Source organism: Clarias gariepinus, chromosome 11, assembly GCF_024256425.1.
Source record: "Clarias gariepinus isolate MV-2021 ecotype Netherlands chromosome 11, CGAR_prim_01v2, whole genome shotgun sequence".
Classification (NCBI taxonomy): domain Eukaryota; kingdom Metazoa; phylum Chordata; class Actinopteri; order Siluriformes; family Clariidae; genus Clarias; species Clarias gariepinus.
In genome coordinates, this window is record NC_071110.1 from 9,651,686 (window position 1) to 9,723,774 (window position 72,089).

Genomic DNA, 72,089 nt, shown 5'->3' on the forward strand with positions numbered 1-72,089 from the left:
TTCGGCTTCCATTAAAGGCACAGAAGCCAAAATGCAACAAACAAAATTTACTAGTTTTTAAATAAGGAGAGATCATTTAGGTATGTATGTATGTTTTTTTTTTTTTTTTTTACAATATTAATTTCGAAATCAAAAGCTTGCCTTACTTGTTAAAAACTTTGATACCTCTCATACTTTCAAAATGTCTTGGCAAACTTCAAACACATCTTACCTGCTTTGTTCCTTTATTATGGCATGAATAGAAGCATGAGGGTTTTATTATTTTTTTTAGGTTATTTATTTCCAGCCATAAATAATCAAGCAAATATCTAGTATCAACATAAACATTTAAATAAATGTTAACCTACACTCATCAGCTATTTTATTAGGTATAGTTATTCAACTGCTGGTTAACACAAATATCTAATCAGTCAGTCACGTGGCAGCAATTTGGTGCATTAGGGCATGTGGACATAGTCAAGACTAGATCTTTAATGGGAAAGAAATGTGATTAAAGTGATTTCGAACTGGTCATGGTTGTTGGTGCCAGATGGGCTGGTCTGGTATTTTCAAAACTGCTGTTCTATTGGGAATGTCACTGACAACCAACTCAAGGATGTACACACAATGGTCTAAAAATAAAAAATAAAAATAAAATACCCAGGAAGTATCAGTCCTTTAAATGGAAATGTCTAGTTTATGTCAGAGATCAGGGGAGAATAGCCAGACTAGTTTGGAAACAGTAACTCAAATAACATCCTGTTATACCCTGTTTGCCAAAGAGTATCTCTGAATGCACAACACGTCAAACTTTGAAGTAGATGGTCTTCAGCGGCAGAAGACCAAACCGGTGCCACTCATGTTATCATGTGTGGTTAAACTTTGCGTAAGATCAGTAAATTGGACAACAGAACATTAAAAAAACATTTCCTCGTCTGATGTTTGGATGGTCCGGTCAGAATTAGGCAAAAACAACATAAAAGCATGCCATCCTGCCTTGTATCAACAGTTTAGGCTGGTGGTGGTGTAATGGTGTGGGGGGTTATTTTCTTGGCACACTTTGGGCCCCTTAGTACCCATAGAGCCTCGTTTAAATATCATGGTTTACCTGAGTAACGTTATTGACATCATCCATTATTTTATGACCACAGGATAATACAAAGCTTAAATCATCAGAAACTGGTTTCTTGAACTTGATAATAAGATCACTGTACTCATCTGGCCTCCTCAGTCTTTATATCTCAATCGAATTGAGTGCCTTTGAGATATGGCGCCTTTGAGATATGGTTCAGGAGGTTCGCATCATGGATATGCAGCTGACAAACCTGCAGCAACTGGGCGATGCTATCGTGTCAGTATGAACCATTTGCTCAGGAATGTTTCCGGAACCGTGTTGAATCTTTGCTATGGAGAATAAAGGTAGCTCTGAAGGTAAAAAAAAAATGAGTCCAACCCAGTACTAGCACTGTGTACCTAATGAATTGGCCAGTGAGTGCCTATTTTATCTCACTCTTTACTGCACACTGTATGTAGTTGTGATGACAGTTAAGATCTACTTGACTTGAATGGAAATGTCAGTGTTGTGCTTACATTAACAAAGATCTGGTGTACTTTCCTCAGTGCCTGGACTTCCCTAATGAGGTTCTTTTAGTAAAGATTTAAGCCAGGGGATTAGAACCTCTGCATCCTGTCGTGTTTCAAACTGCCAGAAACACTTGATCCTTGATCTTTTGTAATGCGACTATGGAATAAAGTTGTAAATTGTAAGGAAAAGCTGGCATATGTAGAAATCATAAATTTTTTTAGCAAGTGTTACAACACTCATAAACAGCATGTGGCGCCATACTACCACCTACGAGACTTCTTAAAAGAAAAAGTCTGTGCGTCATGAGGCCTACTGCTACATTCTCAAAAAAGGGGCCAAAATGTTACCTTTCTTTGTTGTATGCATACTTTTCGGCTACCTGTAATGAATGTATATTTTGTATATTTCTAAAATATTTCCATTTCCTTTGTTAAATATTAAATTAAATAATGTTCCCTTGCTCTTAGACTATATGATTACTTTTATAGGAAGTTCCTGAATATTCAGTGCTCTACTAGCAAACAAGCTTTTTAATATAAACCATTGAAAGTCATTTGAATGACAGTGATTCCTAGAGTCTGAGCTGCTGTTAATTGGCTTTTTTTGTGGGATCAGACTGGACATGCTGACCTTTGGTCTTGTGAGCTTTGGGTGCCCATGGTCCTGTGGCCAGTTTAGTTATAGTTTGTCACCAGCGTTATTCACTTCACCTGTCAGTGGTCATAATGGTATGGCAAATCTCTATGTATACCATTTCTGAAATACATGCTGGATCATGACCATTCATGCCTGGCATCCAAGCTGGATTGAATGGTCTGCTGTGTCGACCCCTCGGCTGGAGCAGATGGAGGGCTAACAACAACAGTCTATATACTTTGGCTTTATTGTTTCTTATTTGAACTTGAAATCGTGGCTGAAACATGTTTGATCATTCTGACACATTACCTGAAACAAAAGACACTGTTTACACTTTACATAGATGCAATAGGTAGCCTTGTGTCTAAAAGACCAGAACAAACTAAAAGGGTGTTGTATTACTCATTCACACTGCCTGGCAATGGTCCTTATTCTTCCCACCTACCTGGGGCTGAAATGCTTATTACAGAGCACCCTGCACGCATGGGGAATTTCTTTTGTCGATGCAGTTTCTTTGGAAAGTTTTCTTTGAAAATTCTTAACTTTAAGAGCGAAGCAAGTTGAGACAGACTTTGGTTGGGCCCTAATGCACAGTGTGTTGCTAGCATTTAACAAAGAATCCATCCACACATATCTTGAAAGGTCTTACAAAATCTGCAGAAGAAAAGCAGCATTAACATTTAGACAGATAAGCATCATGTTGTCTGCAGAATACCACACCCAAGACAGACAGACCAAACAATGAGGATCTCATTGCTACATCAATGGTACCTTAAGTACATGGGAATGACTCTTGTTTCAATCTAAACATTGGATGATGAGGATCCCCGCTAGCAAGTGAAGAGTCTTATGGGGTTGTATCCATTGTATAAAGTGTTCAGATCAGTGTATCATGAGTCACTCAGTGTTACATGTGCAGAAGCTGACCAAACACTTTTGAATGAAAAATGACCTTGATTTGTAAAAGCTCAGATGGTTAAGTTCATGAGTATGGTCCCTTCATGTAGTGGGGTCCTCCTTGGGGACTTGATTAGATATGCTTAGGAAAATGAGGAACTGGACCAAAGGAGGGTTAGTGTTGTAACTCATGGGGAAAATTGCCACATGGAGATGTGGATCAACATACTAAAATCATCCATTCTTCAGGGGGAAAAAAACACCAGAAACCAGGATTTTTCCTAAGAAAGATGCTTTCACCCTTGGCTGGAGGACACAGAGAACAAATAACGTATAAACACCTCCCTTCAAAACTCCTAAGAAACCATTAAAGTCCAGAAGGAATGAAGATGCTAACCCCACTGAGGAAATGGAGAAAAGGAAAAGAAATGAAACTTTAAAATGCAAAGTACTTCTCAACTCAGTGACTGAAAGTAACTTCAATAAAAAGGTACTAGAAATAATGAGCTTGTTTGCAGTTGCTTGCAGTTGTGAAGTTTTTGAACAAGAGAGTGGCTGCAGTTGTGTCAAACTGAATTCTTCACTCTTAAGCCTCACAACTGGCTTGTTGGTGAGGTAATGTGGGAAATGCAATAAAATTTAACTGCAAAAACAAGCCCTTTTACTATTGGTTAAAGGGGTGAATGGGTACATCTATGTGCCTCCTTGGACATCATGGATGGATAAACTCCACACTGGAGATATACTGTATCCACTATTTCTGTGGCAGTTACTTATAGGTGACTATAAGTAAAAAAGCATTATTTTATCTGAGGACTTTGCTCAAGGGTCTTACAGTGGCAGCCCGGATTTTATCTGAGCTTCTTATTACCACGAACCTCCTGGTCATTCCAACACCAGAGCTACCCTTACTCCACTAACCATTATTATTATCATTAGGATGACGTTAAGCTGTTACAACGTTACATTGTTGTAATACTGCATAACTGTGAATAGTTCTTCTGCAATCCACTCCGTGACTAGTTCATCACTAATACCTCTCCAAATCATTATGGTAAAGAAGAACAGACCATGAAAAAATCCTGGTTTTGTTCAACACTCCACCCAACAAGATGCCACCAGATGTGGAGCTCTTGTAATTCAAGTACTTAATACTTACTTAACTCAAAGCGATTGTTCCAGAAGACACTGACATTTATAATCACTGTAGAGCAGTGTTAATATTTTATAGCCAAATTAAAACCAGGCAAACATATACAGACTGTGCAGAAGTGAGATACACAGAGAAGGAGAGAAGTTGAGAGTGATTAGAAGAGAGTGTGAGGGATGTTTCCAGTCCCATAGCAGCTGTGCTCTGTGAGGAATTCCCTTTGAGCCACAAGTGGAAAATATTCCTCACTAAAGTACAAAGACAATTCAGTCTCATTTACTGAAACCACTGCCGGCTGTACTCAGATGCTGCTCTTTCAGGGACTTTTGCTCAGCAGTGAAGCAAGATTTCATACAGTCTGCTTTAAACCTGCACAGAGTTTTCCTGCTTGGGGCAGTTAGGGATAAAATCATTCAGATGTCACAGTGGCAGAATTGAGCAGGCAAAAATGTAAAAAAAAAAAAAAAAAAAAAAAAACCAGACTTCTCACCAATCTAACCAAAATGACACCGAGACTATATTTACCTTTTAACCCTGCAGAAATGTTGTGTAACGAGCAAACGCAACGAAGGCAGTGCTAAGGACATGCTTAGTCTTGTTAGCCTTTGCTCATTTCTTCCTTTCACAAATTTACTTGTAATCTAACAATAAGTCCATGATAATCATTCAGCAGGATTTGGCTTGCTGGGGTGTGCCAGGGTGGCTCATAGGGAGTCGTATCTTGCCAGCATGGGCTATAAATATTAATATTTGGAGCATCCTTAAAATGATTAATTGCATCTTTTTTATTATGTGTAATTCTGCTACTGTAGGTCCAAAATGAAGAATGAACAACTTGGTGATGAGACAGAAATGCTGATGATCAAAGTGAGAACTCGTCTCCCTTTATAAATGTACAGCATTATTCTTTGATGAAGTTTAACACATTATAGCTTTTTATAATAGTAAAACACTTTTATCACATACCAGTGTTTAGATTTGGATAGTGATTTAGTGGAATTGGGGCATGTTGACTGTAAAATGTTTAAACGTGATATATGATTGAGACACATGCCAAAGAAGAAACACAGTTCAGTTCAGCAAAGTCTGTAATTTCCAGAATTATATATAGTAGGAAATGTCAGTTCGACCATGTGAAGGGTTGTCCCAGGCCACCGCACAGATGCTTTAATCACTTTCTGCTGTCGTGAATTTTGCAGTGTACAGTAAATACATTTGCATTTTGTGACTGGACGTAAAGTCTTTCCTAAGATTCTTGTGGAATCTTAGAGAGAGAGGAACAAGAATAATGGGAGCTTTTAAACTGTTTTAGGGAAGAGCACTCAATATTCAAAAGACATGTCATTATATTTAACCTTCCTAAGTATCATCCAAAACAGCTCAAGGGTTGTTCCACTGCTGTAGTCGGAGCTCATTCTTCAGCCACATGAGTCAAATTCTCCAAGCATGTGTGACTGCTGCTTTTATCATTGCTTTCTCAATAAAGATGTACCCAATAAATTATAACGAGCTTGATCTGGCTGCTGAACTAAAGCATTAATGTTCCACAGCGCCCCCTTGTGGAGATTCATCTTATTAAAAAGACAAGAAAACCATTTGTTACATATTCTCCGATGGTAAGTTTTCCACAACAGAAATCCAGATGAAGTTGTTTGTGTGTGTGTGTGTGTGTGTGTGTGTGTGTGTGCTGTGCTTCAGCTTGGCATTCGGTTTGTCCTGAAAGGCCAAGTTGCTAAGAGAACCTGCACTGTCGCTCAGCTTCTGTTCTAACTGAGAGCTGTATTATGATCAGGCCTGAATAGCCACACAAAGCAAGGATTATTCTCAGGGGGGGGGGGGAAGAAGGAGGGAGTGAAACTCTGAGCTACTGGACTTTTCCCATGAACCTATCGGGCAGCTCACTTCCTCGTCATGTCTTATAGAGACACTGTAGCAGGACAGAGTTGGACTTCCTGGCATGGATGTGAGAGGATTTCAGCTGACACACACACACACACACACACGGCCCTTTATTATCCCCGAGAGGAAAGAGATCTCATTCCGGAGGCCGCGTATCTCTGTTAAACAGATTCTCTTGTGTATAGGAAAGTTATGTCCTTATGAAGTCTGTGAGAGCTTTTCAGTGATGTTGGTCTAATTTATAAAAAACAAAATAAAACTGGAGCTGTAATCGATATGTAAAAATTTATTCATTAAAAAATAATTTGACAGGACCATATTGACTGCCAGAGGCAATAAATACAAAAAGGGGAAAAAAAAAACAAATGAAAAAAAAAGGTTGCCTAAAACACAGGAAAGATATGGCACAAGTAACAAAACCGCTATTAGATGAAATCAATTAAAAAGCATATGAATCTAAAAGAGGCTTCGCTAACCGACAGCTCCCCATCTGGGCATGGGAAACTACACAAACTTTCTGGAAGAGGTACATACGCCCCCCCCCCCCCCCCCACACACACACACACACCCACCCACCTCTCCTTGAGCTCAGAGTCCAAGAGCACTGAGCCAATCAGACAACCAGAATGAGATGAACATCCTGTAAATCAAATTTCAGGTGAACAAAGAAGACTCTGAAGCAGAGGCTGCACTCTTGGCATTCTACAGACACCCAGGCTAAAATAGTCTTAAAACAATTCAAATTATATATATATAAAATAAAATAAAAAAACTTTCAAACATAATTCTCAGCAATAAAATAATAAACAAAATACAATACTGATAATCTACACAGGAATGAGTATTAAGGCAACTTTTGCTCCCTCTGTATCAGTTTCTTTAAGGCCAGCAAGGAAAGAGATCTTGCTCTGTTGAAATAAGAACCAAAAAACAAGGAGGGTTTGTGGGGGGGAGGGGCGTAACATCTCGATCTGAACACTGTAATTCAGCCATCTACTGATCGATGCCCTGGTCATAGTGCCCACGGTATTCATCGTATTGTGGCTGGTACTCGTGGTGGTAATCTGCTTGGTAGTCGGCCTGGTAGTCGGTGTCGCTGACCTCGGAACCGGTGGTTCCTGTGCCCTGGCTTCCGTTAGTGTGGGTTCCAGCCTCTCCAGACGGGCAGTATTTGGGGTCGTAGATCTGCCTGCCCAGGCCATAGGCGCTCATGCCCTTCTGTGATGCTGTTTTGTTGGTGCCCATCTGCAGTGAGATGGTGGTGTTGTCCATCGGCTGCAGAGACACCTTCTGGTCGTAGATGTCTCTCCGGGTACCTGGTGCACCCATGCCAGCCTGAAGAGTCAGGGAAGCCAAACAGGCAAGATTATTACAAAAAAAATAATAATAATAATTATATATATATATATATATAAATAATGTGCTCAGACATGAATGATATTACAGTGCAAACTATGGTAAAAATCACCTGGCTTGCTCCCTTATTGGTGCCCATCTGCAGGCTAATAGTAGTCTGGTCATACGGCTTGTCTGTCTGGGTCTTTGGGTCATAAAGATGTCTCCGGGTGCCATAAGCCGTCATGCCAGCCTGACTGGCACATTTATTTGTCCCCATCTAGAAAAACACAACAACAAAACGTTAGAAATACTGCCGGCATTGATATGTGCTCCAATCAACAATGAGGGAATGGGATGGGAGAAAAGTCGAAAACACACAAACACACACACACTAGGGTAGAAGGAGCCACACCTGTAAGCCGATGACGCAGTTTCCAGCTTTTAGCTTCTCATCGTTGAAATTTCGCTCCTGCCTGTCGGCATACTTCACACCAATGTCAACCTTGGTGTCCATGCCTTTGGTCTTTGCCTTTGAATCAAAACAGTAGTTTAAGCACATAAAACGTGTATGCATACATATAGATACAGACATTCATACAGACACTTAGTCATTTTTTCCTTTTAGAAAGTGACTGCATCTCTGAAATTTGAATTAGGTCTAGGTTTACACTGGGAAATGGAAATGAATCTAGAGAGGTTAGCCCGGGTGTATCTTTAAAATCAAACAATGTGTCTTTCTCATAAAACGAAACCGACTAAAGCCTGTGTTTACAATACTCAATAAAAAGCATCAGAGCTTTCACTGACCTACTAATCAGACACATCTTGCGCACTTAGACGTCATCTCAAAACGTTAATTTGCATTAATTATATGCCTGGAAAAGCCATCTGAATAGTATGCAACAGGACTCCCGAATAGCACTCCTATTAAGTTCATGACATTATTTTGTAAACAAATACCTGACCTACTGCACACAAAAAAAAAAAATTAAATAACCTATTGTGTTGCCATGTAAAGTCATGCTCTTTAAAAAGGAAGTGAAGTTGTAATTAGATATTATAATGTATCTGAAACCACAATACTGCTTTGTACAGTCATCACATTGTGAATTTCCTCCACATGTGAAAGTCTCACCATGCCAGCCAGAGCGAGCAGTGTGGTCTGGACCTGCGTCATGTTCCCGTTCTCGAACAGGTCATTAGCTTCGAATATGTCGTTCGGTTTCATCCCATATGCGAGGATGGCTTTGATGAAGTTGCTCAGGTTCTCCAGCTAACAACAGAAAACAAGATTTGATGTCATGCATTTGCATGAAAAAAAAAAAAAAAAAAAAAAAAAAAAATTGTACCAAACTTGTTTTGGTACAAGATTTACTTCGAGGTCAAAATTTAAATATCTTGCAAATTCTAAACATCAATAATATAAAATAAAAAAGACATTTTCTTTCTTTTGTACTAGAAAAACCTCACCTTATGCCAATTGAGCTTGGAGTTGTTAATTTTCCTTACAGAGCCAGGCTGGAGTTTGTTGATCAGCCTGGAAATAATGAAAACAGCAAGTTATTCAATAATATTTAGGCGCTGCTTTATCTAAGGATCAGCCGGTCACACTACAACCCTATCACAGGAACACTTAGCATGAGAAGGAAATGAAGCCTGAACGCTTTGCCAGTACCATGCACACACCTAGGGGCGAGCTGAGTGAGCCAATTGACACACCAGTATGTTTTGTGTAAGGTCTGCTACACAGGTTCAGGGTGAACATGTGACACTTCACATTAAGTCAACTCAAGCTTCGATTCGAACCAGGAGCCCTGGAGCTGCGAGGCAGCATCGCCCAAACACTAATTCACATCTGCGAAATTTGTTTTGAAGTATGAGGAAATGAAAACAATGTTGCCAGCTGCAAATAATATAAACAAACCAAATGTTTAAGAATTTTGTGCTCTTTCTCAAAGTAAACGGTTTGAAAACAATCAGGTTAAATGGCTTGAAATGTTTAGAATTACAGCTGGCTCCTGACTGGTGCAACCGTTTTATGTGGTTGTCTATTATCAGGAGACTGTGAGGTCAAAGCCCTGTGACGCCGCAGCCATCTGGGATGGAAGAACAGTCTGCTGAGTCACGCTAGCCGTCCTAGCTCATGTGTAGAGAACAGGCCAATTAGCTCTCGATTCTATGGAAGAATCCATGACGTGAAAAAGAAAACAGGTCGGGACGTCTCGGGTGGGAATTCTCAAAGGAAATTTAGGAAATTATTTCCTGAAAAATAAATATATATATATTTATTGCAGCATGTCTACTCATCAGGGACTTGTGTTACCATATATAAGACATGAGACTCGACAACAACTTACTCGCAGAGGATGACGCCGTCCTTGAGCCCCACCTGGAAGTTATCTCCAATAGGCATGCCGGTGACCTCCTCGATCCAGTAGCGCAGCTCTTCCTCCTTCTGTAGGTCATACTTCTGAGCGATCTGAGAAAAAGAAGAGCACATAACAAACAGTGTTAATGTACAGACAATTGGTTATATAATAGATAGGAAGATATGTATATGGTCATGGTTATGTTTAGGTTTATAACAGCACCTTTGACATTAGTTTTGGTCTGGACCTGGAAATCATGGGTTAATTTGATTAGAGTTTTGGCCAGACGTTTGGTTTAACTTGTTCAGTATGAATGTTTATTGCTGGACTTGGTCTTTTTAAATTGAAGTATTTAATAAGCAGTGAAATGCTCAATAACTTGTGCTGTTGACTGTATAAAATGTAATGTTATACACAAAGTGATCTTTTTTTCCCCCTTAATAAAAATCTGCTCTACACTCCACTCAAATAGGTTGTGTTATGCAACAACTGACCATAAAGTCAAAAAATAAAAAAAATAAAAAATAAACAATTTGGAAACAAAAAAAAAGCAAGAGGTTTGTATTTTTTATGAAAGCTTTGGTGTATTTTTAGGGATTGTGCTTTAGACCACTTGAAGGTTGGAAGTTTACCTTAGAGGTGTAAATCGATTCTGAATTAAAAACTGGCCCATTGATCCAATGAACAGAATTTTTTTTATTTTTATTCAAACTGCATAATTAATTTAATCACAAAAAGCTTGAACCATAATGTTTAGCACTGATATTAATGTTAAGTTTGCTGCAGAGAAGTTTGGATTTTTGTAGGGAGTCTCCGGGCTTTATGATGTTCAAAAGGTAATGTTTACATTTAATGGTTTCTTAGGAACATAAAAGGCTTTTTTTTTTTTGCCTGTCTTATTAGATTAAAGAGATAAACTAATTAGTTCTTATATAAAAGTGATAAACTAAACCCAGTATTTTGTTAGTGCCTGGATACTTTCAAAGTAGAAGGTTTTCACAATGTGTGGGAGCTATGATCAGACTGCCTGCTTCACATCAGAAACACTGGCCTCCCAGGAACTCCTTTGATGTCCCTTTCCTGTAATGGATAAAACAGCCTGGTTTTATTGCCAAAGGCATTCTGTTTTTGCAGGACAGTGCACCATCTTGTACTCCAAGTCATTCCACATGTTTGGGCCATTAAGGGAGGCTAGTGTTTCAAACCTAAAGCGGATAGTCTGGTCATGGTTTCAGCATACTGAGAGAACTTTCTCCAAGCACCAGTGAAACTCTTGGATAAGTGCAATAGTGTAGAATATATTGAGAAATAAAGGGAGTATTTACTCTTATAACTGTATTATTACAGTCAAAAGTCCCGGTTTGACCCCAACTCCTCTTGTATATAAATATGTATATCAGGCATGTGAAAATCCATTACAAAATCGGTCTAAGATGGGAAAAACAGACTATCTTAAATCTCAGTAACTCAGAAACAAAGCAGTCTCTGAAGTCAAGCTACTGGAGATCAAGTCAGGAAAATGTTTTTCCTCCTCACCCAGGCCATGTTTATCCAGGATCAGTGCCAAAACCCGTGCTTTATACAGGAAATTGCATTGAGGGTTGCCTGACCTCTGACCCGTGGCTTCAGAGCAAGGCTCTGGATGCAATTTCAAGTTCAATGCTTTATAACTGAACCTTAATAATAATAATAATAATAAAAATCCAAGGGTAGTGACATGGGAAAATTAAATCAAGAAACTTTAAACAACTCAGGCCAAGTATTAAAATATGTATTTTTTCCCCTAAAATGTGCATGACTGTTAGTGAAACAGGCCAGTTCGGCTTGGTAAAAATGGTCACCCGTGTTGTGGTGCAGATGGGAGTTTATGAGTAAATGCAGCGTGCAAAAAGCCTAAATTCTAAGAAACGGTTTTGCGTGTCAAGCAAATGTTAACTGGTTGTGCCATGCCGACTCAACCCATTAAAATCAAAGAGCAACTATATCCACTTTAATTTGTTTTAATCCCCGTCTTTATTTCACATTCCTGCCAGTTTAGTTTAGTTCACCTTATGTAATCTGTGATTGAATAAAATGGATAACTTCAAAATAAATATGTCATCTGTCTTTTGATTTCCATTATATTCTGTTTACATTGTTTAGATAAATTCAATTTCATAACATGGAACCATTACAAACTGACAAATAGGAAAGCAGTCAAAGTGCTGTATATACTGTATAAAGGTATCCGATCAGCTCTCTCTTTAAAGTTACCACTTCATGCACTTTAGTATACACGATGCATGCAAAATCCTCATGCAGACTATCGTGATATTAACACACTACCTTATCGTCTAGTCTAGTAATACCAGAAAGCACGGTGTTATTAAGAGGTCAACAGAGACCAAAGCAACAACAGGGCAACCTACTCGGCTGGAGTAAGCAGACGTAGAATTGTTCAAGGGCTTCCTTTGCATGTTCAGACACACCTAACGGTCTTTCCAGTAAGCTCAACAAGTCTGCGCTTGAAAGGCAAAAAAAAAAAAAAAAAAAAACCTGCATGGAGAATTACCGTGACCTCAATCCAACAAGACAACAATCCGCTTTGCAAAAAAAAAAAAAAAAAAAACATCTGCAGACGTTATTCACAGAAAATATTCAAGCATGAATTGAAACCAGAATGTTCTTCCATGGTAGCATTTCCACATTTTCATTCTTGCACTGGTTTACAAGCGTAGCAATTTGTGTCTGTTGAATTGTGGAAGCGATTCGATGTGCCCAAGCGTGCAGTACAAGACTGTAATGGAAATTTAATGTCGCAATACACCGAGTGATCAGTTAACCAGGTTGTTTGCAGCTTTTCTTGTCTGCAATAAAGATTACCAAACGTCATGTGGCACAGCGCAAGTATGAGGAAGGAAACTGAATACGGTACCATTCTTGTTTTACAATCTAAACTGAACTGTAAATGGTACCACAAGTTATGGGCAGATGGCATAAATGTATAGTGGAAGTTCACAGGACATAAAATGTACACCTTCACCTGATTATAGCCTTAGCTTAATCATAAGTGCTGATCTCCTGGGCGTTTTACAGCAAACAGTGTCTGAACTACACACTGAATGGAAGACTTCTGTAATTCACAGAAGGCACAACATATCACACTTTGAGGTGGACTGGCCACAGCAGGAGCACAACGCATTTGCCTTCCATTATCATCAGAAAGGAACAGGAATTTGATCCTACAGTAGACACTGGACCAGTAAAACCAGGCAATATTTTTCCAACTGAGGAAAAATCCAGTGCCAAAGGATTAACCGAAAACCTTGGTCAAATGCATCAAACCTCATGCAAGGTTACAATCCTATGAACTGTTACACAAAACATGAGTTGGCTGTTTGTTGCCTCCTGTTGCCTCACACCTTCCGGGAAAAGTTGCACCAGAACACAAAGAAAAGATGAAAAGATGACAACCAACATGCAATTATGTTCCAAGCCTTGAAGGGAAATAATTACTCACACAATTCTTCACATTCTTTACGGGATAATCTTAGAAAAAAACGTCCCAAATAGCACTCGGGTACATTCTTGCCTGGGCTGAACAGCCAATTGGAGAATTCGGACGAACCAAACACCCTATGGATGGTTGGATTAATGGCGCTCAATGACATGTCTTGCCTGGAAGACGGTTTGTGCATTATGATCCAGATTAACAACAACTTGAATTGGTCATAGCACAGTGGATGTCTGGTGTGATTTAAAGTAAGCACCCTCTTCTATATATTTTTTTTGAATGAAGCAAAGAGACCACTGTCTCAGCCCATTTCTTACTGGCTTAAAAAACCCAGATTTGCAAATTCACGTCAAAGCACACGAAGACACTTGGAAAGATTCGGCGTGTGCTGAACGCAATGCAGCTCTTGTTAGACCTCCATTAGGAAATTTGCAATGAGGATGGAAAGTTGATCTTCACGAAGATCTCTTACCCAGACCGTTTTTTTGTTTTGTTTGTTTAACTGAAACAGCTTTATAACCGGCTGTACCTCGGCCGTGACGGCGCAAGGCCAACAGGAAGCAGCACTTCAACGAAATCAAAATGTTGAGTAAACACTGAGGTTTTAATGTGACACGGTGTAAGTAAACACCACAGGACATTGGCGCAGTGTTCACACGCCCTACGCTCAAGGTCTCCAGGACTGTGGGACAGTGGTGATGCGACAACAAGGACCACAGGGAATAAAGAAACTCTTCGGAAAGTAAAGAAACTCTTCGGAAAGTAAAGTGTGTGCAGCAGATTTATCATCATCATCGCAATGCACTACTCGAATGACAAAAACAGCCAGGTTGCTGAAGCCTCGAGCGACCAGAAGCGAACAGGAGAGAAAGAAAATAAAAATCTCTCAAAGAAGTGAAACAAAAAGCAAACGGATGCAGTGAACTCATGGTCTCTGTCGTTGCATGCATTTACTTCTCATATTCAATACACTACTCCGACACTGAAAAACAAAAAAAACAGACAAAAAAAAAAATAAAAATGGTGAAAAAGTTAACAGTCGGCTCTAGACAAAGACACACTTGCATTCCAATATTGTTTTCGCACACCCTTGTAGACTTCCCCTCAGCATGTAGTCTTTGTTTTACGTGACCATATTCGAAACAAAAGTTTGATAAACGGCTGCCAAAAAATAAGTATAACAAACAGGCATACTTTTGGTTTCGGGAATTTGATCTATTGTAGCTTTGACCCTAAACCTATTTTACTATGGTGTGTACTATAGTTTACCAGGGCATTGATGGGCCAGCGTTAGTTTTCTCGCCTGTCATGCATAAGACCTGGGTTTAATTCCCACTCAATGCTCAAAGCCCAGCCACTGGATACAATGCCGATCCCAAGCCCGGGTTAAATGGGTGGAAAAGACTAACATGTACTTTAGTTCACCGTGGTAGACAACTTCTAAACGTCTAAAGTCCCCAGGTCATACTATGGCATTTCAGTGGAGACCATGCTATGGTGCTAACTGTGCTATGGTGTGTACCACAGTACGTGCGATCAATACCATGGTACTTCTTGGAACCCACAATAACATTATCAGGTGTGTTAGTACATACTACTGGTATTATATTGGACAGTCAATACAATACTACTGTACGTTATACTAAGAGTTTCAACATGTGGTGCATGTACTACACCAGCAAATAATACCACGGTACCAATCATATGGTAAAATTTCTTTAACTGTAAGTAAAAGTAATAACTAACTAAATTACTAACTACTTTATGTTTTATTAGCATGTTTCACAATTAACATCCTAACAATCCGTTCTCCAAAATCTGAGCAGTATCTACAGCGATCAGCCAGATACATTAACCACATCTCAGACTGGCGCTATCTAAACTACTAAGAGCAATAGACATTAAATTATAACTACATTCAGAATCCTGTCTTAATGAGGATTCCACTTTTAGACATTAGTTTAAACAAGAAAAGAATTTCACTTCAGTGGTAAGGATGCAGTTCTACCAGAAACGCAGTTGCACAACTTTATGATGTGGTTTGAGGTGAGAGTTTCAAGCTCTAGTTGCTAAGCCATGCTATAAATCTTCCCTCAGTTTCTATTCTACTAGCACCATAGATCCAATGCAAAACTGAACTTTTAAAATTTAATCTCAAATTATAAGAAAAGGGAGGGGTGGCTCAGGCGGCTAAAGCTCTAGATTGTTGTTGCCTTGGGGATCCGAGGATCCAGGTTCGAACAACGCCAATGGCTGTTGCCACACACCCATAAAGGCAAAAAAAAAAAAATATGAGGGTTGTCTCAGGAAGAGTATTAGGCTTCAAACCTGAGGAGCGGATTGGATGGTCCGCTGTGGCGACCCCTTGACGGGAGCGGCTGAATTAAATATAATTCATTCATATTTACTGCATTCAGTCTGAGTATTACAGAATCATAACAGGTTTCTCCCATGACCTGGTTAGCTAGTTAACAGAGAAATAGTCAGCAAGCCAGTATTTTTCAACAACTGATGAACAAATTCAGTCAAGTCTGATGAAAAAATGTTAACTACACAATTAATGATCAATTAGCTACTCAATACTGTGTTTCTTTTTTAACTTGCACAAATAGACATTTTATTGGGCCTTGTATGATCGACTTGCTGTCTCGCTTTCAGGTCATATCAAAGGTGCTGGGAATTGATCTCAAACAATCATTAGCCTCGTTTCAAGCACAGCAAACTAAAGAGCAACTCCAAAGCTTTGGAATCAATTCTAAACAAAAAAATAAATAAAATAATAATAATAAATTTGACTCGCACAAATGCGGTAAGATAAATCAAATCAATTCAGGAAACACCAATCAAAAATTAGGCTTTATTAACATTAATCAGGACAGTTAATAAATTAATTAGTCTATGGACATAAAACTGAAACCCGCTGAAGGCAGTGGCTGTTGATTGTGTGTTTGAACAGGCAGTTCGGTCACGGGCGTGTCACAGGCACATTCCTGACCGATTGTAACAGTAGGTAGACTCGTCATCAGCTTTTGTGTCATACTGTAACGTAACGGTAAGTAGCGTGACCAACTTTTATGCAGTTCTGTAAGTGTGTCACAGACGTTCCTCATCAGATGTAACAGTAGTTAAAACGGGTACGTCAGTCTGAGCTATGTTAAGCCTAATATTAGTTAAATAATATCCTCTAAATACATAAATCTTTTAAATCTATATATATATATATATATATATATATATATATATTTTTTTTTTTTTTTTTTAACTATTTAAACTGAGCATGACACTCTCCTCCCCCACTGTAAGTGTACTCATATGGTGGAGTCAATACTGAGAGGGTGAGGGTGAAAGAAATCAATGAGGTAAACACTGAAAAGCTGATCCACAGTTCCCGATGACCTCTGACCAACATGAACAAGTCCACTACTTTTACTACAATCGTGCACTACTAAAAGCCCACCAAGGAGAAAACGTCCACGCACAGTGATGTCAAAGAGCAACGGCAGAATTCTTTCCAACTTCTTCTTTTTTTTTTAATGTTCGGGTGTTGTGTATCCTACAGTTCAGCAACCAAGGGACAAACACTAGCATCTTCACATTCAGCAATCGAGCTCCACACAATAGATCCAGTGTTTTTGGCCTTGATTTCAGTTGTTTGAGGGGAAAAGAGGAAAAACTGAGTGCAAGTCTGAAGATGAATCAGGAACCTCTAGATTCCGTCATCCATCATTGTTATCCCACACGGTTGTCAGTTTCCCAGGACTCATCAACAAGGGGTTTAGTGTGAACATGCTTACAGCTGTGGTTGAATTGTACGGGATGATGAGTAAACAACCTCAAATACTTCAGAAACAAGCCACAATATTGCTCCATCTTGTATTGAAGTAAACTTTGAGCATTCTTGAATAATTATATAAACTATACAAGATGCACACCTGTAAAATTCAGTCGGCTTAGAAGAAAAATGTAAAAGCACCAAATTACATACAGTTGAAGCATGCAAAAACAGGTACATCAGGTTAAGCTCATAGCTACTGAAACTCCAGATCAGACAGCGGCGCGGCTACAGCGACAGTACAGTATAAGTAGGGGCTGCCGAAACATCGGAGCAGCATGAGGAGAGGCAGCAAGTTGACCACACACTTCTTTCGCAGGTAATGGTAGCACGCAGGCATCGCAATCTGCATGTGGGCGGAGCTGCGGATATACTATTATTAAACTTATAGCTCGTAAATAAATTCTTTGATTCATTTGAAAATAAAAATAAATGGTGAAATTATTATTGTGTAGTTTTTTTTCAGATTACTAATCTATACAAAAGGTAAGGATATATTAATTAAATTTCAAATGATCTGGTCATATGAATATTATTTCGTCCTTAATAATAATAATAGATATATAAATGGCTTTTTATGCTACATTTTTTCCCAGAGTAATGACTGTTGGGAAATTTTTCATGTCCACTGCCGGAGATGAGACAACACGTCGTTCATTTGTTCCCTACACAACTCAGTTCCCCTTAGCAGTTTCGCTCCCTGCGGTTTGGAATCACACTTAACATGGCTGAACACCCTGTGCAGTAAACTTCCCAGGAAACTTCAAGCCGATCAGAACGCAACCAAGGTAAAGCTCAAGCTTTACCTCTGACTGTTACCTTTGACCCCAGAGACTCCTTGTGCCGAATACTCACATTTTTATCTATTTATCAACAGGGTCCATTTAATAAAGTGGAAACTATAGAGACTGTAACAGTAGACCATGGTCACTAATATAAACCTGATTTGCCTCTTAGCCAGCAGAAGTGTCAGAGCTGCCATTACAGAAAATTAATCAACACCATCTGACCTATTAGAATCAAGAATTCAACCGTGCTGAGTATAGAAGAGATAAAGCCCTCACGGCCTACAAGAAACACAAGTGTCCATGTGCATCCAGTTATTACCCAGTGCATCACTTCCCACCATTTATTTAGTAGTTCCAGATTATTTCAGCATCGTAAAAGAGAACATGAAGATAATTTGAAACTGGCATGATTTAATTACTATAACCTGTAAGGTAGCCTATTTAATCATTCAAAAAGAAGCAGTAAGAAAAGTTAAACTAGACCAAAAACTTTAGTTTTTTCAGACACACAATGTGTCGGAGTCCGAGGTTTATTTTTAGATTGTTTGTGAATACTTTTCCTAAAGTTAATTTGGCAAAACTTGGGATAAATTCATATTAAGTGTAAATATGCGAATTAAACTAGTAAAACGTTAAGAAAATTAGTTTGTGGTATTCGTGATTTGGCTTCAGCTAGGTACAAGTGAACGTCTGATAATTTAGACAGGGACTTTTCACAATCAGATTACTTGACTCGATGTGGTTTGAGGCAAGCGAGTGAGGTTTTTACTAGTTTTACAGTTTTAACTAGGCTGAACTGGATACAAACTTATCTTGGACTCAAAACGCAAAACTAAAGTAACTTCCAGACACCAAACTGATTTTTCCCCCAATTTAGTCATGTTCAAATCCCACCTGTCTTGTTGGGGCCCTCCCCATCAGCGACAACTACCAACCAAGAAGGGTGTGGGCCAACATGTGGTACCTTGACAAACATGATCTTTTCAAACTACTGCTCGGGCATTGGTGAGCAGCGGGATGGCCCACTTGGAGGAAAGTGCTATCCACCCTTACCACCCTCAGATGGCTATGATTGGCCAGCATTGCTATGACTCATGTGAGAGTGCAAGTATTGTGTGTCAGTATGGAGAGCTCAACATCTTTCTTTTAGACGAAAATGTACCAATACATAGTTAATCAAGGTGTCCAACAAATCTAACACTAACTTAACTTGACTGCACAAAACACATCAAGTTTTCTCTGCATGTCTCTGTAAGATAAACTAAATGCAACAGGCTAGAGCTGCATGATTTAAACAACAACACAATTTAATTGAATGTTTCATGCTTGATTCACTTAGTTGACTCGATGGATCGGTTTTCAATTCGGAATCGATTCAGCCTTTTAAAACTATTTACATAAACCGGCAACACATTTAATGGTACAATACAAACGGCTTCCTTTTTACACTCATGTTGGTCAAGAATCTTGCTCTTCTTCCTGTGAGCTTATGGCTGGTTAGTGCAATATGACGATTGTTAGAGGAAAACATAATTAACATTTTAGAACCTGTAAGAAATATAGCTGCTCAAGAGAAATCATACAATTGATACGAGTGCTGTTAAATTTAACTAAAAATTACAAAGCCCAAAAATGTAATCGACAGTATACCTATGCTCCCTGGCTCTACAACAAAAATGCATATTGCATGTTTGGTTCCCATTCATATAGGCTGCGGTTTGGAGACACTTGTAGACACCCCATAATTTGACATGAGTCATATCCTGTTAAATCTGCTTGGATGTTACGAATGTACAGTTAATAAGAGTTGATTACATGGCACCTGGCCTATACAAGCATCAGCAACATGCTGCACCAACACCAAATTATCTACCTCCATGTGGCCTACATTGAACGAAGAACTAACACACACTAATTTAAAATCCATCATCAACCGATGCACTTGGATTAGTGAAGCGAATCTCAACTTCCTCGTTCATATCAGCTGGCATGCCGGGTTTGACATACCACACATTGTGAGGGCGCAACTGCAGCATGTAAGTGTAACCAATCTGCCCGTGATTGAATCTATCAACAAAAGCAAGACATGCCCACCATCGTTAACACTCGGTTCCAAGCATCTGGTATCTTAGACACGATCAAGTTATTTAGATGTTAATCTGCACTCCCACTTCCTCAAACACGACCATGTGCTCGAAAGTCTCAAGACATGAAAGTGAACCATGTTATTGCACATGCTTGAAATAAAGTTCATCAGGAAATTACATACTTCTCCTTGCTACATATGTTCATGCTATATGTTACTGAATTTCAAAAGAACTTCTCAGTAACTGTCCTTAATTGTTTTTTTATTTTGTTTTAAATCGATCAGCATTTTGCATGGGAAATTCATACATTTGGGATGCAAATACCTTCCAGAATTGAAAGCAACACAAAGGGACATGATATTCATTTTAAACAGATGCGATAATAATCCAATCCTGTGTTCTGTAATCGATTATTAGAGCACACTATAATGCGGTTCTGGTATCGTTTTCAGCAAACAGGAAGCCTCCACCTGCAACTTGCATGAAACTTTTCGCAAATTTGTATTTTCTTTTAAAAAACAAAATATGCAGAACATGTTCTCTTTACGAGAAGTTCCCGAGTTACAAAACGTGCAGATGACTTTAATCTGTTAAATTGATCTTAAACTCGAAGACGTCAAACGATGGAGAACCTGAGCTGTGTGCTACGAATGACTTAAGTAATCTAGAAATGCATGTGCAAACTCATGAGCACTTCCTTGCCATCAACTGACAATGAGCTATTATCACTTTGAGCTATTTTCATGTGGGGAAACTGAATAAAGCTGTAACTTCATTTAAAAAAAAAAAAAAGAAAGAAAAAAGGGCTCAGTTCTGTGTGTGGAAGGCATGACAGATGAAGCATGATCACTTTTTGAGATGAGAACACTCTAGAGAAAAAGGGTGAGGTCATTTCCTGAAGGCGGCTTATGACCGCAGCCTCAAAAAGTTGCTTCCATTTTGCTTGAAATATATATGACTTGCACTGTGTTGTACAGTGTGTTGAAAAAGTCTCCATACATAAATGAAATTAACAGCTTTTAGCAAAAAATAAATAAATAAATCAACAGTCATACTTACACGGTTTTCATTATCAGACTTGACTTTTTAGTGCAGGTGAAGGCTATTGTGCACCAGGAAAAGATTCAACACAAAGATAATGTAAAGGAATGCATCTAAAGTGAAGTTGCATAAATAACGCCTGTAAAACATTAACACTGGTTCGTCATGAGTTTAATAGAAATGTAGAGGATGGTTTTGGTCAATGAAGTTACATTTCGCTTAAAATTTATATAATTTTAATCATGTATGGAGAAATTTGAGACACCCTGTACTAAACATCCATAATGCAAAAGGAATGTGATTTATGCAAAAACAGCTGCTTGTGTTTTCAGCATTTAAACATGCTCTAATAAACCGGTTCTTTCACCTAGTCTGACTTTTTTTTATCAACAAATGGGAAGCCTCCACCCTGTGTCCTAGACGCCATGCATGCTTGATTCTACACTACACTCTGAAATGTGCATCTAACATGGACATAGCATGATGCATTTTTGCATCTGTTTTAATGCCCATCAACCTTTCCCCCTCTAAACACACACACACATATAGTATATCACTATAATGTATATATAGTAAATCACCATAATGCAATGATGAGCCATGCATAATACAAGAATTGTTTGAAGCCAGGAATCTTCATCCTTGCTTCAACTCTGGAGCTGAACGACTTTATGAATTCGTAAGAGATTTAAAAAGAAATGCACAAACCGACATGCCAAACTCTTCGACGAGTTGCATTCGTGGCATAAAGCGGGTTTCCCCCAGACTGCTGGAGATAAGAGCCTGCATTGATTTAAAGCACTGGTTTCGAGCATGCATTAAGTGCATATCTGTCTTGCGAAAGTGTGATAACGAGCGTATTTCCGTGCACAATAACTACAACAATAAAAGTGTGAAACTAACTTTTTCTTTCACTATTGCTTAGTAGTTTAGATTTTTTTTTTCTCCGTATTTCGTTCTCAGCTTGCTGATGAAAAAGGGGGAGGAAAAAGAAAGCACTGATGAGCAGGACAAAGAGAGAAGCGGCTCACCAAAAGAAAAAAGAAAAAAAAAAGTGTCCCAATAAAAGAACCGAGACGTGACAAAGTAACCAATTTCTTCAAACATTCGAATATTTACAAACAACTGAGCGCGAGGAAACGGGGAACAAAAAAGAAGCGATAAAAGCAACAATGTAACAACAGATTTCATTTCAAACAAACGGCCAGCGATTGAAGCTCTCCTTCAGGCTTACCTTGCTCCTAACTTCAGCTGATAAACCGTATGCGGGTCCTTTGTTAAACTGAGCCATTTTCTTTACTTTAATTTAACCTAGGTGTGCGTGAATACTGCTCCAGAAGTTTTGCGATGATTTTGAGGAAGGTCCCCAACAGCACGTCGCCGCGTTCAGACAAGTAGACTACGTGAGTAAGGGCTGGGCGGCGTGGCTCTGCCTCCTACCCGCGAAAAAAGCATGTACTATGGAAGGCCAATGAGTCCAAAACGGTGGCGTGTTCTCTGCTTCTTCTTCTTCTTCTTTTTATGCATTGTGTGCTCAGGGCGGCTGAGGGCGCTTTTACATTTGGCCCTTGGATCGGTTCATTTCGATTCATTTTGATCAGCGAGAATGCAATCATTCTGTGCTCGGAAAATGTTATCTGAGTCCGCTGGAAAATGAGATCTTGGAAACGCATACAGCATACTCAGGTGTGAATTAAATCAAATGTGGAAGCTGGGAAGGGACGTTGATCGCTGTATAGACACGACGTCATCAGTGCCGTCTGTCTCCTGCAAAATCTTTGTGTGTGTGTGTGTGTGTGAAGCACGCACCAATCTCGCCATCTGACCTACACATCCTTAGCTGATAATACAGGCTGGCGGTTGTTTCCATATTGTTCATGATGTGGGTGCATGTGCCCTGCGATGGATTAGACCCATTGTTTGGCTAGCACTGACTGATTACCACTACTGCCTTGCACCTTCAGGGTTGCTATGACAGTTGAAGAAAGAAGAAAGGTGGTGTGATAAGTATTAACCAGGGAGGTACTGTAAGGTGGTGTAGTGGTTAGCACTGTAGTCTCACACCTCCAGGATTAAGGGTTTGATTTCCACCTGGGGTCTGTGTGTATGGAGTTTGCATGTTTTTCCAGTGCGTGGTGAGGGTATTCCGGTTTCCTCAGACATGCAGGGGGATTGGACTGTCAATTCCAAATTGCCTGTGTGTATGTGTGTGATTTGTCCAGGGTGTTCCCTGCCTTGTGCCCCAAGTCCCCTGGGATAGGCTCCAGGGCCCGTATTCACAAACCTTCTTAAGCCTAAAAGTTGCTCCTACTGACGGAATTCTCATTTACTTACATTTTCTTAGAATTTCCCCCTAAATTTAGGATTAAATCTTGGTTAAGATAAAAATGATTCATGAAACATCTTAGCCCTAAAAACAGCTCCTAAGGTAAAAAATTGTTAAGAGTAGAGAGGAGGACTTTTAATAGGCTTAAGAGTTTCTATAAATGGTGGAAAGAAGAAGTATTTTCCAAATACTGAACATAAAGATAAAAGAAAACACTGCTTTTCTGTCCAATTAGGTTTTCTTGTTGTTTTACTTCCTTACATCTCTCTTGGATTGTTCACTACATATCATCCAAAAGTGCAACTTAAATAGACTGTCCTGCAATCATGTAAATTGGTAAAAGGTCAGCCATTTTGCTCCAATCAATCTTAAAATGGTATAATAAAAGTAATAATAAAATCAGTATGGTAAATAAATGTAAGAACTTTAATATAGTAACTACTGTGTGGAAATGTGTTGCTTCTAAAGTAGACATATTTTCAACATTTGGCTGTTCAATTATCTTTAAGATATTTAGTCCATAATGAACAATTTGCATAAAGTAGCCTGTAGTCATGATTATACAATTTCATTATATACAAACATTATGATATCATGTATTCTATTTTCATAAAGAGTGTATTTGAAGACCTTTGCAGATGTCATAGGTTATTTTTTTATCAACCAATCATAGTCCCTGTATTGCTGCATCATCCCTAGCAACGGGGTCAACCACACCCCCTCACTAAAATAAAGGTTTTTGTACTTTCCTTCCTCAGAGATGCTCTAAAACGTTTTCTAAATCACTTTTAGTCTAAGACTCCCAGCTAGAACATTTTAGCCTAAGATAGGAGCTCTCTGAAAGAATTCTAAGAAGCTTTGTGAATACGGGCCCAGGTCTCTTGCAACTATGTACAGCATATGTACAGCGATGTAGAGAATGAGTGAGTGAGTAAGTTCTATCTCACACTTATGTAAACAGTGCACAGCTGGGTGTGTGATGCAGCATGACGTGCAATCTGTCAAAAAAAAAAAAACGACAATAAAAATTTAGATTTTGGCCAATATACAACTTATACAACTGAATTTTGAAAGAAAAAAAACATTAATCCGTTGACTTGGCTATCTGCTTACAAAAATTAGGTTATGTTAAAACTATATTAATCTGCCTAAAGCTGTCTTACAAATCTTCGAAGCTTTGTAAGATTTCTTTACGCAATGAACGGCTATATTGCTGTTATTATATATGACATGTAGTGAATCTCCTGCTCTGCTCTGAGTATGAAATTCTAATGCTATTTACTTGCTTTACTCTTTTGGAACTTTGGAACTTTTTTAAAATTTGTCTTTGGGCCAAATGCAATAAAAAATATTTTATTTCAAGAAAGACTGTAATTTCCTGTTCTGCTCAAAGAAACAGATGGGCGTGTAACCATACATGCTATTCAAGAACCCTTAGTGTTTGCTTAGTGAACATGAGTAGCTGTTCAACCAGTTCCTCAAGTTGAGCAATTTTTGTTGCTCTTTTGATTCTGGATAGTGGATGACATTGTGGTCACATTTACGACCTAGAATCATCCAATTTTGTCTTGAATGATAATAAATCAGTGTCAGGTAGCTAGATATACAGTAGACATTTATTTCATTTTTTGGCATTTTACCATTTTTTTTCAAAAAATTATAGTTGTTTCTTTATAATCACCTAGTTAAATGTTGTGTGCACTAATCTGTGGTATGTAAGAGTTATTAATCATTCTTAAACATCAAAAACATTATCACGTCACAAAAAAGCATGTGCTTTAGTGTATTATTTCTGCCAATTCAGCTAATCTGAAATTATCTGTTGGGTGTGGAATTAACAAATTTTGTAAAGGTGTCTCTGTGTTCATGGAGTTTGCATGTTCTCCCCATGCTTGGTGGGTTTTTGGCGTGCCCATAGTGTGCGTGTATGTGTGTGCCCTGCAATGGATTGGCACTCTGCCCAGGGTGTACCCTGCCTCGAGCCCTAAGCCTCCTGGGATAGGCTCCAGGCCCCCGCGACCCCGAATACAGGATAAAGCGGTAAAGAAGATAAGTAAGTAAAAGTGGCAATTCTATAAATGGTATATTTTTACATTTTGAAAAATAATATGAAATGCAGTATATTGATAAGACACAGAAAAAAGCAGACAGTATATTTCATTGGGAATTTACATGTGACCATCAGTTCTATACATTGCCACTCCATTTAAAACATACATTTAAACACTGTAATAATGACTTGATCGAGGTGTTCTTCAGATGTCTAAATATGTAATGTTACCATCTGATTTTAGTCACCAACCTGATTTGTGTGGTGCATGCGCTATAGTACTGTAGTTCATCACGTGCATGGGACTGGTCTTTATGTAGCCATTTTGACACTTTTGGGCTTCCATAAACTTAAGCTTTGTAGTTAATCTGCTGGGTGGATTTTGAGGTTTGGGCATGATTGCCACCAATTACAAGTCAAATGGAAAAGCCATGCATATTTTGGGACATTTTGGTAAAGTTATGCATGCCAATAGTTATAATAGATATCAATATTTATAACATTTATGATTTGACCAAATGCAATAGGAATGCATATATGAATGGTAATTCAAAATAGCTAAAACCAATTACACAACACCACACTCACAACAAAAAAAATCAATACATAATAAATTTATCTTTCTATGAAAATATTTTATGTTAGAGCACATATTGTCATCCATGTTTTCCACTGAAAATAAGAATGCATTAGCTAAATGAGCCCACATTCCCAAAACAAATATTGGTCACAGTGTGTTGATCATTATCACCAGATGCTAAATTTAGAGAGAGGTTGAGGTCATGATTTCAGAACATTTTCTTTTTCCAGGATATCCTGAACATAGCAAGTCTTGTCGCTTCTTTCCCTGTGCTTCCCGAGACCTTAGCACAGCTATCAGGGGATGGTTATGGCTATAAACAGGAAACTGCTAGGAACAACCTTTCAGAAATTACACCAGTTGCAAGGTTCTGGACAACCTTAAATAAGATGGAAGCTAACATGAAGTATATTAAAGTATGTGTTTCTAGATTGCATAAAATTCTTAGTCTTCTTAAATCCTCTCAGTTTAAAATTAAACAAAATAACTGTTTTGCAAAAACACATCATGAATCACAATTTTCGTTAAATTAAACCTAACCCGCCCAAGGCAAATGTAAAAATGGGATTAAAATATCCCAGCGAGACAAGGCATTGCCCAGTCTGGCAACATACATCATCCCTGTGCTTTTTTTTTTTTTTAAACCTCTTGACTCTGTAAACACTGTGACCAGCCATGTGATTGGACTGTATGACTGCTAAGGCACTTATGAATTGAACAGATGTGAATGCAAATACTGGATAGACTTTTACCAATAATCTAAATTGTGATATACTGTATCACTCATTCACTCAACTCATTTTGAAGTTTTCAACTATGACCTATTAGTGTCAGGTGAAATCTACTGTCTCAAGATAATAGAGCTCCTATGTATTAGGTAATAGGTTTTCACGACTGCTTTGTGTAGTATACAAGCAATGTTAAGGTAGTAAGAAAGTGGGTTATATGGGCATGTTATCAAAACAAACAAAAGGAGGAGATTGCATAGGAAAGGTCACGGATCAGACACTCAGTGGGGATTATTTCACTGTAGACAGTAAACCTTTAGCAAGTGGTCTAAAAATGCATTTGAAAATTAATCTCTATTAGTATAGACTAAGCATAAATGAGAATTTCTCCAAAAGAACCTTTAAGGAAACCGAGGGAGAACATTCAAGCTCCAAAAACGACAGACCCAAGCTGGGAATCAAACCCTTAACCCTGGAGTTGCAAGGCCACAGTGCTAGCCACTATACTGTGCCACCATTTAACATTTCTAAAGAATAAATATACAGAGTGCTATTGTGCTTGGAGTCAGAAGGCTACATACAGTACATTTATCATAAACATGAATCCCATGGCAATATTGAGCTTTTAATGTGTGTTTCCTCATATTAATTCAGTACACAATTTAATTTTGGGGGGATTTTTTGGTTTTCTGAAATCAACACAGGATCATAACTTTCCATACAAGGTCAAAAATAAAAGAGAAAATGATTAAAAAAAAGAGATGAGAATTGCTATGAAGTCCACGTTCATGATGAGTTTATGTCACCTTCTGACTGTAACTGGATAGTATTTTGAAGGCTTAGCAAGTTCTGTATATCTGTAAGCAGATATAGTAATGTACTGAGAATCTTGATATCAGTTTGTAGAGTTAAACACTGTAAATGTGTCATGTCACACTACTCTTGATGTGTATGTAGCCCAAATGTACAGTAGAGGATGATTCTGTAGACAGTTCAGTGCTTTGCACTTTTTTCCCCCTATAGTGTTACGCATGTCAGCAGTAACTCCACACTGCTGGAGGGCAGTTCAGATCAGACAAGGTCACTCTGGTTCCTGTATCACTGGTCATTTCTCCATTATTTCTCATTATGGAGGGATTGACAGAATGCAGGCAAACCTACGTTATTCTTGTTTTTAAAGGAATATAGTATATACAACTACTACTACTACTACTACTACTACTAATAATAATAATAACAATAATAATATACCAACTACTTTTCAATAAACCTAAGATCTTCTGTCATATACTGTAAATGCTTTATTTTGGAAATTATTATCTACCCAAAGTCTATAAAAGGACCATTGGTTATGAAGTGGAAACACATCCAGTATAGAACAGCAGACAGTTACAAGGCACCATGCACACACTCATTCATACCAAGGGCAAATCGGTCCAGTCCACCTAATAGCAGATAACAGATAAAATACAAAAAACACCATGCATCACTATGCTGCTCTAACCCAAACACAGTTACCTTGAAGTATGGGGAAACAGAAAAAAAAAACACTGATACACAGATAAACCTTTATAAAATAAGGAAACAGTGATATGGATAGGGAAAGCATCAGTAAAATAAGATAAAAAGACAAAAGGTCATCCAGAGTCATGCAGGCTGGACAAGTTGTAGGTCTAAGCATAGAAAAAGGGGGGAAATGGGGTAAAGTCAAAATCCAAATGAGGTAAATATTTTCATAGTGCATCTTATGGGGTGTTAATGACAAAATCGAGTCCAGAATGATTCCAGTATTATGATCTGCGGGACAACAGACAGGCCAGTCATCAATGTGCAGTCTTATCGGATGAATTGATTTTGGGAAAGTTGTGTTTCACAGATAAGATTTTGGAGGTGTTTAGCATTGAGATAGATCTGTTTAGTGGCTGCATAGCAGTGAAAACCAGTGCATGTAGATAATGACTGGCAGAGGTCCAAGCATTGAGCCATGGGGAACCCTGTGACTGACATTGGAGGTGGTAAAAGTGTGGCCAAAGAGGATAACTGTGTTCTGTCCTTCAGTTAGGACTGGATCTAGTCCTGAGCGATGGACAGCATGTGGATACAGCCTGAACAGCTGCATACTTTGAATGAGGGGTGTTCAGGTCAAACCGGGACTTTTCATTGTAGAGAATAACACCACACACACATTTCTGAGAGTAAAAACTACATCTATCTATCTGTGAATGACAGAAATTCTGTTTGTGGCTTTGTGCGTTTCTGAGGTTGTTCCATCACAGGTATGTCACAGGGATGTCACAGGAGTACCTCGCTAAATCTAATAGTAGGCAGCGTAATTATCAACCATCAAATTATGTCATACTGTAAGCATGTCACAGGCGTTCCTCACTGAATGTAACAGTAGGCAGCATCATCTATGGCGAAAATGTTAATCTTTGGTGGGTGGTGGGCGTTCACTCACCGGTGGCTCATTGGTAGATCTTACGCCTGCTATGCGAAAGGACCAGGTTTGATTCCCAGACAGTGCTCAAACCCCAGCCACTGCCAATCCCCAGTCGGGATAAAATGGAAGGGGTTATAACAGGAAGGGCAGCCGGCATAACACTGTGCCAAGTGTGCCATGTGTGGACTGGATGGTCCACTGTGAGTGTTGGGGAGTGCAGTCATATTGGAAAACCAGAATTACTGTTGTCCTTTACCACAATTTGGTATCATTTTAAGCCTATAATGATAACATGGTTCTACCCTGAACTTCAGTCACTGCTTTTTCCTGGTCAGGGTCACTATATGTCTGGGGTCTATTCTGAGAATACATGTTGGAGGTGGGAATACAAATTGAATGGGACCCTCGATCATATAACACCATGCATACTCATTCATTAGGGTAACTCACTTACTCATTGTCTATACCAGGGGTCTTCAAATCCAGTCCTGGAGGGCCAATGTCCAACACAGTTTGGTGATTCTTTTTCTCAAACACAGCTGATTTAACTAATCTGTTAATTGCTAGATTCAGTGGGTATGTTTAGTTCTTGGTGAATTACAAACTGTGCTGGTCACTGGCCCTCCAGGACTGAATTTAGAGACCCCTGGTCTATACCGTTTAATTCTATATAGAATGTCAGGTGGGGCCTAGAGCTTGGCCCATGAAACTTAGGGCATGAGGTGGCGTATACCCTGGACAGAGTGCCATTCCATTGCAGGGCAAACATACACACTTCAGGCAATATGGGAATAATCTGCATGTCTTTGGACTGTGGGAGGAAACCAGAGTACTCCACCAAGCATGGGAAGAACATTCATGTTCAAACTTCATGCACACAGAGGCGGGAATTGAACCCGGACCCTGGAGATGCAAGGCGACAGAGCTAACCACTAAGCCACCGTGCTGCCACATCTAGGGTTAATTTAATAAATATTTTAGCATGTTTTGGGGAAATGAGAGGAAACTGGAGAACCTGGAGGAAACCTCAATGGACACAAGATGGAAAGAATTCAGCAAAACATTTTTTTTTTATTCTTATGAAGAAATTATCATTGGATTATGGAATTTTTCAAAAGCAGCTAAATTTACAGTACATCCAGTGTTTAAGCTACACTCTTATGAAAAGTGTGCCTTAAGTAATCTTGTGCTTTAACTGATTAATTAAACATATATAAAGAGCATGACTGGCCTGTAATGACCACCTTTGGAAAAAAAAAAAAACAGTCTAGTATCTTTTTTCCCCTGGCTGATGCCAGATGCTTGTGCTCCTCTGGTGTTCACGGCCATCCCCCCAAAGCCATCAGTCATTTCGCTGTAAAAGACGGATACAGCAATATGAGAATCGGTTGTCCAATAGTGCTGTGTCAGCAGATATGCAAACGGAGCTCCACGCCGGGCATTTGGCAGCAGAGCGATACTGCGGCAGCACATGGGACAAGTGATGCTTTTCACCCAGCTGCAAAAACCAGGAAATAGACCTTTTTTCTTTAGAGCAGAAGGCATGATGTAGCACCAGTGTGGAATTTACTGCATGCTGTACTGAGATCAGCGGTGTGTATGGATTGTCGTTTTCCTCTATCCTTTGCTGTCTCTGTCCCTGTCTTACATTCTCTCGTTCTCGTTCTCTCTCTCTCTCTCTCTCTCTCTCTCTGTCTTTCTGCAGGATGAGGTGGCTATGGAGCCTCTGAGCATCCCTGTGGTGTTGGTTACTTTCTGCAGTTTCCTTGTCTCTCAGTGGATCTTTCATGTTGCATGTCCATGGCTGTCCGAGCGCCTCGTTCCTGCTTACCTTACACTCACACACATGCAGAGGACAGAGTGGAACTCTAGGTCAATTTTCTTCTATTAGTATGTCTTTTCTTTGTATGTTTCCAGTAAGAATGTAAACACATATGTATGTTTATAGAGCAGTATCATTTTATGTTCATATACAAATTATTTCTCCAATTTAAGTGTCATTATTAACTGTAAGCTCTTTATATCCCAAACAGGGTTGTCTCCACCGTCCATGCTTTGGTTGTGGGGCTATTTTGTCTTTACATATTACTTTTTGATGATGCTATCAAGAAAGACCCTGTTTGGTAAGTGTCCTGTTGTGATCTAATTTATGTTTGAAATTGTACGTACGTTCAGAATTGTGCACTGATGTTCTTGTCTTTTCGTGAAGGGGAGATCCAACACTAGTGAAACTGAATGTGGGCGTCACCACAGGCTACCTCATCTCAGGTGGGGACCTTTACTTAAACTTATTCAACTTTTATTGCTTTTTATAGCTTTTATTGATATTATTATTGGCATAATTGATATAATTGTTGATATTAAGGTTGCATTACTTTTGTGTGTATAAGAGAGTAATGCATTGTAAGGCATGTGTAGTGTACTTTCATCATGATATACATACATGAAAAGGTGTATCTGTATGATGGATTTGAGGTTTAAAACCTATAATATCTGCGCCTGATTAGCATTTCCCACTTACAGTATATCACGGTTGATTATGTAAAAATTAAAGAATATTGCCCATAATAACTTAATATCAACATTTACATCAAGTCATTATTGAGAATATGTTGTTTATGTTGTTTAAACATGTTGAAACAGGATTAACTGAGCAGGATAAATGTATGGGGAGTGTTCAAGTCAAACCAGGACTTGTGATGAAATTATTAATGGTTATATATTTAAACGCTCCTTCCTCCACAGAGCAAATTATGGCTAATGGCAAATTCATGCACAGGTAAAAATAAATACACTAAGCGAATGGAATATAAAGCTAAAGACTGTTACCAACTAAAGTCCATGACCCTTCTTGTTGAGTATGGTTAGATGGTCTGTTTTTGAATATGCTGCAATGTTTGCAATAAAATACCACTGTGTTAAATGTTTCATTTCACAAACTTTAAATATTCTTGTTGATGACATACTGAATGCTGTATAAATGGTTTCGGGTGGTGTTTAGTATGAATAGTATGCTCAGTATGCCAATGTGTTACATCCACCCTGATTTCATCTCCCTTTTCACTCAACAAACCCCCTACATTCCATCACGACATTCCTTCTTGCTCTCGATGTGAGAGTTTCACCTGTTTGCGTGTTATTCCTTGTAAGTTTGTAAAATTCTTCAGGGAGCTGTAGGTAGGCATTGAATCAATGCTGCTTCTGGTTTTAAATGATTACTTTCTTTCTTTCTAAATCTATATTACGTTTTTTTTTTTTTTGTGTCTTTCTATTTTCACCCTCTTTGATTATTACGAGTTTATATTTCCCTAACACTGTACATGCGTTCATGTTGTTGGCATTTCGGGCATTTCTCACGGCAGGCGAAACACCTACCACTGGAGCCACCAGGGCCCTCTGTACATGCATTCATGTACTTTGGTATATTTGTTAAAAGTGACGATATCTGTTTAATTAAAATGATCAATGTCTGCTTAATCCTATCAGCTGATTTTATGGGCTAGCAGATATTTTAGTTCCTGGCAACACTTTTTGTATCAGTCAGGTTTTAGATAGTAGCAGCTCCCCACCCTGCCAAGAATTCATTCACTTACTCATTATCTATACCAGTCTATCCTGTATACAGGGTTGTGGGGGTACACCCTCAACAGGTGCCAATCCATACAGGGCACACACATACACACACTCACACGCTCATTCACACACTCCAGACAATTTTTTGGGAGAACATGCGACCTCCTCCATGCGCACAGACACCCTTGAGGTGCAAGGCGAAAGTGCTAATCGCTATGCCACCATGCCGCCATCCCAACAATTCTTGATTTTTATTTCTAATGATTTTGGAATGATTCGGAAGTTTTAAATGAAATGACTTTTATCAATTTAAAGCAATCTGTGTAAATAATCAAGATAATTTGTACCTACCTTTGGTGCATGGGTTGCTGCTACTGTTTCTGACATGACAAGTTTAAAAGATTTGGTAGGATGGCTCTTTATATGGCAATCAGTAGTGAACACATGATAATGTTGTCATATTGTTTCATTTTAAATGAAAACTACCTTGTGCTCTTTTGCTTTCCAGATCTGCTGCTTATGGTCTACTTCTGGGATTTCATAGGAGAGAAGTATTTTGTTGTACACCACCTTGCTGCTCTCTATGCATATTATTATGTACTGGTGAGTTTGTAGATATGACTAATTGAAAATAATCAACAATCAACAATTGTTTTAACCCTAACTACTGCAATAATGAGCTTTTCGTTTCTTAGACAATCATGTCAGGAGATGTGTCTCGTGGTCATGAAAAACATGTTTCAATCAAAGAACTAAATTAAATGGCTAAAATGATTGGAATTAAATGAAGACCTGGTTAGTGCATCATGAAAACCAGGAAGGATCTTGCTGAAAGTTTGGAAAAAAAAAAAGTTAATAATAATAATAATAATAATAATAATAATAATTGTAAATTACCATTATTGAGACCGTTGGTTGCATTGTAAAAAAGTAGCAGCAGAAATTATAGCTATGTTTTTACTCACTCACCCATTTTCTATACCGTTTTATCCTGTATTCAGTGTCGCAGAGAGCCTGGAGCCTATCCCAGGAGACTTAGGGCACGTGGCAGGGCATACACACACTACGGGCAATTTGGGAATGCCAATTAGCCTAACCTGCATGTCTGTGGATTGTGGGAGGAAACCCACCAAGCACAATCCTGTCCAGGAATTGAACCTGGAACCTGGAGGTGCAAGGCACTCCACACACAATTCCACACACACAATGTGATGAAAACTCACATAACTAAACAGCTGTGTGGCCATAAGACTTCACTTGTTAATGAGACTCATCAGAAAAAAGTTTTAAGTTGTTAAGAGCATAAAGATTAAACTATGTAAAAAGGGTCATGTGGTTTGATGAGTCCAGACTGACCCTATTCTAGAGTGATGGGTGCGTCAGGCTGAGAAGGGAAGCGCATGAAACAATGCACCCATCATGCATAGTGCCCACTGTACAAGACTCTGGAGGCTATTGGTCAGGTCTAGGCTCAGCAACATTATGTGGCAATAAAATGAAATCAGCTGACGACCTGAATGCACTGAATAACCAGGTTATCACATACTATATTGAGTTTTTGTTCTTTAAAGGCACAGGCATATTCCGGGTGGTTCTGGGAGCTCAAGGAATTGGCCAGCAGTGAAAGTCTTTGTGATTTGCTGAAAAATACTTTATTTAGTGGTTCAACTTTGACATCATCAATATAAGATTTTGGCAAAACATTATTGAAAAATAAATATTGTGATGTTGCATAAAGTTGAGGGAAAATTGAAAAACATTTTAGTGTGAGTGGGGAGTGAGTCTAGTGTTCTTCTTACTTTAAATTCTTATTGGTCATATTTTTATTATGGTTTATAAATAAATCAATTAAGTAATGCAAATGTTTAGTAAGTGTTAATGTTATTTAAAAAACTTGAGTATTTTTCTCACTATGAGAAAACTACTACTGTACAGGTACTATTTTTATGTACTGTGCTGTATTTTTTTGTTCAAGCAATATAAATATATCCACAAAAGTTGGATATAATAGTTTGTACAATTCATAATAATAATAATAATAATAATAATAATAATAAAAGAATCATTGCAACTTCAAACCATAGTTTAGCCTAAGTTTTCTTAATAGCTGTATTACCTACAACATTTTCTTTAAAAATAAATTAATTAATTACATTTAATTCTCCTAGGCTACCTGAGGTAACCAGGGATTTATTTTCTGTGTAATGAAACTCTTCCGTGGCTAGGTTTTCCCTAAGGCCGACTCTGTGCAGGAGTGGTAATGTTCCACATCAGTGCTTTCCTTAATAACTGTGAAAAAAAATATGTTGTCCATGTCCACTGACACAATTAAGTCTTTTGGTTTAGTTTGCAAAAAAATATAAAATATTTAAAATGTTAAAATAATCTAATTGTTTTATTATTTTGTTAGATGATTAAAAACATGAACTGGCTTAAATATTGTAGACAACAAACAAATAAAAACAGATGAGTATGATCAATATGAAGATGTTACCATATAAAATGTACATTAATAAAATAATTGTAATTTTTTTTCATCATTTTTTTTTATTTCTTACACCAAATGTTTATTTATTATAAAAATAATACAGGGTGAGCATAAAGTCCTTCTCTGATTATGTACAATCATGTTTTAAGAAATGCCATTGTCAATGAATACTGTACAGTACACTACAATGACCAATTACTATAGGCTTATTTATTTATTTATTTATTTATAGGGACTTAAGATAATGCTTAACTGGTTAATAATGGATGCTTTACTGATGGTAAATATATGTTATGTCTAATATCAGGTAAAGTTTTATGCTCGCCTCAAGTTATTTTTTATTATATTTAGGTATTAGGTTCCTTTTAAATTTGCACACATTACATATATAAAATACCTTCTATATATTAGAAATAACATTTTACTATTGATTATTTTTCCCAAAGTTGTTGGCATGAAAAATAAAATTGGGTTACATTTTTGTTTGTAGTAAGCAGAAATATACTTTATCTCTATATATTTTTTTCTGACAAATTAATTTTTGTTTACCAAATAATATGTGATTTTGACATTTTTTGAATCATATCTATCAAGGTATTAATTAATTAATTAATTAATTCATTCATTCATTCATTCATAATTTAAAAATTATTTGGAACTCATGGCCATCACATTAGAATTTTCTATAGCAAAACATGTACATCAAAATGGATTTTACTGTTCCCTATGGAGATCATTTTTACAGGGCATTCTTATTCAGTGCTAGTGTATGACAACTTTAACTTTTAATATGTGTGTGTGTGTGTGTGTGTGTGTGTGTGTGTTTAGAGTCAGGGAATATTGCCCTATTTTGCCAATTTCCGTCTGCTTGCTGAATTTTCCACCCCCTTTGTGAACCAGAGGTGAGATTAATACATTATATAGACTTTTGTATTTTTTTTTCATGTCTGCATGTCTTCCTCCCAAATATGAATAGGTGTGTGCTTGTGTCCCACTTTTAATGTATTCCCACCTTACAACCAGTGCTCCCAGTATCTACCCCTGATCCACATCAAACCAAAACAGGATAAAGCGGTTGCTTACTAAAGTTTTGGAGACTGGGAAGGGCATGTCAAAATCTCTTCTCAAACTTCACTGTATGGACAAAAGTATTTGGCCAAACCTGCAGTGACATTGTATCCAAATACATATACTTCAATATGGAATTGGTCTTCCTTTTGCAGCTATAACAGCTTCCACTCTTCTTGGGAGGCTGTCCACAAGATTGACAGAAGAGTGTTTCTGTGGGAATTTGTGCACATTCACTCTGTAGCGGGTTCATGAGGTCAGGCACTGATGTTCTTTATAGCCATGCCACTTAAAGTTGGAAGCATAGCATTGTGCAAGATGTCTTTGTGTGCTGAGGCATCAAGATTGCCCTTCACTGATTAATAATACTAAATAATACCAAATACTTTTGTCCATATAGTGAATGTTACAGTTGATCCTGCATGTGTTTTTGGATTATTATCTTGTTTTAGTATACACCCATAGTTTAGATTTTTAGGAATAATCTGACATATGACCGGAGTGAATATAGTGATTAGAGTGATCATAAATAGATTATAGATATTTAAAAGCAAAATAAAAAATTAAATTGGAAATTGGTAATTTCAGCTGTGTGAGATTGCATTTCATATTCACACACAAAGAAATCTTTGTGGCATTCTTGCAGAGTCTGATTGGAACACAAAGTATCTAAAAAATGAAGGAAGCCATGTCACATTTTGTAATTTGAGATTGCATAAAAAAAAAAAACAGTGTGTACACTAACCACTTTAATTTGGAGATGGCAACACCAAGAAGCCACAATATGAGGAAATTTAGTACTGAACCAGTGAGCAGTGGTTAAAGCAGAAATATATTTTTTACGCCAGATGCCCTTACTGACACAACCCTCCCATTTTATCCGGGCTTGGGACCGGCACTGCATCCAGTGGCTGGGTGGTTGGGCACTGGCTGGGAATCGAACTCGGGCCTTCTGCATGGCAGGCGAAACACCTACCATTATAACATAATTTATAAACAAATATGACCTCATACTTTAATTTCAGGTGGTTTCTTCATGTTCTGGGATTCCACAAGCTTTCCAACTTCAGCCTTGTGAATGGAGTAGCCATGGCGTCTTTCTTCTTCCTGGTGAGGATTGCAGTCATTCCAGTCTACTACAGCCAAATGTACAGTGTGTACGGCACCCAGGCCTTCTACAGACTTACACTGGGGGCTCGAAGTGCCTGGATTTTCTGCAGCCTCTGCCTTGATGTCATGAACATCATGTGGATGCGCAAGATCCTTCGGGGCTGCCTCAAAATTATACGCTCCAGCAGATCCCAAAAACCAGAGATGCTGTTGACGAACCCAAAAATTGACTGAGACTGAGAAAGTCATGTCCTATGACTATTGGTGTTTCATCTTAATAAACAAATGCTGTGATAAGAAATATTAAACCTTCAGGATTATGAGGGAGCATGCAAGACAATACAGGGTGTTAATACATAGGCCTACATACAGAGCAAATAGAAAGCACACTGTAGGTGAACGGTTACTGACTGGAGCCTATGTGTGGACATGAACAAATTGTCAGTCCTCCCTTCTCTACCCATCGGTGGAAATAAACGGCAAGACCTTACATTTCTGATATATATATTTTTAAATCACTTTTCTGTGTTTGGTCAAAACTTTTAGCTTTTTCTCTTATCACCATGTTTAGCCTAATCGTTTTGGTAGCCTCTGTAGTAAATATAGTTATCGAATATTAACCAAACACTTGTGTAATCTTAGCTAAATCAAACATGTTTATACTTCCAGAGTCAGTTAATACGTAAGACTTCAAAACTCAGCAATTCCAGATTTCATTTAACTCATCTGACATTTTTATTATGAAACCAAAAAGACTTTTGCTTTATTTTTGAATGATCTGATGTAAACATGTGAAGCCCACTTCTTCTTTAATGATAAAGTAATAGGCAGAGAAGCGGAGCTCCTACCATGGTCGTACAGAATGCGAAGAAATACAATGTTTACCATTGGTCTCCAGTGGTCACCCTTGTCCTCCAGTAGTCACAGTCCCTAGTTGGATTACAGAGGTTATAAGAGGGATGAATAGAATGGGCTGAGATCTACATTTCAAGAGATGGTGTACAGTCAGTAACTGATATCTTTAAAGTAACCTACTCTTTATGGTTGATATGAACTATAATCTTAAATAGCCAATTAGAGAAGGTGCAGGTTTGGTGTACCTGATAAACCGCAAGTCCTGACAGCGCCTACTCCGACTGCACCCGCAGACAGTTTTAATATGTTTTCAAAATCAACACTTCACAGAAGGAGTGAGGATTAAAATCTGGACAATCAAACTGACAATGCTAAGCTGCTATGAAGCCAAACCAAATTTGCCTTTATTTTATCGGATGCAATAAAGTCAGCACAACATCAGCACAGTTTAACACAAAGAAACTAACAAGTCCATAACTTATGCCTGGAGCAAAAGTGATGCCATGATTGATTCATTATACATTCTATAAGGGACCATGCATGTCGATTAAAGGAAAAAAAAACCCTCTTAATTATGGATTCTCTGGATAAATGTATGTATTCAAACCCATATAAAATTTGTCTAATCCAGAATATCTTGATTTGTGATAATAGTATTTAATGAGTTAGAACTTCTTCTTTTTTTTTTCTTTTTAAATTAGAAAACTGCCTGTGTCACGGTGGTGTAGTGGTTAGCAATGTCGTCTCGCACCTTCAGGGTCCCGGTTCGATTCCCGGCCAGGCTTGATTCCCGTCTGTGTGTACGTGGATTTCTCCCCGTGCTTGGTGGGTTTCCTTCGCATACCCCGGTTTCCTCCCACAGTCCAAAGATATGCAGGTTAGGCTAATTGGTGTTGCCAAATTGACTGTAGTGTGTGAATGAGTGTGTGTGTATGTGTGTGCCCTTCGATGGACTGCCTCGTGCCCTTAAGCCTCCTGAGATAGGCTCCAGGTCCCCGGGACCCTGAATACTGGATAAAGCGTTATAGACGATGAGATGAGAGCTGCCTATGTGCCACTTCTAACCAGAGCTATTAATGTGTAACTATAAATAATTGAATAAATTGGGTTGATTGACTTTGTGTTCGTTTAATGACATCTATGTGGCAATATTCAATGTAAAAAAATACATTCATGAGCTGCTGAAAGTCACCTTGACTATTCTGTAATGAAATTTATGTATGTATGTATTTATTTATGTATGTATTGCTCATGTATGTTTGATGTATGTATGTATTTATGTATGTATGTATCCCCATTGTTTATAAAGTTGCTCACCCACACATGGCAGGCATTCTTAAATCCCAAAATCCGACAGACATTATTAATAAGTTCTCCAAGGCATTTGTGTCCTATAATCCAGAAACTCACAATGTATAGGGTATTCAAATGTTTTTCTAGTGGTGTGCTATTTCAGACTTGCTACTGTATACTGTATCTGTGTGCACATTTACTGCTCTCTGTTTTAGCTAGTGTGGTAACACAACTTGGCTCATGTCCAATGTTTTTAACAAGCTGTAGGATAACATGAATAACACAGATCGTACACCTAAATGGACCAGAGGTCAGTTTTTTTTTTTTTTTTGCTGTTGTTTATATAAGCAGCTGGAGCTACCGGCCTCTGAGATCCATGTAGCTTGTGGAATTCTATTATGTTGTAAAGTGAGAGCCCACATGCAGTGCAGTCAGATTGATGTGCATATTGAGAAAGGATAATCAGATAATAATTACATCTTCAGTTGTAAATACCCGGGCTGCATCCCAAAGTGCATAATCAATTATTGGTACACCATTGGTGTCACTACTACTTTGTCATACTACATGAATTCTCATTTCATTAATAAGTATTGATTTCCACTTGCAGCCAGAGAGGCTAACATTTTAAATACCAATGCTTAAAACAACAACAAACCTTTGCCGCTTTGTCGCAACTGGGTGGCGGGGGGGCCTCTAGCCTCTCCAGGGGGCACAAGGTGGGGAACAGCCTGGATGGGGTGCAAATCCATCACAGGGCACACACACACACACTCATTCACACATTACAGGCAGTTTGAGAACACCAATAATCTGAAAACACGTCACTTAGCGGTTTGCACTGTTGCGTTACTCCCCCATGGTCTGAGCTCAATCCTCACCTCGGGGTCTGTGTGCATGGAGTTTGCATGTTCTCTTTGTGATTGGTGGGTTTTCCTCTGGGTACTTCAGTTTCCTCCCACAGTCAAAAGACATGCAGATTAAGCTAATTGGCGTTCCAAAATTGCCCGTAGTGTGTGAATGCATGCTTAATGTTGACCAGAGATTGTAAAAAAAAATAATGGGAATACAATACATTGAGAATCACCATTGGCCTTCACAGTCCTTAGTTGGACAACAGAGGTCCCTAGATGGATTGATGAAATTAACCTAATCTGCATGTCTTTGGGCTGTAGGAGGAAACCAGAGTACCCGGAGAAAATCCACCAAACTCCACACACACAAACCCTGCGACAGAAATCGGACCCGACAATGTGATTGTGCTAACCGTTACTGACAATATGGAAATGCATTAAATTTAAATGTAAGGGTTTCCTTAGTGTCTATAGGTTTCTTGTTAATACCAGATATCATCACACGGAGCAAATAAAAAAGGCAAGCCATTTTATTAAATAAAAGACTATTATAGTGAAGTTCTGCTCTCTGGGATTATAACCCTGGTGTGTAATTATTGCTGTGTTAAGGAAAGTTTACTGTTTCTCCACTACCTCAACACCATATCTTATGTTCTGTTATGTCGGGGTTGTCGCATTGTCACTTTGTTGTTGCTCGTTTGCACATTTGCACGTGCACTTTATGTTGTCTGTAAAACCTGTAGATAGTCTTCCTTAGTTAGTTAGTTTTTGTTAATTTATGTTGTAATTTATGTTGTAATTTATGTTAGGACTATCTGTCTTGTCTCTGCTAGCCAGCTAACTAGGCCACTTAGTTAGCTAGTTTAGTTTCTTTGTTAATTTATGTTGTAAATTTATGTTGCATGTAGCACCATGGTCCTGAAGGAACGTTGTTTCGTTTCAATGTGTACTAACTGTATATGATTGAAGTGACAATAAAGCCAACTTGAACTGTTCTTCTTCCAGCCAGCAGGTGGCGATAATGCGATGTGCGCTTCACGACCGAACCTAGTGAAGAAGCGGGTTCACGCTGTATGCTGGGTAAAGCACAAGTTTCGACATTGAAATGAAAATAGAGATGTTTTTATAGGTACTAGAATAATAATAAAAGGTATTGTAAAATAAATCTGACACAGGGATCAGTGTAAAAAGCAGGTAAGTGTTATTTTATTATTACTATTTTAAAATAATGTGAAAGTCAGAGTCATTGCATTGATTTAGTCATTGTAAATCATTACGGTGTGGATAACTGCAATGACGTGTGTGTGTGTGTGTGTAAAAGGAAATGAACAGCATTTATCAGCAATTATTTCATTGTTTAGGGGTAATATCTTTACCTTCTTTTCTCCACTGGAGAGTCACGTGACAAGCTAAACAAAATTAAAGTCATTCAAATCCCACATCTCTTTCCGTGCCCTCTTGTTGTCATGGTAACGTTCTAGCTGGCAGGACAGGGGTTTTGGCTATATCAGCAGAGGTGGCTATAACTGTATACAAAAATCAATCAAAAAGTTTAATATTTCATGTTCTTTCATGTTGCAATTTATATATCGCCATACTGACATCAATATAGATTTTTTTTTCATTTGAGGTAGCAAAATGTTGCAGTTCCTCTATAATCCTACAGATCTAAAAAACTGAACAAATCTAAAAAATATATAGATTTATTTTAATATTTATAAAAACGTGCAATTGCAATACAAATTGTATCGGTGCCAGGTAACTGATCTTATTCCATTGGACTTTCACCTCTTTGGTTTCCTGAAAGTAGACAAAGTGTAGTGAAAAGCACGGGATTATGTTGAAAAATTATGTATTTCATCTTTTTTAAAAGGGATTTAAAGGGTTTAAAATAAACCCTACAGCAAAAGTGCAGACATTTTTTGGCTTGCAATAGATATATTGTGCCAAGCCTTATATGTAAAGGCAAACTATGATGTGTGATGAGTTGGAGAATAGTTTGCATCAGTACTGTTAAAAATATCTCTAAAATGTTTACACAGCAAAAAGTACATTTTTGGCTTTGGTTTAATATTAGAGGTTTTTGTGATATGTATTATGACATATAGTGCAGCCCTGGTTTTAGTGTTGGTGTACAGTGATGGTGACTAATGTTAACAATGTTCACTCTTTTACAGAGACAATGTCCAGTCCATTTGGCACGGTCAAAGCGGAGGCTGCTGTGATGTCCAGTGAGAGCCGAGCTTCTCCTCCGGGCTGCCCCGTGCACCAAGACCCTAAAAGCGGTGATTGTAAATAATAAAGTCTATGCGGTTCATTTGTCTGATTTTTATTGATTATGTTGCTGGTGTAGATTTGATTCATTTAATGTAGTTTAGTAGAGCCAGGATTGTGAGATTCAGCTTCACTTTAGCCACTAGTACTGATTTTTTAACTCCTCAGTGTCCTATCATCCATTTTCATGGTTAAATAATCAAAAATCATTTAGGCAACATTTGGGAGAAATATTGTAGCTATAACTTTAGTTTTGCTCAATTATTTGTGCTTTTGTGTCTCTGTGTTTAGCTGCGCCACCGTCCGAGTGCCCCATGCACCGTGCATCTGTTACGGAGCAACCCAAGAGTGCACCAGATGTGCCGGCACATCAGGACAGAGCATATGAATTTGTGCAGTGTCCTGTGACTGGAGCTAGAGAAAGAAAACATGTAGAATCCGACATCGACCCTACCAACATGGTGTGATACTCATTCATACAGAAAGCTGTTACTGAAGATAAACGATAAACTCATTAACAGTGAAGTAGTATAGATTAGTATAGTAAACTGTAAAGATAAAACAAGATGAGAGAAGAAAGCAGACTGTACTTTCAGGTATAAATGTTGTCTGACTTTCTGATTTTCCTCTTGACGTCAGATGCCTCCGCCCAACCAGCAGCCTTCTCCTGGCCAGCCCTTTCCTCTGTCTGTGATGCGAGAAGAGTCACACATCCCTCGCTCAGGATCTGACCAGAACTGGGTTTATCCGTCTGAGCAGATGTTCTGGAACGCCATGCTGAGAAAAGGGTGAGTGAGTAAGTTTTATCACCTGCTTTGCTTTTTTAGTACAGTGTGCATGCTGGCACTTAAAAATTCTTAATTTACCAAATACTTTGCCAAAAGGTCCAAAGCTCACTGTAGACTATGCTGTAAAACATATAACTTTTATGTATACTTTTATGTATACTACTTTTTGCATTATAACTTTTAAAGTCTATCTATGTACCCATCTCTCTGTCATTCTATTGTCTGTGTGCCTGTCTATGTCTATATATCTATCTATCTTTCTATCTATCTATTCTTTGTTCAATTGAATAGAAATGCAGGGTCGTTCTGGTTGGTTGTGTTTTATTAATGAAAATGCGGTTTATAATTAAAACTTTTACCTGAACCGTGTCCACCAGATGGCGCTGGAAAGAACAAGACATCGCTCAGAAAGACATGAAGAACATCATTTCAATTCACAACCAGAACAATGAGCAGGCGTGGAAGGAGATCCTGAGATGGGAAGCTCTCCATTCAAAGTACGCCAAGTGAAAGCTGTACATTTTTACCACACAAAGATGTGATAAAACTGGGTATTAATCATTTGTGACTTGTTTGTGTCATCTACAGGGAGTGTCCATGCGGACCTGCTCTCAAAAAGTTTGGAGGCAAAGCGAAAGAGTTTACCCCAAGAGCCCGCTTTCGTCACTGGATGGGGTGAGATTGAATCCCAGTGTGAAAAAAAAAGACACTAAGGATTTCAAAGATAATAAGCACTTAATGTAATAAATTAAACTACTACTATCTATACATTCCAATTATTTAATCCAACTTTATCTTTGTCCATTTGTATTTTTCTGTTTAGATTTGACCATTTTGTTGTTTCCAGAATGAGAAAGAATACATTTATAAGTTTCCAGGCCTCTGTGCTCCTTAATCAACACATTCTTTTGCTTTTTATTTTAGTTTGTTTAGTTATGTCCAGTTAAAAAAATAGAAATAGGAGCAAATAAACCAATATTTAATATATTAATAAACATCAATCTTTTCTCATATTGAGACTCATGAAACAGACAAACTGGGTTAAAATAACCCTGGAAATTAGGGTTCTTCGCAAGAGACCTACATGGCTAAGGAGCAATTTCCTCAAAACTAATAATAATTCCTGATTTTATATTTGCCCTTTTTTGTCCCTCTCTTGCTCAGACACGAGCTGCCGTTCGACAGACATGACTGGATTGTAGATCGTTGTGGGAAAGAGGTGCGGTATGTGATTGACTACTACGATGGAGGTCTTGGAGGTCATCACACCATCTTAGATGTCCGTCCAGCGTTTGATTCTTTACAAGCTGTGTGGGATCGCATGAAGGTGGCGTGGTGGAGATGGACTTCGTCATGACCTTGTGCTGCTACACTGGAATATAGGAGATTGATAGTATTTATTGGTGATTATGTGAGCTTGTTTAGGAAATATTATTGATTGATTCTATTAATAATGATTATTATGATGCCCTGTAAATATCAGACAAGGAAACATGATTCAGTGAAATCTGACCAAATGTAATCTTATCTCACACTTAAAGTTGCTATCTGTAAGAATAACATTCTAATACACCATACACTGATCAGCCATTATGCAACATTATGACCACCTGCCTAATATTGAGTAGGTTCCGCCTTTGCCACCATAACAGCATTTTACTGTGTTCTGACATCTTTATATCACAACCAGCATTAACCTTTTCAACAATTTGATCTGCAGTAGTGCTTCTATTGGATTGGACTACAGTCAGTTACAATATCCCATTACAACATGGATGGGATATACAGTATTAGGCAGCAGGACCTTTTTTTTTCCTGACGTTGATGTGTTGGAAGCAGAAAAAATGGACAAGCATAAGGATTTGAGTGACTGTGACATGAGACAGATTGTGATAGCTAGAGGACTGGGTCAGAGGAACTGCAACACTGCAGCAGTTATGGGATATTCCCGGTCTGGGTGGCCAAGACGCACTGATGCACATGGGCCTGTGTAGTCCGAACCAATAGAAGCGCTAATGAAGATCAAATCGATGAAAAAGTTAATTCTGGTTCCTATAGAAAGGTGTCAGAACACACAGTGCATTACTGTCTTTGTGGCAAATGGGGACCTACTCAATATTAGGCAGGTAGTCATAATGTAATGGGTGATTGGTGTATGGTGTAATAGAATTTTAACATGGGACATGAGCTGTCAAGCAGATCATATCACAAAACCACATGATCACTTTTTACAGTTATTATTTTTGGGGAAATAGGAGTGTAACCGGAGATTAAATGCACTGGTTAAACAAAAATCAAAGGTGTCTTGCTTTTTGCATAAGTAGGAAAAATCCTAGTGTCTTAAACTTCACCCTAGACATTTATCCAGGTTTAAAGCTAATTTAAACTTTCATATTGATGTGTAGTTATATTACAGTTTATCACAGAACTTATAATTTTTCCGCAACTATAAGAAGGTCACTGTTCAATAAATATTATACATCTTTAGATTTCATGAAATTATAAATCCATGATATCAAAATGGCTTTGATTATAAATGTCTATGCACAATGTGTGTGTAGGGTTATATATTTTTATGTAACCTATAATCCGTGTTAAAATCCTTAATTTGAGGGCAACTTAACCAAAACTTATTTCTACGTTATATTAAAATAAGAATAATATACATTCTCGTCCCTGGACCGGAACTGAGTTTTCACAGTCAGTGTTTCAACACGGACTCCTCCTTTCTCCGTACAATCAAACATGTCGACTTATTATTTTTTTACCCAACCGTATTCGGAAAGATCCCGCCTCTTCGACTAGGATTCGCTTGTTTTTACGATTACCAACCTGTTCTTTCATTCAATATTATGTTTTTTATTATTTAAAAATGATTAATTCGTTAAAAATTAATGTAAAATAATAGTAAATAAAAAAAAGAATGAGCTGAATTAAAAACTTAATAACAGCACTGAGGTCCGTAGTTTCTCTGGTAACATGAACACGAGCGCTGATTGAAAGTTCAAGACGTTCTAGCCAATCACAGGTAAGGAGGCGGGATTAATAGGAATACAGGTGTGGGGAGATAACGCTGAAGCTGGTAGTAAAGTTTGGTCTATATCTTTGCACTTATGATGCAAGGATGTCGGAAGAAGCGCTGGATGAAATGTCGGTTCTGTCTGCAATTTTTTGTGAAAAAGACGAATTTGAGTTGATTGAGGAATCAGGTGAGGATTGTCTTTAAGCTATATATGTTTCCCGTGTAGTTCAGTGCAGGAAGAATCACAGAGTGACATGCTGGTACAGAAAAATAATCAGTGACAGAGTGGTGTGAGGAAGAAGAGCTCCTGGAGTCATTCTGAAGTACATGTTTACCACAAATTAAAGTATTTTTCTGTCCCCCTTCATATCATAGCATAAAAAAAAGAAGCTGGTTACTTCCTGTTATAAATTCTGTTAAATGTCTATACCTGACCACTTCTAATTTTACAGTAATTTAAAATGCACCACCTGCAGGATCATAGAAGAACTACACCTAAACTGTATTTACTCCTCTTCTATACCTGTTATCCTGTACAGGGTCAGGGATCCCAGGAGACTTTGGGCATAAAGCGGGGTACACACTGGAGAGTGTGCCAATCCGTTACATGGGAACACGTACACGCACACACACTATGGGCAATTTGGAAACGTGTGTTGGTCTAATCTATATGTCTTTGCACTGTGGGAGAAAACCGAAGAATCTGGAGTAAATCCAACAAGCACAGGGAGAACATGGAAACTCCATGCACACAGACCCGAGGAGGGAATTAAACCCTCGATTATTGAGGTGCAAGGCCATGGTGCTAACTACTACTCCAGCATTCCACCCACCTGAAATGCAAACATATGAAAAAAAAAAATATATATTATTCGATATAGATGTAGATGATTTTTTTGTTCTATCTATCTATCAATTCCATTTACACATTTCCTATACAGTTCATGTGATCTATCATACAAAGCCCTGTGCAACTATAGAAATTATAATTCATTAGAATGAGCGTATCAATATAGACCCATTGTCAGCATCTGCTATAGAAAAATAATCAACACATCCTGGATAATCAGATTAGTGCTGTGGAATTAATACAATGAATCTTATTATATATCAATACTGTCAAGTGAGAGATTTTCAGTCTTTTCTAATGCTTTGTGAACGTGCTCTTTAAACAGCTCAGACAGGACTCGTGTACCGCATCCGCACTGCGATAGACACCGACAGCAAGACAAAAACCCTGGACCTGACTTTCCATCTGCCTCCGCTATACCCTCAAACCACTCCTGATATCAGCGTCACCTCCAGCCATTTCTCGCGGAACCACTGCCAAGAACTGAAAAGAGCGATGCTCAGTAAAGCTAGCACTCTTCCACACGAGCCTATGGTTCACCATCTCGTGACGTGGCTTCAACACAATTTCACCGACCTGGTTACAACCCCGAACAGCCGAGGAGACTGCTCAAGTACAGCAGATAGTAACGCAGAGCACACCTGGATGGCATTGCTGCATTTAGATCATATGCGTTCTAAAGCTAAATATATCAAACTGATTGAAAAGTGGACTTCAGAGCTGGGTTTGACGGGGAGGCTGTTTGTCGGCAGGCCGATTTTGATTTTACTGCAAGGAACAAAGGAAAGCATTAAGGTATAAAGGAGAGATTATTGCTTCTGCACTAAGATTTGATTTGTAACATTTTAGATAAGACATGTTTGCTTCTTAAGTTATTTTACAAATGCTACAGCAAAACGAATACAATCTTTTTCTGTAAATATATAATAACTTTATTACGCATGAAGTGGTTTAGGCACACTAAGATTAACTGTAATCTATAAACAAGAACAAATCACCGCAATTGAACACTGTGGCATTGTGTGGCTGGCCATCTTGGATAACCAGAGTCACTTTTGCACACACAATACGCACAATTGGGTATTTTTCGAATAAAGTAAAATATGAGGGACATTCAAGTCAAACTTGGATTCTGATTGTGCAGAAAAACGTTTAGAACTACCTTTTTTACCCTATATAATCCCCTGCTACGCCAATGCACTTATCCTAGTGTTTCACCAGTGCTAGGATACCATTAAGGTAAAAGGTTTTCTCCGTACACCGAAGCCACGCCCGGAGTGGCTGCTTCATATCTGAAACGTTGGCCTCCCAGGAACTCCTTCAAGGACCTAAACATGTGGAAATGGTTTGGAGCTAGGTCAGAACTGTACAGGGATGTGGCAATAACTCGAGTTGAGTTCCTGTAATGTGCCAGTGGAAGTGATTTTGTGTACAGTTCCAAGAGACAAATGTGTCTCTTCCGTAAGTTGGCAACAAGTTATCTGTCGTTTTTTTCAAGGATCAGGCATTCCACCGCTGAATGTTCACTTTAACATCTGTAGTGTTTTCCATTTTACACCTTCATTTACAAGAAATTTTATCACAAGTCATAAATTCAAACTTCCCCTCATATTTTACTATAATTATTTTTAGGTTTATTTCAAAATAAGAAAACATGAGACCAAACGTATCTTAGTTGATTGATTACATCGTCTTTCTTTTTCCTGAGGTGTGCTTTAAAATAATTTTATTTTTTTTCCTGAGTCCAATTTTCAAGTACGTCTTCTATATTCATTTCGTCAGCTTAGTAAAATATATAATTGGATGCCAACTCTAAATCCTTCCCTCAAGGAATATATCCACCTTCAGAGGACGGTGAAAGTTGACGTTGACTCGTCAGGCAAGCGGTGCAAAGAGAAAATGATGAGGGTTTTATGTGAAGTGCCCCTTACAGAGGATTTTAAAAGGTAAGAGCTGCCAGTTTTCCACTTAAACATTTAAAAAATCCCTTCACTCTTTTTTTTGCATCAACCTGTTATTTAATGTGTCTTTGTCTCGCTCTTACCTTTCCTCCTCTTAACCCATTCCCTTTCATTTAAGAATATCAACGTTTGAGGTTAAAGAAGACTTGTCTTTAGAAGACCTCAGAAGGGAGTTTGATTTAGTCGGATCGATGAAGCTTTACCAAGAATTTGTAACCTCGTTACAATAAATGTCTGAAATCTTGGCTGGGTTGTTTCTTTAGAATCTGCTTTTATACCTGTTTTGCAACTAGTGAATTCCTTGAGGAGAACTCGAGCAGGGATTGAACACATTGGGATTATGATGTACACAAATTCCGGGTTTCCTCCGGGTACTTTGGTTTTCTTACACATATATGCAGGTTACGCTAATTGTCGTTCCCAAAATCGCCCATTGTGTGTGTATGTATGTATGTATGTATGTATGTATGTACTGTATGTATGTGTGTGCCCTGCGATGGATTGTACCCTGCCTCGTGCCCCGGTGTACCCTGCACGCAACCCTGAATGCAAGATTAAGTGGTATAGAAGATGAGTGAGTGTTTATTGGCCAATTATGTCTGCATCGCTCCTTTTTATTTTTTATGCAAATCCCAGGAGCGTACATTAGGTTTTTTGTTTCCATCTGAAAACTGGTCTTGTACTATATATTTTTTTCTTTACAGCCATGCATTCTCCTGTAATGTTATTTATTAATTTTTAGGTTATATATGGAAATACTGAATGATTTTGTACATAATTATTAATTATGATTATATAATTATATATATGATAAACATATATAGCAAAATTGGTACAGCCTATAATATGGTTTCTAAGACTTTTACACAGTACTGTATATTCTGATTAAGACCATGTAACAGCACTTAAGATCAGTATCTTTGTAAACCTCTAAGTTGGAATCGCTAATCGAAATGATCCTAATCAGATTGAAGAAATTTTGTCCATGTAAAAATACAGTAGCTATTGTCTTTCAAAGTGAATACAACTTTGGGCCAATAATAAGAAAGTTGTAAGTTTAAATTCCTGAACCATGGTTAGATCTTGATCACGATCCTTAATCCTCAGTAGTGTCTTGTCTCAAAGGTAAGGCACCACATAAACTAAAGTAAATGTATTTGCTTTGGTTTCCTCTGGTTTCTGCCATATAACTATATTCTCATCCTGGATATATTCTCAACATGCATCATTTATTCCCAGGATAGGCTCCAGACCATGACCCTAATTAGAATAAAGCAGTCACTAATGATGAATTAGTGATAGTTAGTTATAAAAAGTGATTAAAAAGGAAGTTTTTATAAATTAAATCGCCTGTCGTAAATAAAGACTTCTCCAGAAAGAACCAAATGACTTTTTATAACTCCTAATGCTCCTGTTCTGCTGGATCCATCTATTTACATTTTTACATTTTAAAATACAGACATCGGTTTGTGCTTTTACTCAGGCTCTGTCACATTCCAGTCTGTTTATCATGATTAATGTGCTTAATGAAAATCACCTTATTGCCCTTTAACATCATCTTTACCAAACAATAAATTCACCTAACTTGCCCCTTTTTTCCCGGAGGTGTTCTTTCAAAACATTACAGCTTAAATGTCACCTACATAGTGGCATTTACTTAATATATAAAACCGCCTTTAGATCCAGTGTGAGAGCACATCAGGGCTGTGAGGTGATAGGCACACAATACCGTTTAAAAAGTTTAGCTGGACCCAGGTTAAATGAGCAAAGGGGTTCAACGAGCTAGGAAATCTATTGGCTAAATGACATTTGAGCTCTACAGATATTGGACTCTTAATTGCGAGCCACTGTTGAAGCATTGATATAAACCGGACATTTGTTTAACCACGGAAGCTGTAGAAGTTAGTAAAAGTCTGCTTAGATTAATTTATTAGCCCACAGAGACTCTGGAACTTCATGAAGACATCAAACAGCTCCATTTAAAGGCTGTCGAAAGTCCCCAATCCTACCAATAATGGCTGTTTTCAAATAGTTATTACTGTGAAAAATCATTTTATGATAAAGGTCCAAGCACATCCCATAGCCCATGTTATTTTTTTGTTATATTGTTTCATAATGTGCAGTGTCAATCCAAGCCAAATCAACCAAAAGCAAAAAATCGTAGATATAAGTTGTAAGATATAGGCTTATTCTAAGGTTTGTTGCTACATTTAAATATAACTCAACTTGGAATGCCTACTTATAGATACTTAGAGTAAAGTTCTCCTCAACAAGTGATATCAAAGCATCATGGCAACTCGCAGCATTAGCATTTTGTTACAACAAGGTGTGCTAAAGGGCATTAAACCTTAAGACAGTTGGCCTACAGCAGCTGAAAACTGCACCAGCTAAAAAAAGGAAACTGAGGCTACAATTCACATGGATTCACCAAAATTGGACAATATTGGAAGATTGGAAATAAGATTGGAAATTGGATTGCCTGGTCTGATGAGTCTCGATTTCAGCTGCGATGTTGAAGTAAACAACATGCAGGCATGGATCCACCTGCCTTGTATCAATGGTATAGGCTTCTGCTGTTGGGGTAATTGTGTGGGGGATATTTTCATGGCACACTTTGGGACCCTTAACATCAATCAAGCATCATTTAAATGCCATGGCCTACTTGACCAATCTCTTTATGACCAATGGATAACATGCAATGTCACAAAACTAAAATCAATTCAAACTGGTTTCTTGAACATGACAATGAGGTCACTGTACTCAAATGGCCTCCAGAGTCACCAGATCTCAATCCAGTAGAGCACCATTGGGATGTGGTGGAACAGAAGGCTCACATCCTGAACGTGCAGTCGAGAAATCTGCAGCAACTGCATATAGATTTTCACTCTGGAAATCTTTAACGCTGACTATTTAGTTTTGCGGAAATTAATATATTTTGCTTTTTTGCTATATTTTAGATTGTTGCTGAACATGTAGATATCGCATTCTTTTCTCCCTCATCTTGTAGTCAAAAACGACCTAATCCTGAGATCCACATTATACACAACTTGTGCCATTTTATTTGGTCTTTGGTATACCTAGAAAGGTGTCATGTTGGCTTGTAGTGTTCAATGGTGGTCAGCATTGTCACCTTGCATCTACAGAGTTGGAGGTATGAATCTTTCCTCCAGTCTGTTTTAGTAAAGTTTGCATGTTCTGCATGTGCTTCTCCTGGTTTTAACATTCCTCCAAAGACATTCATTGTAGGCTGATTGATGTTTCCTAATTGGCCATAGTGTATGATTGGGTGTGAGTGTGTGTGGTTTTTGCAATGTGTAGGCACTCCATTCAGGGTATCCCCTGCCTTGTTCCATGGAATAGGCTCCAAGCCCCCTGTGACCCTACACAGAGTAAGCGGCACAGACGATAGATGGAGTGATAGTGCCAGACAAGAAATCAGTTTCAAGCAATTTTAGTCCACTTTAACTTCATTCCTCGAGGCTATACAGTTTCTCAAAAAAAATTTTTGTCTTGTTGTATATACAGTCTAAACGCATTTTGTTTAGTTTTGCAACAAGTGCCTACCTGAATCCACAGGCGCTCAGGTTGAGATATACCAGTGGACCTAGGGCTGTTTGTTCTACTGCCTTGGAATTCTCTCATTAGTCTTAAATTGCCCATCACTAAAACCAATTGGTTCAATGCTAGTGTGGGTGTCTCATTCGGATGCTGAGTTTTATTTCATTTTTTCAGTACATGGCTTATTTTGCTTACTCTCTGGGGAGGATTGGGAGAAACATGCAAGTTGTGTTCGCAGTGTGCAGGGTTTTGAGAGGCACGAGATGTAATTTCAGAAAACAGCAATCTCGCCCGGTCATTGAGCTATCTGATTTCCAGATAGTGAGCCGGCACGCTCATTCTTCATCAGAGCAGAGAGACAGACCGGCTTTTTAGCATGCAAGCACACACTCGAGGATAATGTAGTGAGTGAACACAGCCCTTTTTAATTAAGCTGGAGTGCCGAGGACGGTTTTAGGTGAGAGATAGACATGTTAATGAAGTTAACTGAGAACTGAGATATCGCGGGTTGAGCTTTGTGAAGACAACTTGGAGAGGCTCAGCAGATGGTGTGAGGGAAAGCTGCGCTTTAATTTGGGATTTAATTTGTGATGAAGTCTGGGCATTGGTCGATAGGAACGAATTTGGGCAGGTTTGATTGTTTGGGTTAATGGGAGAAACAGTCTTATCTCTGTCCAGCGAATGTTGTTTTGCTTCAAGACTTTCAGCTTTGCTTTCATGGGAGTGTTGTCATTTTAAAATGATTCACATACAGGTTTTAGACACATACATCATAATTATATTTAATTATGTAGAACTTATAGTGGATAACTATAATTGAGATGCCTTTTTTTTAGGAGTTTGCTGACCTCTATACACTGTAGATTTATTACTTTTAACACTAATTAAAAGAATATGACAGGCTTTGATTTATGGGGAACTAAACATTTTTCATGTTAATCATAAGAATAAAAAGATTACAGAAAATAGATTAGACACAATGGGACATGCTTTAAAACGAAATAATTAATATATTGAACCTATTCTTCAGTAATCACTGTGGGTCTCATGCAAAAAAACATATTAAGGACTGAAATAACATTTGGAATAAACATTCAAATGTTATACGGTTGGATAATCCCTGCTAATATTTCTCAGGCTTATTTGAACAGTGGTATGAATAGTATTGCTATTGAAAGATTACTTAAATAAGAACCCAGCTCAATTTTCCCTTTAAAATGTAAAAAGGAATTATGGGGGATATAACACAGACCACATCGAACACATTTCGTAAGACACATGGCACATGGCATTTTCCATGACAATTTTAGTATTAAACACCTTATGCGTCATATGTCACAGCAATATTTTTTAAATTTGCGGTAAATCAATTTGTTTAAGAAATGCAGTCCAAACTGGTTAAATATAAAATGTATCCAGGCAGATCATCATTTCAGAAATGATGTACACAAATTCACAGTTTGTCATATAACTCCAACAGGACATTCATTACCTGAAATTAAGGAACTTTATGAGTTAAAATCAAGGATGAAGCTGAATAAGGAACCATGGGTTCTTATCTGCTATGATAAATTCTGCATGCAATTCTTTATTTCTATTTTAACTCACATCTTATTACTCACACTCACACTCACTGAATACTGGACGAATGTGCCACGTAGACTCTGTGGGTTGTAGCTCGAACTGTGTGTGCTGCTAGAGGACAGTATAGGGCGCTGTTGTGCTGTGGAAAAACTCTTCTACTCGCAGCTTGCCTTCATTTCAAATCTCGGTCTCTAGGTATGCCTCACATCTACATGAATGGACTTACAGTATGCCATGGAGGCGTACAACACCAGTCAAAATTTTGGACACTTTACATTTAACATATACTTTTCACAGCTGTACATTAGAATAAATGTTTATGGCGATTCATATGACATATGTGACAATAGTAATATCCAAAAATAAATTGATTTCATTTGGTAATCAAACTAATATTTAAAAACTAAAATTTCTAACATGCTACAAGTGTTTTTTGTTATAAAATTAGGAGAAGCACCTAGGCCTATTCGGGAAAATAGAAAAAAGAAAAGCTTGTTGAGAAGATTGTGTAGAAGAGTGTACAAAGCTTCATTAAGGAATAATGTTAACAAATTAAACTTTTAATCACAAGAAAAAAAAATCACTTTGCATGATTTTGTATGTGTTAATTCATTATTCATATTATTCATTATTAAAAAAAATTCCCCTACAAATAAGGGAAATCGCTGTAGGAACAGGGGTGTCCAGACTTTTATTTGATAATGTAGGCCTCTTGTTTTTGGCAATTTCTTCTTTTAGTTCAGTAGGGTCTCTGTAAACAATCTCACATACGTCTAAAAATTAAATAATAATAATAATAATAATAATAATAATAATAATAATAATAAAATGCATCTTAGCCATAGGCTTCCGTTGTGATTTCAGGTTAAAATTAATTTAATTCTTGAACTGTTTTGCTTTTGTAAATTATTTTAATTAAAAATATATATACTATACTATACTATACTATACTATACTATACTATACTACACTACACTACACTAAACTACACTGTATATACATGTCTCACAGGTTCAGGTTGAAGCTGAAAATTTCTAAAATCATTCAGAGTGAAAGCAGCAGATTCTCTGAGCGACTAATTTGATAGAAGAAAGCGATTCAATCTTAAAGAATGCAACTTTAACTCAAGCCAAAAGGGTGGCAGATCAATATTACATCATCACTTTGCTTCACCCACTGCAGTAAAACTATGGATTTTCTAAAACAGGACTAGTATGGGTTTGCAGCAGGTTTCCAGGGTCACCAGCTCATATAGTTTACTCTGGTTTTACTATAATACACTTTGATTCTTTATGGTGATTATTGTTATTGAACAATAAGCCATGATATTACAATGATATTGCTATGGTCATGTGATTAGTGTAGGATACACCATTATACTGTATACCATAGATGCTACGTTGCATTATGGTAACTTTGGTTATTTGTGAATGTTAGATTATACATGTGGACTGAACGTGTTTTAGGAATTTAATAAATGTCGTTTGAGGTTTTTATTGGTTTGTGTCAATACTGAAGAGAAACCCACTTTTATTACAGGACATGTTGAAATCTTTACATTAATTCAGACAGAAATACATGTCTTTTTACAGTAGGGAAAACATAGAAACTCCACAGACCCTGGGACGCCCTTAAAAAATAATGACTTTTCCTCACCTCATGTAAAATTGATCCAGTGTAAATAGCGCTTAATATGGTTTTACTTTATGGGTGCTATATTGCTGGTCATGGCATCACCTTGCTTTTATTTTGGTATAAATGTTAAAGGTCCCATATTTTACTATTTCTTTAGCACAGGTCTCAGAGCTCCCCCAAAGTGTGTGTTTGTGTGTGTGTGTGTGTGTGTGTGTGTGTGTAAATACTGCAGCTGAAATACCTATCACATATTAACAATTGTTTCTTCCTCTGTTTCACTCCTCCTCCAAATGCACCATCTTTTTTTGCTCTACGTAAATGAGCTATTGCTGAGCCACACCCACCAGACAACAGCAATGCTGAGCACCAAGCGAGGGTAGGGGATCTTCTTATAGGAGGTCACATTAAGGGAAAAAAATATTGGTATTTATATATAAGTATTAATATTCATTCCCCAATTTATACAACAACATGCTGTTATTTTATATTGAAAGCTTGAAAAGAAAAGAAATGAAAGCAAGAAAGACTGTGACAGAAATAAAGCATGTTGGCGCCGAATAAAATAGCCCAGTCCTCAGCAAAAGAAAACCTTTGCACATGTCGTTGATATATTGAACTCAGACTCTATATCTGAATCTCGATCCCCCTTTTTTCTCCTTTCACTCATTGTCACTGTGTGTGTCGTGCTGCTTATGCACTTCAACGCCACCCCTGCAGTGAAGTGAGTGGATTTCTCCGTGGTGTGACATGCCGTGCTGCAGAGAGTTCCAGCTGAGCCTCAACTGAGCTTCCCCCCATGACTCCAACTGAGAAGATACCTTCCGATGCAGAGAGCCAATCTAATTCCCTCAAATCTCCTCATATCCCGGCAGGTGATCCGGGTGCATCCTGATCGGGCCTCTTTCAAGTGTGATGAATGAAGTGGGTCGAGATTAGGCAATTTCCACATTGGCAAAATGCATGTCTCAGTGTCAGAAGCCTGGCGTATTTCCAGGTCCAGTTACAGAGAACACTTTTCTTGCCAATTAGTCATCAGTCTTTTTTTTTTGTTGTGGCGCAAGTACTAAAACTTTAAGCACCACAAAACTGGAAACAGTACCAACCATCCATAATTTTTCTCCTCCCTGCTCACCAACAGAACTTGATAGTATTGGGGGTGGCACTGTTCGTAGCTGATTGATTAGACAATATGGGACAATGTAAATAAACATTTAATAAAATAAGTAGGATATAGCACACTACCGGTCATGGTGTGATAGGAAAATAATAATCTAAAAAGGTTGTTTGATTTTTCGTTGGTTTGTTGTTATAGACCTCCGACTATTACACTGGAGGAGTGATAATGGAGTTTTCTTCCATAAATGTAAACTACACAAATCCTTATTAGCCATGCCATGATTATACTTTGCTAAATATCAACAGCATTTGTCTATTTTATTAACCCATTCCTCTCAATAGGCTGCTCTAAAAATATCAAATTCCAAATCACTAAAAGTATAAGACTTGATTAATTAGTGGATTTCAGATTAATTAGTGGAAATAAAGGCACAGTGCAATTTCAATCACTTTTAACACTCAGTGATGAGGAAGAGCATCGCGTGCACCATTACTGTGTTATCTCTCAAGTTGGAAAATGAACTAGACCTTGAACCTTATGTTTGCCTGGATGCAGCTTCAAGCATTTCTTGTTTCCATATTTGCAGTGGAATAACAGCCATTTATTTGAATAGTAACAGAAGGAAAAAAATCTTTGGACTGTAGGCACGACCGTGGCAAGGTTACACGCTTTGAGGCTCCTACATCATGAAGTAGCCGAGGATCTGCTGGAGAGTGCAGATGGTCGGGTCACTGTGGTGCCTGTGGCTTTCTCATTGTCCTTTCTCCTGGGTGATTATTGCCAGGTCGAAGCCAATGAATGCTAGTGATGAAGGCCAGGTTCTTGAGTCAATGGTGGTGCAATTTGCTGTGATCTAATTTTACCTTTAGCATCCTTTGGGGATATTGTTTTACAGGCAATGTGAGTCAGCTTCTCCATTCCTCATGTTCACTTTCATTATTATGTTTTATGCTCATGAATGTAACAATTTTTTTTTTTTTTGCTAGATCATGAAAGTTAAATTCGAACTGGCATGCATCCGTCAACAGCTTGTTTTTATAGAGGTGTGTGCTTCCAGCCTGTCGAATGGACAATGATCCTCCATGGCCTCATCTGCATGTTCCGATTAGCCAGAACGTCCATATTTCCAAGACCAGACATTGAAGGACTAGTGCATCTCTGTGGTCCCTTCGTCTCTCAACAACACATCATTAATTCCAGATGGGACAACAAAGCTTGCCAAATCAATGTCCTCCTGAACTAAGGTTTGCCAGATCTACATGATTTGCGGAGGATGCTGCGAACGGATTCCTTCTGCCACATGCAAACTGGCCAATAGTTGCTATTGGCATCAAGTAAACAAACAACTAATCCAAGTTGTTGGGTGTCAGTGCCAGACATTGGTACGGCTTTTTTCTTGGGGGGTGGGCAATGTCATTGTCAGGTTCACAGAAAAATCCGGAAAATCCAATGCTGGCCGTGACTGACTCATTCTACCAGAAAACGAGAATGAAAACATATTTGCCGATGCCCTTGAAGATGATGATGATGATGTGTGCTGCCTAATTGCTGGGAAGAGGATAATTGGGCCACCTGCCAGTTTAAATGCACTTTCTTGTATGTGTCACCTCAGCTCTTTGAGATGCTCAAATACACCCGCTGCTATCAGAGTGCTGAAACTGCCTGAGAGGTTTAAACTGGATAAGTTTAGAACGTGATTTGGATCATGCCATTCAAACAAACATGATGCAAAACTATGTGTGTTGTGTACAATCCTGCTATTACAGTATCTGAATGCACAAATGTCCTTATGACGGCATTGTTACTGAGAAGAATGGCATTATTCTTTGAGAGACTTTCATCTAAAGTTTTACATCACATTACTGTCACGACATGAGCTTAAACATACGCACAGCATACAGCATTGGCTTATTAAAAAATAATATATCCCTTTGGGCATGAAGATTAGCCTTTAGGTCATCTGTAGAAGGTACTGTATTTAAAATGCAAGACTCCTTAGGTGGTCTTTGTGTCCAAGACATTAGTCTCTGGACTATAGAATTTAGTCTAAAGATGCCAGGGGTGTTAAAATATTTAGGCCTTTAATGGGTCCTGAAGACCTCCCCAATAGGTCTGTAGTTCAGACAATGTCCTTCGTGCTTACCAGTGCCCACTGGGAAGGTTTATGCATGCATTATATAGGACAATGTATAGACTTAATTGCAAGACTGAAAGATTTAATGATTCAATTCACTGCATGCAGGTAACTGTGAGGGTCGGGTTGGGTCAGGAGCCGCTTCAAGTGTAAAACCTGTGCCAAGTTGTGGGTGGATCGGATGGTCCGCTGTGGTGACCAGCCGAATGACCAACAATGTATGATCCTTAACATTTTAATCTAATTAAACCTAATCTAATGCGCTTCCCTTCTTACCCTGACATGCCCATCGCTCTGGAATGGGGTCAGCCTGAACTCATCAGACCACATGACCTTTTTCCATCGTTCCAAAGTCCAATCTTTATACTCCCTAGAAAATTGAAGCCTTTTTCTGATTAGTCTCACTAACAAGTGGTTTTTCGTATGTCCACCATACTGTTTAGTCTCAATCCATTATGTGCTTATGGAAATGCTCTCACTTTTACTATTAAACAAAGCCATTTTTTACTATAGATTTTTTTTAACATGCTACTTCACCAAGTGTTTAAACGATCTCCATTCATGATTCCTTTCTGACTACATTTCTTTTCTCAACACATAAGCTACAGTCAGTACATAGCATACTATATAATAAGTTTTATTAATACTCTGGGATTGCAGTGTACATCTTCCATAATGTCTACTTGTTTTAATACGTCCTATATAAATTCTAATTTCTACTTGTATGGCAGATGCTCTACATAAATGATGTATGGTTATAGATAAATATACAGTACACTTTTAGGGTGGTAACTGAATATCATGCCACCCTGAAATTGTTTATTTTTCTATAACATAGCATGCCATGGCGTGTTTTATTCAGTACATAAAATATGAATATATTATCTTTGCCTTCAAAGAATAGGCCATGCTCTGTGCAAGATCAATAAAGTGCAATTAAATGCAAATATCAGATGAGTCAACAAAGGTAAATGCCAAAATTCTTTCCTCTTTTTTTTTTGTTCTCCAGTTCATGAACAGAAGTCATTTCTTGAGCAGGCTTACAGTCTGTTCTTTCCTTCACTGGTGGTTTTATTTACACAGCCATGACATTCATCATGAGAAGTTTCCTATAAAAAGATTTCATGAACTGAAGGCTTTACTCCTGTCATACACAGCGGGAAAGTTATATATAAATGCGGAGAGGAAGGAAGGAGAAAGCTTTAAATGATTAGAAATCTATGTGTGTTTACAGCATGTACACACTGAACATATTGCATCCATTGCTCATCCTGAGCTGCACTCCGGGACCCCTTTGTCATTTAAATGCTAAACATGCAGTCCGTTAGCTAAAACATACTGTAGTCTCCGTCTCCGCATCACGTCCTCTTGGCTCGAGCTGCAGGTCAGAAAGAGGGTGCGCATTTGAATAACAGATGATCTCGGCGAGAGAACAGATGATCTGCCTTCACATGGGACGTGAGCAGTTCGAAACGCAGGTAGCACAGACGTCTGGAGGCGTTAACCACATGTTTGACTGGCGCTGATGCATACCTAAATTTTAATCATCAACAAACAGCCTGCAAGATTTAATTCCTTGTCCAAAAAAAGCAGAGGCAGTGCAAAGCCGGCACTTAGTGATTAACTGGTTTATTCAGCAGGCAACCCGAACAAAGCAAAGCACACTAGGGAATTAGGTTTACAAGTCATTTTGACTGTGTTATCAGTGAAAAGTGCGTCTGGACCATGTTCCGGCTTTAAAGTGTACACATTTACAACACGATTAAATCATGATTGGTGTACTAAATCAATGATGTGAAGGTATGAACAGAAGGTACAAGCCATGATGGGGCAGGAGATGGCTCATAGGCACGAGAAGGGTAAAAAAAAAAGGAGAATGGAGAAGATTATGGGAAATTCAGGGACACATGCTAGCATCCGTTTGCTGAAACCTCGCCATGGTCTGTGACTAGGAAAGGTGACCGTGACTCATCGAAAAGTTATTTTTCTTTCCTCGCCATCTGTCCCACACTTGCTTTTAACTACACTTCTGTTCAGCGCCACCTTAGTCATCAACGTTGTAACTGACTACTGATAAAAATAATGAAACAAAGGCAAAGATTTACATTAGAAAGCCCCAAAAAACAAATACATGGCAATGTACAATTTATATATAATTATTAAAGTATAAATAATAATAATAATAATAATAATAATAATAATAAATTATGAATAATAATAATAATAATAATAATAATAATAATAAATTATGAATAATGATAATAATAATAATAATAATAATAAATTATACTTTATTATTATAAATGATAATAATAAATAATTTATTTGGTGATTAAAAAACCAATTTATTTGAAGAGGAATAGACATGAAGAGAGAGAGAGAAAGAGAGAAGTTGCTCCCAGTAGCAGTATATTTAGCTTCATTAGTTGAATTAGGTGAATTATAATTTAAACATAAAAAAAGCATAAAGCAATTAAAACTTGAGCGCAGTTTTTAATATATTTTTTTTCCCATAATTAAAAAAACTAAAAATGAAGAAACTGTTAATTAGCAGGATAAAAAATAAAGCTCCTCTCTAATGCAATTGAAATGTGTTTATACTGACAGGAAAATTGTAAAAAAAAAAAAAAAAAGTTTAACTTTTACAGTCAGTAACCAGAGCTAAGGATTCACTTACAAAACCTGCAGCTGTGAGAATACAACTCTGCCACCTGGCTTATAATTCACCTTAGATCTTTTAGTCAAATAAATGTAACTACTTAGATCAGACAAATTGAGTTTCTCTCAGGTTCACCCGAGTTCATATTTGCTGACGATGGGAACTCTTTAGGCTTAGTAGTGTTTTTGTATATGGGCTATAAACCTGGGCAATAAAGATTCACATGGCAGAAGATACGAAGCTGAAACTAATGAGCACCAAGTAACAAATCATGAAAACTTTTATAAGAGCCCCAGGGTTTATTTTCACTGCTCTAACCCATTGAAACATCTCACCCATGTTTAAACAAGGTGGCTCAGGGCTTTTAAAGTGGGATTGTTAGGCACAGAATGCAAACTGTTAAACTTGAAAATGCTTTTTGATTATGTTACAGATCCCCTGTTGTCCTGTAGGTTTATGATGCACAGCTCCTGTGTATAAAGAAGTCAGGGATCGCTGGAACTGGCTCTGAGCTGTTGGCTAAAATCCAAAGTTGAGATGAGAAATGTACTAAGGTGCACCACGGAGGTATATCAAATTTGCAAGATTTACTATTTTTAATAGCCCAGAAACAATGTCATGTCAGCACTCCAGGGAACCGAAAACCATGTTTTTTAAATTATTTTTTATAATTATAATTATTTATATAAAATATTTTATTATAATTATATAATTATAATTAAAAAAAAAATTCTTCTTAAATGGAAAGTGGGCAGGGCTAATCTTGGATAAAATTTTGCCAAAATGATTTGTCCCCCTGATCCCAAGGGCAGCGTCGTTTGCACTGTCCAAATGGCTTTAATCAAAGTCATGTCCTTTTTAAATCTGTTAGCACTCAAGTGTAGACTAAAGTTGAACTAGCAATCATAGCATAGTGTAATTACTTTACTGCTTACTTGAAAAAAAAAAAAACATTGCTTTGGAAAAGGTTCAATATGAACTCATCAGACCACATGACCTTTTTCCATTGCTCAAAGTCCACTCGTTTTGCACCCTAGCAAACTAAAGCTTTTTTTTTTTTTTTTACTCACAAGTGGTTTTATTATGGTCACACAGCTGTTTAGTCACAATTCCTGTGAATAACCATCACATTGTGCATATGAAAATACTTACTTTTACTATCATAGCTATAATTGCTATTGTATTTTTTTTTTTTTTTTTTTTTTTACAATACAACCTTTATTTTCCACCCACTTTTTTTTTCACTAAATTGAGGGTTTGTGGATCCTTCCATGGTATACTAACATGCTGAACAGTTTATAACCCAATTCCACTAATTTCAATTTTTTATACTGTACTTTGTTTTTCTTTGTTTGATGGTGGCCAATAGTTTTACCCTTCAGATTTTTTTTTTTTTTTTTTTTTTTTTTGGCCAGGCTGTGTAGAAAATACACAGTCAAAGTGTAGAATTTGTTTTTAAACATTAAAGCCTTTGCACCAAGGGTATGCAATCCACTGACAAAAATATGCTCAATAAAGAACTACAAGGGAAACACAGTGGTATAATATTTAGCATTGTTGTTCAGCTCCATGGTCATTGTATTGAGCCTGAGCTCATGTTCCTGTATTTGTGGAATTATGCATGTTATTGCTCGCTCCCAAGTGGTTTGTTTCTGGGTTCTCTGATTCCAACTCACCTCCCATGACAGTAGGTAGGTTGGCTACCCTAAATTGCCCCTAGGTCTAAATGACTGTGTGTGCACAGTCTTCTGAGATGTTCCCGAGTATTCCCAGGATAGGCTCTGGATCCCCTTGAAGCCTGACCGGGATAAAAATAGTTACTAAGAATGAAAAAAATAGAGGAGACTTACACACACGGTGTACCTTCTGGCAACGTACCAAGTCGACAAATTTATTTCTGCCACAGGGCATTGACCAATTTTAAAGGATGAAACTCTTAAGGATCTTCGAATAAAAATGGCTGCTGAAAGGCTCATAGTTTGTTCCCAAGCACAAGGATTTTCTCAATGAAAAAACATGAACCAGACTTGGCAGGGAATTGGTGACTTGGCAATCCAAATGGTGGGTCTTTTACCTCTCACTGTCAATATTTAGTTCCTCAGTAAGCTGTAGCTTATGTAGCTGGCTAATTGCTAGGCAGTTTCAAGCCTGCCATAAAACCTAAAATCCTATTTGTTTAACAAGTAGGCATGCTTTTAGTGTGTTTGGTTGCCCAAACTCAGGGGTTGTCAAGCATATCTGCAATAAGATAAGAAGAATTAAAATCAAGACGATTGATTTATATTATATTTATATTCATTGATCCCCTGCACTATTTACATTTTTTATTTTTCCAGAAAAGGTCTCTCTCTCTCTCTCTCTCTCTCTCTCTCTCTCGCTCTTTCTCTGTGTTGCCCTTTAAGGGTAAAAGTAAGCTATATATAAAATTTTGTTGCCACTTGATATTAGGTAATGAATATCAATCTTAGTATTGTAATGAACATGAATATTTAAAAAAAAATCTATCTGAATGTAGGCGTTTGATCAAATCATTGATTTTACTGCATCGGAGGTATAAAGCATATCACCTGCACTTCAGGATTTGATGGATTTTCACTGTTAACATTTCAATTTTTATAATGACATTTAAACAGTACGTGCATCTGTCACTATGAAAAAAAAATGCAATTATGTCTACTATAAATGGATGCATATATCAATCTTGAATCTTTACCTTGCAGAAAAAAAAAATCTAATTGAGAAAAGTATAAGCCAAGAACAAACAGATTTGAAGCAAAAGGTATGTTTTGACATAACTCTTGTTGTTAGCAGTGAAGGAACTGATTTCGATGGGATATTTGAGATATTTATAATATAAATAAAATGGCCAGAGAAAGTAAAACAGAAGTACATGACAATGACAATCCAATTTTGCAGAATGCTGTACCACTGTAAACACATACCGTTGTCGATGAATGATGTAAACAAGTAAAATTAAATCTGGACGGTTACTTAAAAAAATGAATGGGACTGCATCCATTAAATTGTCCATCACTCACCTGCTCCTCCTGACGAATATTCATTAATCATTGATGTGGTTCCTCGGAGACCGTGGCAGAACTTGAGAGGGAATGGGAATGATGGCGCCCATAGAATCAGGGGTAATGAAATCCGTGGCTGGAGAGTTAATTAGTTGAGTTGACCCCTATCATCTAGTGAATGGGTAGATACACCAGTAGTGACAGAGTCACAGACTGCTGCCAGAGACAAGCTCTACAAAATCTACATCATCTGTGTCCAAAAATAAAAGCAGTACAGCTTGATTGCTACGGCTAGCGACTAATAAGTGAGATTCTTCCCAATAAACAAGGATAAATGTATCATTATATAGTAAAGCAGCAATTCACTGTGTGTAAAGGGAAATGCACAGAATAATAAAAAGTTATAACTGCAGAATATTTTCAGTAATCATGCTGCAGAAACTCCAGACTTTTGACCAACTGATTAACTTTGAGTTTATTTACACTTCCGTTCAAAAGTTTGGGGTCACTTGCAAATTTTTTTGTTTTTGTTTAGTGATTTATTTTCTACATTCTACAACAATACTGGGTATTTCAAAACTATAAAATAACACATATGGAATTAGGTAATTACGTGACAACAAGAAAAACAACAGTTAGTTGCTTATTTTAAGACACAGAGGTCAGCCTTTCTGTAATAGTTCTTGCAAGAACAGTATTGTCAAGTGCTTTTGCAAAATCCATCAAGCACCATAATAAAACTGGCTCTCATGAAGGCCGTCCCAGGAGGGCGAGACCAAAACCTACCTCTGCCGCAGACGAGAAGTTCATTTAGAGTTATCAGCCTGAAAAATGACCAATTAACAGCACCTCAGATTAGAGGCGTCATGAAGTCTTTACAGAGCATAAGTAGCAGAAACATCTCACCATTAACTCTTTAAAAGAGATGAATGCATTTTTGGACGCCTTCAGCATTCCTATACAATGTAGAAAGAAATAAAAATCAGGAACAATCATGGAGTTAGAAAGTGACCCCAAACTTTTGAACGGTTGTGTATGTTTTACATTTTAATGAATATTTTAGGAATAGAATAAAACTTTACACCAATAAATGTGTCACATTTAATATTAAAAAATCAGTACAGTGTACAAGTAGATAACATAATTTGTAGACATAATTAGCAATCTGCAAATTACTCGAGATCCGTATCATTTAAAAAATATATAATTTTATTACAAATTTTAAAAATTGTGAAAATTTCTGTTACTGTAAACATTTAAGTGAGTAGAAGATGAATTGATCCTCAAAAGCAAGATATGTGAATTATTATTATTATTATTATTATTATTATTATTATTAATTTATTTATATATATATTTATTTTTATTACACAATTTAAGTGTAAACAAAGAAAAGAAGCACCATGCAAAAGTTTGGGCACCTCAAGAGATTTGAATGTTTACAAAGGTCTCAGACCTTAATTAGCTCATTATACATTTGGCTTGTTCACAATCATCATTAGGAAAGGCCAGGTGATGCAAATTTTAAAGCTTTATAAAGAGTCTTCTTCCTCAACCCTTTACCAACAATCAGAAGACAAGCTAGAACTCAGACAATTTAAATAATTGATGCCCACAAAGCAGTAGAAAGCTATAGGAAGACAGCAAAGCACTTTCAGGTAGCTGTTTCCCTAGTTCGTAATGTAATTAAGAAATGGCAGTTAACAGAAATGGTGGGGGTCAAGTAAAGGTCTGGGAGACCAAGAAATGGCAAGGAAGGAAAATTTAAAGACTTTTTGACCACCAAAGCCCTTTGGGAAAATTTAGTGAACTCTGTGGTAGTGTGACAATGCTCTGCAGCAATGCCTGCACAAATATGACTTGATATAAGACCTCATTGCCGGTTACAATGGCATTCTAGGAAAATATTCAGCTCATAGGATGCAAGGATCACAAGTCAGACAACAAAAAACACACATGTGAATATAAAATTTTACACGATGATGCCCGGTCAGGGCTTGAACATAACCTGCATACACACACAAATTTGTATTTCAGCCTCAGATTTGTATATGAAAATGTTGTAGGAAAGAACACTGCATAAAGGTAACTAAATGAAGTCAGAAAATATGTGCCTCAACCATCAAATTTGTGCCTCAACCATCAAATGTAAAAAATTGAAAGTAAGCAGCAGAAGTAAAATATCATGTACTTACCAACAGACATCTTAAAAAAAAAAAATGCTGATTCATTATGATATCATTAATGCTAAAAAAAGCACTATGATTTATAGGATGTGATAAAAAGTTCAGCATGTGCTGCATTGGTTCAACTGTGTTGCCTCATATTAATTTTTGTTTAAAATAATTATTTTTAATAATCTAGTCACTCATGCATCATAAGAAAATGAAGAAGTTAAAATAGATTTTTTGGGCCACAATGAGGTACGTTTGAAGCAACAAAAAAAAACAAAAAAACATTTTAATTAAAATAACTTCTCTTTTACTGTTAAGCATGGGATTACTTGATCATACTTTGGACTGTGCAACCAGTGGCACATGGAGCATTTTAACAATAGAGGGATGACTGAATTTAATTTAATACCAGAAAAATTATGAAAGCTAAACTTTTTATGTAAACAAGTGGAAGATGAAAACAGGATGGCTTCTACAACAGGAAAATGATCCTATTATAATCATAATAAAAAAATCCACAATGGAGTCCTTCAAGAGGCTTGAAGGTTTTGGCATGACCCTCAACCTAAACCTCAAAACAGCACGGATTGCAAGAATCTTAAAAATCTAAAAGACTTCTACAAGGACAAATGGGCAGAAATCTTCCAAACAAGAACTAAAGAACCGTGAGCTGGCTACAAAAAGCATTTACAAGCTATGATATTGCCATAGGGTTGTTACTAAGTCATAAATATTGAGCAAAAACATTTTCTTTGAGCCCTTTTACTTTTTTGTTATTTTTAAATTGCATACGATGGAGAAAAAAATTACACCTACTTAAAATATTAAAGAAATAAATAGTCTTTATGCTTTTTGGATATCAGTTCATCTTGTACTCATTTAAATATGTGTGTGGAGCTTTTGTCATTAGACCTTTGTTTAATACTTGAGACATATTTTCTGATGCTCCAGTCAGACTCTTTACTGGTGTCCCACAAGGCTTGGTACTCAGTCCTCGATCTCTTGGTAAGATCATAGCCTCACATTCATACCATTGTTATGTGGATGAAACCTGACTCATTTTCTCCTTTCTTCCCTCAGACACTCATGTTTCTGCTCAGATCTCAGCATGCCTTATGTGTTGATTCTAGGTTATTCATTTCCTCATCAGAATTATATGCTCTCCGCGGACAACTTTTCGAGGTACCTTGGGGTAACCCTGGACAACCACCTGTCCTACACTGCTAACCTTAAACCATCATTTGTACAGTATTTCTTCTTTATAATTTTGTAAGGATTTGTATATTTCTCTCCATAAATACCACTCAGGTGCTTGTTCAGTCCATTGGTATTTTAAGACTGGACTACTGCAGCTCACCCCTGGCAGGTCTACCTCCTGTGCACCATCTGACCATTATAGCTGATCCAGGATGCAGCCACATGACTTGTTTTCAACCTCCTTAAGTTCTCCCACATCACTTCACTACTCCACTCTCTTCAGTGGCTTCCTGTAGCTCCTCGCATCAGATTTAAAACACTGATGCTTGCCTACAAACCTAAAAATGGCCCAGCACCCACTTATCACACCCCGCACTGCACCATGTTGCCTCTGATCCTCCAGTACTGCTCGACTAGTCCCACCATATCTTAGTGATCAGGGAAGACATGCTTCTTGATGGTTTTCTATTCTGGCACCTGTGTGGTGGAGATAACTTACTTGAGATGTCTGTACAGTTGAGTCACTTTGACCACGTCTAAAGACTTATCTGTTTCTAGTGAGTAACCTAGTGAACCAGTATAAGGATATATTTATTAATGAAGGATTTAAAGCACTTATGTAAGTCTCTCTGGAGAATGCAGTCTGTGAAATGTTGTAAATGTAATGTAAATGTAAGTAAATACTTAAAGCATGTTGCCTACATAGCTCATGAAAGATTTCAGTCTTAAGGACATGAGTGTATATGTTTGGGTCAACCATGAAGGTATAACATTATAATAGCTATTGTTTACGGTATACATCTTGCTTCCTGTCGTGAGACCAATGGGTGGCATGCTAAATCACGTTGTTTACACACTTGGGGCACTGAAGAAGGTTTTATTTTCTTTTTCTCCACCTCAAATCTTTTGTCTTTCATGAGGTTTACAGTCAAAATGAGACCAGCAATAATTATTTCAGTTCATCACGGGTGTGCAATGGCTGATCTTTTTTTATAGCCTTAATATAATTTACAGGCCTTGGAGCACACCCACAGGTGGCATACATTAGATCTTGACTGTTGCAATCAAGTGCAGTGACATGTTTTGATTTAACAAGCTGTGGGAGGCCGGCGGGGCGAAGAGAAACAGAGAGCCAGTGAGGGAGAAATAAAAAAAAAAAAAAGAAAGCGCCCATGGAAAGCTTGAGGAACAGCCGCTGTCAGAGTTCCCGGTGGAGCGGTTTGTGAGAAACGTCTACAGAGCGTAACATCACGGTTAACATGTACTCAGAAATTAACAGTGCACTAGTAAAAGGGTTTTTTCCCCGAACACTGTCAGAATATTTGGATTTTTTTTTATACTTGTAGCAATTCTTGAGAAGATGTAAGGATATATCTGTCTTACCACTAGAAGCACTGAGCTAAAGTCATGACAAACAAGCGAAATGTGAAAATGTAACTCCTTGTTTTTGTACATCACCCATTCTGAGGCTTTATTTTGGTTCTTCAGTTCTCACTTGCTATGTGATATTAAAATGGAGAACTTAAAACATGCACATAAGGACACAAGGTGTGGATTTCATAAGGGCCTACAGCTTATAGAAAGTAAGACAGTGATGGAGACAAAAAGGCTAGATAAAATTGTGGGCGCATCATTTCATGCATATTTAAAACTGATTTTTTTTTCAGAGAAAAAAATATATATTTATATCTCAAGGAAAACAATGCTAACATTAATCTAACCCTGGATAGGGGGGAAACCCACTGGTACACCTGCTCCTTAATACAGATATCCAATCAACCAATCATGTCGCAGAGGTGTAATGAACACAATCATGCAGTCACAGGTCATAAGCTCTATTTAATGTTCACATTAGACATCAGAATGGGGAGAAATGTGATCTCAGTGACTAGTGGCATAGTCATTTGTGCCAGATGGGCTGGTGCGGATATTTCAGAAACACCTGATCTCCTGGGATTTTCAGACACAACCGTCTCTAGAGTCTACACAGAACTAGGGGGAAAAAAACCCAAAAGTGAGTGACAGCTCCATGGGTGGTAGTTCCTTGCGATGTAGACTGCATGGAGAACTCAACCATGGTAAGTAAAATTCCAAACCCCAGGAAGCAGAAATGCTCAGTTCAAAGGGATTAGTATACAATGTAGCGAACTGAATAACGGTTCTGGTTGCTTCACTGGAAACGGACATGCAAGATTACCCATCAGTCACTGCACCTTGCTAGAGTGAAAAGGGAGTTTATACCTGGCATGCACCATTTAATATTATTAAAGATGAAATTGTTAAAATGTTACATAATCTGCATTGGTATTTAATTGTTTGTTCTTTTTTTTTTTTTTTTTATCATCTTCTTTAGCACTTAGGGAATGACAATTTACCTAATCTGCATGTCATGGAAACAGGGAGAACATGCTCGAACCCTTAACGATATATAGTATATAAACCATTGCAATTTACTCCATAAAAAATATGGAATGTCCTCAAGAGAAAGATGATCAAAAGCTGTTTTCTTTTTTGCAAAAAGAGTGGTATAAAGTTATCCAACAGCAACTGGTGAAGAGTATGCCAAAATGCATGAAAGCTGTAATTGCAATTCAGGTTTATTCCACCAAAAACAGATTTCTTAATGTTATTTAGCCAAAACATTAACACCATTTGTTTACAAATTACAAAATTTTTTTTTAGTTATTGAAGCTCTGCAAATACTACACAATCTTGAGCTATTTTGATGTGTAGTGATATCATTTCCTTTAAATATACACTCTAAATAACAATAGTTATATTTTGAATTTAGGAGAAATATTGTCAGGAGTTTACAAAAAATTAAACAGACCTGCGCATCTCACTAATACATGCACTCGCTCACTTACTCACTCTCACTCATCGTTTGTACCCCTTTATCCTGAACACAGATTCGCAGGTATTTGAAAAATACTGATAAACAAAAAAAATCTAAAAAAATATATACACAGTGTCAAGCCTCATTTAGCACTTGGATAGGATGCCTTCCACATTGGAGGTTTGAACCTTGCTCTGGTCTGTGTGGGTGGAATTTGCATGCTGCATGTTTGCCCGGTTGTTGAGCTGACACCCTATAACCCAACACAGAAGAAGTTGTACAAAGGAAAAAAATATATTGATGAATGTACCTAATTTTATTTGTTAATTTTATGTCATCTAAACATAATTTCTTACTGCCTAAGAAAAAGCAATATATTTAATTGTGTGAACAAAAAATATATATTTGTTGACCTAACATAAATTTAGAAGGTAATAGGACAAAATAACTGATGTTAATGTATTAAAAGTTTTGAGTGCAAGCTGTTTATGAAAAACATCAAGTAGAGTAAGCAAGTTTGGATTTGCAGTACGTTGTAGTACATCTTGGAAATTAATTGAATGACTTTTATTCAAAGATTATAAACATTTCATTAATATATGTTGTGTAATAGTTTCAGTTTTTATTACATTATATTGCAAATTCAGAATTTTTTTCAGAAATGTGAAACTTCCAAAGTAACTGGAGTAACAGGAATACCTGATCTGAGACGTTTACCTTACCAGGGTAAAGCACAGAGGATTCAATGTCTGGTTAGATGATGTCTATGATGTCATTTGAATATAGCACATTAAAAAAAAAAAAAAAAAATTCGCAGAACA

At 37.7% G+C, this 72,089-nt stretch overlaps 4 protein-coding genes across 5 annotated transcripts; 3 read left to right on the forward strand and 1 right to left on the reverse strand.

The window, feature by feature from the left end:
* Positions 1 to 6,703: 6,703 nt before the first annotated feature.
* On the reverse strand, positions 6,704 to 22,508 carry LOC128533675 (calponin-3-like). Its single transcript, XM_053507965.1, has 7 exons — positions 22,329 to 22,508; positions 9,842 to 9,963; positions 8,955 to 9,021; positions 8,620 to 8,757; positions 7,897 to 8,013; positions 7,615 to 7,761; positions 6,704 to 7,481 (listed from the first exon to the last, which is right to left on the reverse strand). The coding sequence occupies exons 1-7, from the start codon at positions 22,383 to 22,385 to the stop codon at positions 7,140 to 7,142; spliced, it is 990 nt and encodes a 329-aa protein (XP_053363940.1). The 5' UTR covers positions 22,386 to 22,508; the 3' UTR covers positions 6,704 to 7,139.
* An 8,228-nt stretch (positions 22,509 to 30,736) lies between these two features.
* On the forward strand, positions 30,737 to 37,921 carry LOC128533546 (TLC domain-containing protein 4-B-like). Its single transcript, XM_053507830.1, has 7 exons — positions 30,737 to 30,811; positions 30,924 to 31,090; positions 31,252 to 31,341; positions 31,428 to 31,486; positions 33,300 to 33,394; positions 36,108 to 36,181; positions 37,373 to 37,921. Exons 2-7 carry the CDS (start codon positions 30,936 to 30,938, stop codon positions 37,689 to 37,691), a joined length of 792 nt encoding a protein of 263 aa, XP_053363805.1. The 5' UTR covers positions 30,737 to 30,811; positions 30,924 to 30,935; the 3' UTR covers positions 37,692 to 37,921.
* A 3,593-nt stretch (positions 37,922 to 41,514) lies between these two features.
* On the forward strand, positions 41,515 to 45,271 carry LOC128533354 (holocytochrome c-type synthase). The gene is made up of 7 exons (XM_053507598.1): positions 41,515 to 41,653; positions 42,637 to 42,744; positions 43,025 to 43,194; positions 43,373 to 43,521; positions 43,899 to 44,018; positions 44,110 to 44,196; positions 44,686 to 45,271. Exons 2-7 carry the CDS (start codon positions 42,642 to 42,644, stop codon positions 44,876 to 44,878), a joined length of 822 nt encoding a protein of 273 aa, XP_053363573.1. The 5' UTR covers positions 41,515 to 41,653; positions 42,637 to 42,641; the 3' UTR covers positions 44,879 to 45,271.
* Positions 45,272 to 46,568: 1,297 nt separating this feature from the next.
* rwdd3 (RWD domain containing 3) lies at positions 46,569 to 49,599 on the forward strand. 2 transcript variants are annotated; one of them, XM_053507691.1, is made up of 4 exons: positions 46,569 to 46,730; positions 47,719 to 48,188; positions 49,176 to 49,339; positions 49,473 to 49,599. In XM_053507691.1, exons 1-4 carry the CDS (start codon positions 46,646 to 46,648, stop codon positions 49,582 to 49,584), a joined length of 831 nt encoding a protein of 276 aa, XP_053363666.1. In that variant the 5' UTR covers positions 46,569 to 46,645; the 3' UTR covers positions 49,585 to 49,599. The 2 variants fall into 2 exon arrangements, with proteins under 2 accessions (XP_053363666.1, XP_053363667.1); XM_053507692.1 differs by having other exon boundaries at positions 49,224 to 49,339.
* The last annotated feature ends 22,490 nt before the right edge of the window (positions 49,600 to 72,089 follow it).

Coding starts and splice junctions, on each gene's coding strand:
- LOC128533675 (XM_053507965.1), bottom strand. CDS start 22,385: ATGGCTCAGTTTAACAAAGGACCCGCATACGGTTTATCAGCTGAAGTT. Junction 8,758..8,954: donor CCAAGCTCAATTGGCATAAG/GTGAGGTTTTTC, acceptor TTCTGTTGTTAG/CTGGAGAACCTGAGCAACTT. Junction 8,014..8,619: donor TGCTCGCTCTGGCTGGCATG/GTGAGACTTTCA, acceptor TTTGATTCAAAG/GCAAAGACCAAAGGCATGGA.
- rwdd3 (XM_053507691.1), top strand. CDS start 46,646: ATGTCGGAAGAAGCGCTGGATGAAATGTCGGTTCTGTCTGCAATTTTT. Junction 48,189..49,175: donor GAACAAAGGAAAGCATTAAG/GTATAAAGGAGA, acceptor TCATTTCGTCAG/CTTAGTAAAATATATAATTG. Junction 49,340..49,472: donor CTTACAGAGGATTTTAAAAG/GTAAGAGCTGCC, acceptor CTTTCATTTAAG/AATATCAACGTTTGAGGTTA.
- LOC128533546 (XM_053507830.1), top strand. CDS start 30,936: ATGGAGCCTCTGAGCATCCCTGTGGTGTTGGTTACTTTCTGCAGTTTC. Junction 31,091..31,251: donor AGGACAGAGTGGAACTCTAG/GTCAATTTTCTT, acceptor TATCCCAAACAG/GGTTGTCTCCACCGTCCATG. Junction 33,395..36,107: donor ATGCATATTATTATGTACTG/GTGAGTTTGTAG, acceptor GTGTGTGTTTAG/AGTCAGGGAATATTGCCCTA.
- LOC128533354 (XM_053507598.1), top strand. CDS start 42,642: ATGTCCAGTCCATTTGGCACGGTCAAAGCGGAGGCTGCTGTGATGTCC. Junction 43,195..43,372: donor ACATCGACCCTACCAACATG/GTGTGATACTCA, acceptor TCTTGACGTCAG/ATGCCTCCGCCCAACCAGCA. Junction 44,019..44,109: donor TGGGAAGCTCTCCATTCAAA/GTACGCCAAGTG, acceptor TGTCATCTACAG/GGAGTGTCCATGCGGACCTG.